Below are 72,089 nucleotides of genomic sequence, written 5' to 3' on the forward strand. Positions count from 1 at the left end.
CAATTTTGTGGGTACAAGTGAACCATGTTTACCAATCATTTTTGAAAGATTTTCTGTAAACGGTTGGGGAACACAACTCAATGTCAACATTGTCAATCATTTAGAAATGGATAGGCAGTTTGCAAGTGTTAATCTCTTGTTAGAGGACATGCTAAGAGCGTACATTAGCAAGAAGCAATCCAATTGGGAAGATTATCTTTTTAGTTTGGATTTTCTTTATCATGATGCAAAGTATGTTGCAACTAGGTTTAGTCTCTTCATGTTTATGTCAGATTTTCAACCACTAGTTTTTGTGGGGTTGATTATTGATGAGGAATGATAGCAAGCCAATGACCTAATTTGTGTTAATGAGAGATGCCAGCATGTCACTTTCATAGAAAGTTGAGAAGAGGTATTCTTACATGTAAGTAGTGGCAAGTTTCCAGTCTTCCACACGTGCGGCAAAGCGCACAATCTTGATTTTCTACAATTTTACCCTTTGCAAATATTTGTGTAAATGGCTTATATCCAAAATAGTGTGTAGAATCTATTTATAGCTCACATGAGTATTTTTAAATGATTTACCACCACTAAGAGGTGATTAAGTGAATGACCAATTTTTAGACTTTCAAAATGGACCTTCTATAAGAGTTTGACCCATTCACACATGGGCGTCCACAGTGGCCGATCATGCAAAACTATTATAAAAATAGGATGAGTGGTGCGCCTCTCATAGGCGATCACCTACACACCAATTGGACCAACAAGCCTGGTCCATGATTCAATCAAATAAAGAATAAGAGTTTGACCCATTCACACATGGGTGCCCAGACTGGCCGATTGTTACAAAACTACTATAAAAATAGGATAAGTGGTGCGCCTCTCATCGGCGATCACCTACACACCTATTGAACCAACAAGCCCGGTCCATGACTCAATCAAATAAATAATAAGGCGTTCGTCAAAGGTGATAGGGTGTCCGTGAGAGGGTTAACATGTCCCCCTTCCTGATGTAGATTTCGTCCTCGGAAGCTATTGAGATGAAGCTCATTCGTCGAGGTGGAAAAGTATCTGAGATTGAATGTCCTAGACTTTTTCAACCACTGCAAAATGAACCAAAATTGGCACGGTAATTGCATTCTCATATACAATTAGAAAGAATATGCAGTTGAGACACACAAATTGATTGGTAACAGAATATTAAACAATTTGTTAGCAATAAAACAGTAAACTGTAATATTATCAAACACATAAGCAAGCAAATGTAAAGGTTAAGAACTAAAACAAGTATGGGATCGCTAAGTTAACGATCAAAAGGCACTAGCGGTCAACTATTAATACCACGGGCCAGCTTCTCAATTTTTTATCGTCAATTAAGCTGTTTAATTGCGAGAGCCAAGTATTTCATGTCCGAGGGTTGACTAGAGGCTATATCTAGAAGACCTTGTAGTTAAGCTACGATAAAAGGAATTGCTCATGAAATCATTGCCTAACTTTTCCCTTTTCTTTGACCCCCAAAGTTTTCTCACATTGATTCAATTTTGATGTGTGTGCTTATTTTGTATGCCTTGGGCTTTTTGTTTTTCAAGGAAAAGCGCCCACACCGAGAACCTCTAGGGCTTTAGTACCGTAGGCAATACATGTGAGTGAAGTACCACATCAAGCTGGGATTTCTCTTCCAGCTTAAGATTTTACATTGTGGTACTTTTGATTGTTTTTTTAAAATTTATTTTTATCATTGCATTTCAATTTTGATCTTTGGGGGGTCATATGACATTATTTCCCTCCCCAGGCTCATCACACTAGTAAACTCCCTTTATAATACTTAAGCTAAAGGTAAATAGGGACTAAGCCCACTAGAAAACCCTAGTACATTGCACACAATGCTGCCTAAATCGGATTAAGAACCTAAAGTAACCATTGATTATTATTAGGAAGGCATTCCCCATGGTATTAAGAGAAGATCTCTTAACTCCTAACTTGGTCAAAATAGCTTAGTCAAACTGCTTGATTCTAAAACCTAGACAAGGAGTTATGAAAACAAATTATATCGAATCTGATGTTTGATCTAAGAAAATGTGTTGAATATTGTGCTACCAATCATATTTAAAGCAGACAAACATTGATGCTAAAAAAAAGATAAGAGATAATGCTAATGGACAAGAAACACTTGTTTGTGTTGATAATCGCGCTTGATTTCAAGAGTGAACAAGAGAAAGATTCCATGAAGTTCAAAATCCTAACAACGGCAACAGGTTCCTGTACACACTAGAAAACACAAGGAATGTCTCTAGGAGGCACATCAATGGGAAGAGGCACCAATCTTTATTGAACGCAATCAAACAACATAAAGAACCCTAACCTAAATATTTTCACTCCCTTAGTCAAAAGAACAAGATATCCCTTCCTTGGGTAGATCATACCTTTTGGAATGATATCGTCACCTTTTGTAACCAATTGTTCCAAGTTGTCATGGGTGAAGATTTTGACCAATAATTTTTGCCGCCCTAGACGTTTCATCTAGTTGCAAGGGTGGTAAGGTACTCTCCCTTGATTTTATTTCCAACGTTGTTGTAGGTGGGGAACTTACAACGGGAGGTGCAAATTCTTTCTTGTTTGTATGGATATGTATAATGGTAGGTAGAGGTTGTGTCGAAGCTTCTATTTTCGTATATGAACTACATGAAGAGCAAGAAGCTAAATTTGTTTTTTCTATTTTTGAGCTGAGTAGAACAAGCCTTTCACGCTTGGGTACCCAAACTAGCTCTAGATCTGGTGTATAGTGTTATGTGATCTCTCCCTTCCCATTGTTGGAATTAGGGTTGCAGAGAAACACACACAGCTTGGAGAAGACAAAGTAAGCTCAAGGCACACAATAGAGAGTGTATTACTTAGTGTGCAATGGAAAGATAGTGATAGCCGTTTTCGGCTTTCCATAATTGCCATAATAAGCTACCTCACCATATCAAATCACTCAAACATTTTGGTTATCCCTACCATTTCACTGTATATAGGTGTGTGTGAGTTAGGGGACTTTTCCCATATCTTCTTAAAAACCCTCAATTAGCTAGTCACTAGGCTAGTTGAGCCAAAAAAATAAAAATAAATAAAAAATATAAGTATATTATGACCCATTTGTGGATAAATATTTCATTGTATATAGGGCCTAAATAAAAGGATTTTTCATAATTATTTTGGTATTTATTTAAATATTTCTACCTGTGGTGTGTTATTTATGCTATGTACATTGACTCACCATTACCATATTTTTTATTACCATTTTGCATACGCTTTATTCCATATAAAAATAATTTCATGCAAGCTTCTCTTATTTTTGGTGTAACTCCATCCCAACAAAAATCCAAAAAAACTAGTTCTATTTATGTGTATATTTTTTCACTATTGTGATTTTTTCCTTCCTACATCTATTCTCTATTACTCTCATAAATTAGACCACCAAAAATATTCATCTTTTTATGGTAGACTTATAATGAGAGAGATTTATTTTGACCCCTTTATATTTTTTCCACCTATATTATTTATATTTGACATGTACATATTTTTTTAGACCCCTCAATATTTGATTTTCTTAGTTGTACTATTCACTTATATCATGATCTCAACAATATCTTCAATTATAGACCTACCAAATAAAGTCAAGGGTATGTGGCATGCATGCATGCACCATGGGGGGCTCACTCTTGGAAGTATTCAAAAGAATCATCCAAAGGACCTCACAAGGACTTTGTGCAGTGGAAAAAAACAGTCGGTTTTGCTGAATTTTTAAAGATCACATGCTCCCCGAATTTGAAAAGGTGATATAAACAAAAGTTGTAGCTCGTGAGCTGAACTTTTACTTCAAATTTTTTCATATTTTTTTTGAGCTACGAGCTGTGAGCTATGATTTTATTGGTGGACCCCAGTTTGCCCATGCTATGCAGCCACACTCCCTCTTCCACTTTATCATTTTCCTCTTTCACACACACTTCTCCACTCATCATCCCCACCTCTCTCACCACTCCTCTCTGCACCCTACTCACCTTCTTCTCAACCTTGAAGAATAAGAGAAACCATGGTGAATTCATGTCTCCTACACACACTTCCATTCCAAAATTGACCACCTAATCTCATTTTTCCTCTTCCATATTACCCATATCTATCAAGAAAACCACAAAATTCAGCCTCTTCTCTTGAAAGACAACATCATGGTGATTGATTACTCATGTTCACTTACCTTGGCTCTCAAGGAAGGTCAAGAGTGGAGAAAAAACGTACCGTCAAAGCTAGTGGACCGTCAACAAGCGTCCAAATTGACCCTACTCAAGACACTTGGAGCATCAACATTGTAAGAAATCCATGTTTTCTTACCTATTAAGAGTTTTTTCTTCCTTATTTGTATCCTACATGGATACTCCCATTGTAAATATCCAATTCCATTTGTAAATCAATAAAAATACTATACTAATTTACTAACACCAACCTACTATGAAAAGTCCTATTACCTCCACTTCTCTCCTCTCTCTCTTCTTCATCTATCCACACCAAATTCTTGATAATTCCAAGCAAACTAAATTCTAACCCAACCATGGTTAGAAGAGTAACCCTAGCCCTCAAAATTGCTATAAAAGGAGGGTGTAGCTAGCACAAAAAGGGGGGAGTCATAAGCCACAGCACTATGCTATAGCTTGAGAAGCCAAGCTCAACCTCTCTAGAAGGAGCTCTTGAGTGGAAGCTCATTGTATTATGCATGTGCATGTGTTGTAATAGGGGTGATTATCAAGGGAACTCTATGCCATTGTAAGAGAGAGAGAGTGATCATTCAATTGAGAGTAGGAAATATATCATTTCTCCTACTAGTGTAAGCCCAACATTTGCTGAATCAAGGAGGGTGGATTAGGACTAAGCTTGGATACTTTGTCTCTCTTTCAACATGAAGTAATGGACAACAATGATGTGTAAGTGTCTTGGTGTTTTTTTAAGTTCTTGATAGCTTGTCTCTGGGTGTTGTCATCAATTCAGCCATAAATTCCACATACTGTAAGAAGGCAACAGGGTGGAGAGGACTCCCCTGGCCTTAAGACAGTGATTGGGGTGGCTTTTCTTATGATGTGTTGTGGTGTAATTTACTCAAGCTATGTTGAACAAACTCACTTTGATTGGTCGTGACAGATTTGTAAGAAGGTATTAATGCAACAAGCATCCCCTCCCCCTTCCCTCTTTTTCTTACATATATAATTGTGTTTGCTTGATCACTGTTATACATTTCAAAGCAGCCCGAGCACTATCACTCTCTCTCTCTCTCTCTCTCTCTCTCTCTCTCTCTCTCTCTCTCTCTCTCTCTCTCTCTCTCTCTCTCTCTCTCTCTCTCTCTCTCTCTACTCGTCCTAGTTTGCATCCAAAACTAGGTGGTGCCCCAAATTTGTGTAGGGTTAGGTTACGGGTTTGTTGTTTTTTTCCAACCCCAACCCAATTGAGCAGCACGGGAGCCTGGAAGGGTGCTTAGAGGCCACTCTTCTTGTTGCCCGCCGCGGACCGCCTCAATAGATAGCCCTAGAGTGATGGGCATATATACAATGCACGGGGGAAAAAACCTCATAAAGAGGGAAAAAAAATGCCCCGGTGGTCCTAGTGTGTTCACACACATCACTACCACATGTATATGGTAACAAAATCCCCCTGGAGTAATGCGGATGAGCTAGCACATGAGTAAAGGGAAGTGCCATGCCCTGAGGACATGATCAGTCCACAAAGGGGAGTAAGCCCAAAGCTTTGCGGAAAGTTTTGAGCTTCTCACGAGACAATGCCTTTGTGAAAAGATCTCCAAGGTTGTGCTATCTTGGCACATAAGCCAAGTTGATCTCTCCTGCTAAGAGCCTCTCCCGGACATAGTGGTAATGCACCTCAATGTGCCTTGTGCGAGCATGAAAAACTGGGTTCTTTGCAACTGTCAATGTGCTCTGACTGTCAGTGTAGATAGTGTTTGCAACGTCTTGTCCAACACCTAAATCAGCCATAAGGCATCTGAGCCATAAACACTCAACCGTAGCTCTGAAGACTGCCCTGTACTCAGCCTCACAGCTCTAAGTGGCCACAGTAGGTTGCTTCTTGCTCAACCATGATCTAAATCCAAAAAAGCATGCAAGTCTGGCGGCAATGATCCCCCTTTGGGATAAAACAAGCCAAGATGTAAAGTGCCACTAAGGTAGCGGAAAATCCTCTTGACAGCTTGCCGACTTAGACCCTGGGCTATGCATAAATCTGCTGACCTGTGAGACTGCAAACTGAATATCCGGCCTCATGTTGCATACATAAATGAGGCAGCCAACAACACTTTGGTAAAGAGTGACATTAGCAGGATCACAACATCATGAAGACTCAATTTCAAACCTGTTTCCATGGGAGTGGCAATAGGTTTGCAATCCTCAAGTCCAAACTTACATAGTAGTGTCTGTATGTAACTTTTCTGACACAAGGCAATACCACCATCACACTACTTAAACTGTATGCCCAAGTAATGATGCAACAGCCCCAAATCTTTTATCTTGAAAGTAGCATTCAAATCAGCCTTAAATTCAGCAATATGTCTCTCATTTGGTGCAGTGATCAGCAAATCATCGACATAAAAAACCACAATGAGAAGTACATCACCCTCACGCTTTACATACAATGTGCTTTCTGTTGGACTATTACGAAAGCCTTGTTTGACCAAATTAGTGTCAGCTTTCTCATACCAAGCACGAGGAGATTGCTTCAACCCATACAAAGCCTTCTTACATCTGCACACTTTGTCCTCTTCTCCTTTCTTGACAAAACCGCGAGGTTGCGTTACGTAAACATCCTCAAATATGTCACCATTCAAGAAAGCAGTAACAATGTCTGATTGATGTATATCCCAACCAAAATGAGCTCCCAATGCACATAGAAAACGCATAGCAGCTATACGACAAGTGGGAGCGAAAGTCTCTTCATAATCTATGCCTTTTTGTTGTGCATAACCCTTCGCAACAAGTCGAGCCTTATGGCGATCGATCTCACCATCCGGCTTGCGTTTCAACTTGTAAACCCACTTTATACCAATGGCCTTTTTGCCAGGAGGCAAATCACATAAAGTCCATGTGTCATTTTCTATAAGTGCATCATATTCTGATTGCATGGCAGCCATCCAATTTTTTGAATTTTTTGTTTCATCAAAAGACAGAGGTTCCTCAACATCATGTAAGCTAGAGACAGTCAAAGATTAACAATCTGATGCATAAGATGCATGGCGAGAGCCTGAACGAGTACGACTAGACAAAGGTGCATCCAATTTACTGTCACACAATGTATGCACTAGCCATTTTGGCATACCTCTAGCATGCTCATTTTCAGCCCTTTTCTCATCAAGTACATCATGTACATTTGCATCAGTAATAGGCTGATCTAGAACATTTTCAGAAACCCCCATAGGCTGTACATTTTCCTCATTGGAATTTACATTTGTATTTCCACCATTGAAAAGAGGCAACAAAGTGTCATAAATGTCCTCTGTGCTTCCATTATTGTCTCTAGTACATGACATCAAGGGCTGAACAGAATCTTCCACAAACACTACATCCCGTGAAGCCAAAATACTCTTTGTTTGCAGATGATAGAACCTATAACCTTTGCTTTCAGCACTATAACCAACAAAAATACATTTGACAGCCTTACCATCCAATTTTCTGCGCTCTGTTTGTGGCACCAAAGCATATGCCAAATAGCCAAAGACATGCATGTGCTCAATACAAGGCTTTCTATCATGCCATGCTTCATATGGAGTAATAGACTGCAAAGCTTCCTAGGACACCTGTTAAGTACATAAGTGGCACACATGATAGCCTCAAGCCAAAAAGAATGTGGCAAAGCTTGACTTTTGACCATACATCATGCCATTTTCGTAAGTGGCCTGTTTTTCCTCTCAGCAACACCATTTTGCTGAGGTTTATAAGGCATTGTACATTGGTGTTTTATCGTACAACTAGCCAAAAATGCATTAAATTCATGAGACATATACTACCCCCCTCGATCGGAACGAAGGGTGCCCATAGTACATTTCGATACATTTTCAACCATAGCGAGAAATTGTTTGAAGCACATAGAAACTTTGGACTTTGCTTTAAGCAAAAATAACCATGCATGCTTGCAGTAATCATCAATGAAATTCACGAAGACAGGTAATTGCCCAAGGATGGAGTTTGCATGGGCCCACAAACATCACTATGCACAAGCTGCCACTTGCATGTGGCCCTAACTGAACCATTCTTTGGAAACTTAGAATGATGCACTTTACCCAGAATACAACCTTCACAAAGATGTTTGACAGGTGCTTCAAGAGGCGGAAAAGAAGCAACCATATCAGATTTCTGCAAACGCAGCAAACTGGAAAAATTCAGATGACCAAAATGTGCATGCCAATGTTTTGCATTTGAAATAGCCCTTGAATCTGCAACTACATTTGTAAAATTTTGTCCACACTTTTGATATAAAGTGAGCTTATAAAGCGCACAGCACAAAAGCCCAGATGCAACAATTTCATCACCAAAACTGAGATCATGAACTGTACATCTTTCATCCACAAATTTGACTACAAGTCCAAGTCTAGCAAGTGCAGATACAGACAAAAGATTCTTCTTGATCCCAGGTACATAAAGTGCATCAACAAGTGTGCAAGAACTACCATTTGCAGCAGTAAGCACAATCTTTCCAACTCCCTGAACCGGATAAGAGGCATTGTTGGCACAAGTGACTGAATTCCCATGAGGGATTGACTCAAGAGAGGTGAACAATTCACGATGTGAGGTAATGTGCTTTGTAGCACCACTGTCGAAATACCACACATGTGAATCTGCAGCAATTGACAAGCATGCATCATGGACAACAAGATTGTAAGTGCACTCTGTGCTAAAAGCCCATTTTGCATCAACATTAGCATCACAGTCTCCTTTCACAGAAGACTCAACAATGGTTGCATTTGTAGTGGAACCACCCTCTTTCTTCTTAGCCTCTTTGGCCTTCAACTTAGGACACTGCTTGATCAAGTGATCATTAGCTTTACAATAATGGAAATGCATATTCTTTTTGCCCTTATCATGAGAATTTCCAGATGAATTGCTGCCAACAGAAGCATTAGGAACATAAGTTTTGCCACTCGCAGCAGAACCATAAGAAGTGGCTACATTGCTGTTACCACCCTTTATTTGAGAAGCAATAAAAGCCTATTCAACTGCACGCTGCCTAGTCCATTTTTTTTTTTGCAAGGTGACTCTTGCAACAGCAATGTGCATAATGCATCAAGTTTGACAACTTCAGGATTTCCTTGGGTCATCAATCTCCAAGTACTAGCAAAAGTCTGGTATGAATCTGGTAAGGCATCAAGAACAGTCTGCACAAGGGAACTGTCTAAAATGACTTCACCTGTAGAAATAAGTTGCTCATTGATATCCTTGACACCAGCAAGGAAAGTGTCCATATCATCTTCCTCATGCATAATCTTTGACTCCAGCTCTTTACACAGCAAAGCAATTTTAGCCTCATTGCGACTTGCTTAAAGACCAACCAAAATATCCCAAGCTTGTTTCGCAGATTTTGCTGAACAAATGTGAGGAACAATGGTGCGCTTCACAGACAATGCAATCAATGCATGAGCCTGTGCATCCTTTACATCCCAACGAGATTGTTCTGCCGTAGGCAAAACAACTCTAATAGCAGCAATCCTTGCAGCAAGCCCTGCCACATCCTCAGAACCAGGACGTACATCAATGCCCTGCACAATATTCCAGATGCCCTTTGACACAAGAACATGTTGTATCATGTAAGCCCACATAGGGTAATTTTCCCCATCCAATCTGTCCTTAGCAGCAAACGTCTTGAACACATCTGTGCTCTTGTGAGCCATGGTAAATGCTGCACCTGATGTGAAAACTGTCCGAAAAGACGAAAAATGAAGCGGGAACAACTCGTGCTATATAGCACAAACCGTAGAAGACTGTAAGGCACCTGTTATGCAGAAAATGGCACTGACAGAAATTCTGCACAAAATGACAAAATAGCCTGTGCAGTACTGCCTGTAGTGGAAACGAAGACCGAAATGAGCTCGAATCAGAAATATGAGCACACTGAGCTCTACGAGCCCGCCCGAATTTTTTCCGACCTGGGAACACTTGCCAAAGCTCACAGAAATCGGAGAAAGTGAGCAAGCGTGTGCTGGAGCTACTGGCGAGCGACTGAGCCCGGGAGGACGCAACCTGCTTTGATACCAATTGATGGAATTAGGGTTTTCGAGAAACACACACAGCTTGGAGAAGACAAAGTAAGCTGAAGGCACACAATAGAGAGTGTAGAACCTAGTGTGCAATGGAAAGATAGATAGCCCTAGAGTGATGGGCATATATACAATGCACGGGGGAAAAAACCTCCTAAAGAGGGAAAAAATGCCCCGGCGGTCCTAGTGTGTTCAGACACATCACTATCACATGTATATGGTAACACCCACGATCTTAAATCGGCTTTATTGTTACAAGATTTGACTCACATGGGTCTATAGGTGATAGGTAAGAACACAATTTAAGTTTTGGCACCCAGATTTGATCATAGCCTTCATAGTAGCCTTGGGCTTCCAATAGTCGTTTAGGAATCCAACGCAACATTTTCTTACATTTATGGGAGCGAGTGGGGCGTCTCTTACAAGGCTCTTGTTTTTTAGCATCAACAATGGTCGCTAAAGAAGCTTTAGGGACCCATTTGTATGTTTTTCTTGCTATATTTCTTCGAGCCTTGTCAGAAGCTATATGCATTGCTCCCATCATATTTAAAGGTACGAGTTGTGGCATTTCATCCTCCTCAGGTGTTACCCAGGTTGTCCCCCTATTTTCCCAAGTGTCTATGGTTACTGCTAGGTGGACCCAATCCACATTGTTAGACTCAATCATCCCAGGTAGAACATCCATATACGGAGAATCTTTCCCAACATCAGTGTAAATTTTACACGTGTAACAATACTGCAATGGGGCTGAGTGAATTGTGGTGTCGGATCTATGATCAATTATAAATTTGTTTCCTAAAGAATGTGCTCGACCAGCTACAAGATCAACTCGAATGACACAATCTTGGAACTGCAAGTAGACATGGTTTTTAGACCAGTCATGCACCATTTTTATTTCCCTCATGAAAGGACATCCTAAGATCATCTCATATGACATAGTGTGCTTGGAAAAATTCATAACAATAAAGGTATTCCTTATTTTGTGTCCAAAGACCTTGATCTTCAGATCTTCTAGCATCCCAATAGGCTTAACAATAGTCCCATTGGCCATCTTTACCACTTGGGAGTACATCCACTTTTCCATGACTTAAAGTCACTTTCTTCTTGGATGACACTAGTTATGGCTAGTGGTATATGGACTTTGTGAGGTTGCTTTTGCGTAGGGAACATTGTGTCTATAATCTGGATCTACCTAGGTGCTAGCTCTAGATCCCTTTGGGTCTCTTCTACCAAACCTATTAATTGCTTGACTCGCTCGATCTCCTATCTTCTTCTTGGGTTCCTTGGGTCCTGGCCATTGTGGTTCATGATGATCTTCCTTGTCTTTTTTCTTTTCTAATGGTCGTTTTAGTCTCCGTGGTCTCACCTGAATCAGAATCCTCTTCAACATCATTCAAATATATGAGGTCATCACCAGTCCCTATGTTGGTCTTTGAACTGGGATCTGACTTTACTGCTTTTTGCGATTTTTTCCTTCGCGTTTTCATCTTCTTCTCGGATTGGGAAATTGATGTTGTGTCTCTTTCTTCAAGATATAATTTTGGTTTTAGAGCATCGATCGTGTGAGTACATTTACTGGTACCACATGCGTACTTTGTGTGGCTCCTCAGTAACCTCAATTAAGTTCAATGGCATTATCTTTGGTGCATTTGGATTATTAGGACATTGGGCAATCAAATAATCTATGCCACATTGATTACACACGAGTATTGGCATTGTAGACGTGTTCGCTTGATTGGTTTGCATTAGTGTGGCATTCTTTTGTAGTCTAATGGGACATTCGGCTACACAATGTCGACCTCCACACTCATAGCATTGAAGAGGTGGTCTCTTGGCAGTGTAATTGATATTTGGCATTTTGCAGCAAATTTGACTTGTCCCCAATAGTCCTCCATGTAGTATTGTGGGAATTTCTTCAATGCATCAATCCCATAGGCAATATTAGAGTCTATATCTTCCTCACAGCCTTCCAAAACAACAATAGATGACTCACAACCCACTTGATTCACATAAGTGATTCTCGGATGTGGTGGTTGCGGTTCTAGCACTGGAGGTGGTAAGGGTGTTGTTTGAACAACATTTTGGGCTATGACGTTCGTTCAAGAGGTGGGGCCGATATCAATGCTCGCACTCGAGGTGTATCCATCCATGCTAACGTTGGTCTATTGGCCATCGCACGTTTAAATACTATGCAATTGTTGGCTTGATGACCATACCTACCACATGCATTATAATTCCCATTGAATTTTACTATAAATGTAGGGCATTCACTGGTACCATGCGGACCATAGCAAACTGAGCACCATTGTTGCTTCCTTCTTGGATACATATGATTGTTTTGCGGAGCATGATTGTCTCTAAGACTTTCTTGAATGGCCTTGGTGAGATCTGTTAAAGTCATCTCAGATATCTTTGGCTCCTTAGCAATAGGATTTAGGGTCATTGGCTGATGCCTCGATGCTTGTGAGCTAGTAGATTTAGGCTCAATAGACGCTCTTTCTCCTTGAATCATTAAATTATCCTCGAATTGGATCGCATTGGTGGTGACTGCTTCCTAAGAGGTGATACCTCTAATGACTAGGCCATTGTAGATATCCTCATGTCGTAGTTCCCTAATGAATCTATCAAGAAATTGGTTATTATTGAAGCGCTCATTTGGATTACAACGAGAATTCAAATGCTTCAAGCGACTAATAAAGTCTCTCACAGACTCTCCTTTCTCTCGTTGGGTTTTTTGGAGCTGAGATGCTACACCCCAAAGTACTCCCTCTTGTATGTACTCCTTCAAGAACAGTTTCCTAAGAGTAGGGTAAATCGTTTTTTCTTCCACCCTTAGGATTCTGTACCAATCCCCAGCCTTTCCACTCAAGGTGAAGCTTAAAACATTACTCTTATGCAGGTTATTGTGTTCTCCTAGGGAATCACATATTTGTTCAAACACTTCGATATGCTTTCTCACATCCCAGTCTCCACTAAATTTTTGTGTGAGCTTGGCTATTTGCACTACCTTACCTTCTAGGCTCTCTGTCAGGTGTGTTACGCATGTTTCTAGAAATGGATCGATCGATAGCTTGAGCAAATGTTGCCAAGTCACCTAACTGAACAAGTTGATGGGGACATGTGCTCTCGAGACTGCATGTGGAATGGGGGTTGGCATTGGGCTTGTTGTATATGTAGCCCTTGGGTTCCAAGTTGGGTACGATGTTGTGCCATGTGGTGGCCCAAAGTTCATATGTGTGGCCCTAGGCATAACAGACATCGGATGTGACATGCTAATGCTAGCCGTTATGGTCCCATTGAAATAAGATCTTGGATGTTGTGGTTGTGGAGAATAAGTTCTTGAAACAATGGGAGGGGAAGGAGCTACATGAGCATGAGGATCCATAGGTGCATATAATTGATACACACTTGTAGGTACTGTTGCAGGACTTGGGCTACCATGTAGCGGTGCTTTACTAACAAATGAGGTCCATGGCGTGTTTTTTGTCATGCCCATCACTAGGGTAGGCATGGTAGCCGTGGTGTCATCAAGAGAGAGATGAGCTAAACTTGTAAAGGTAAAGCTATCACTTGTGGGCTCAGATTGTACTGAGATTCCTAGCGAAACAACATGTGGAGGATCCATCCGACTTATCGAGGGAGTCTCCATTTGTGGTAAAGCTGGTTGCTTAGCCTTCCCTGTATCCAAGAATCTTAGGAGACCCGTTGAAGGCACGTGGATCCCCTTGTTCTGCCTCTACAGATCAATAACCCTATGGATGACATCACAAACTCTTTATTGTTGCTCCTCTACGCTAGTAGCTCCCATTGTGGTTTGTAGGACATCTAACCAACCCACGTGATAGGTGTGACCTGTGTATAGGTCGATTAGAGTCTCCGTTTGTAGTTCATATTCCCAATTCTCATTTAGAAACGTTCCATCTAGGATTGAGGTGCTAGGGGTGTCCTTTGAACTAGACGCAATGTGGCTCTCTATGGGTCAACCCTTAGTGGCTGCTAATTCAAGAGCACTCAATTGCTCGCCTAGCATGGATGTTGACATAGGGGCTTTCCCTTTCAACTCTCTCCGTTGCTCCACCTTGCACACGCTTTCGATTTCCTTTTCCCTAGCCACAATGATGTATCGCTCAACCTCTTGCACTTCGACAAAGGCTTCTACCATGCGGTAATATAACCTCAGAGGGGAACAACTCTGAAGAGTCAGGGGGTGTAGTGAATGGAGTATTCACGTGCACACTCTCCAGGAGCATGGGTCTACATTGGTCATGAATGGTGAATTTACTTCCCCACCCCCTTCATTCACATCGTTAGCTGCATGCTCGAAGCGAGTGGCTCTACTCAAAGTCTCTTTCAAGAAGCTAAGCACGCTCGGACCGGACCGTGGGCCCATGGCATGCATGTCTTGGCTTGAACTATCAAGATTAGGCATCGGGCCACCTTCCATGATGTCGTAGTCAGAGGAAGAGTCGCTAGATGCAATATGTGGGTCCTCAGTGGTACTACCTTGGGTTGCCGTTGAGGGCCTAGAGCCGAAGGTGGAGGAATAATGAGTGCTCACATAAACGGAGACACTCTCTATGTGATCATCCTCTAGCACACAACCAGAGCGTAGGTGCATGTGACCTCAACACTCTAGAAGCATTGGTGAGTGCTCGTGAAGGCTGCTCACCTAGTTTTTTGGGCGTTTGCAACCCAAATTTACCCTCAATTTTTTGGTCTTTTTTTTTTATCTCATATTTTCGAGTTGTACTGGTATAGGTACTATACTGTATTGGTACTTTTTTCCTTTTGTTTTTTTTATTTTCTTTTCCTTCTAAGTTGGTATTGGTACTGGTATTGGACCTATACTGGTACTGGTCTCATATTTTCAATGTTGTACTGGTACTGGTACTAGTACTGGTATACTCCTATAAACCAATGGTTCTGATATTGGTGCTGCTATAGTGATACTAGTATATTGGTACTGCTAGACTGCTATACTGGTACTGGTACTGCTATATTGCTATACTAGTACTACTATATTGGCACTGCTATACTGGTACTAGTATATTGGCATGGCTATATACTGATATTGGTATTGGTATATACTGGTACTGATACTGGAATTTACTAGTACTGGTGTATAATGATACTCGTACGGGTATATACTAGTATTGGTACTGGTATTGTTACTGATATATACTGATAATGGTATTGGACTTTAGTAGTACTCATATATACTGATATTGGTCTCAGATTTTTAGTGTTGTACTAGAACTGATGCTACTGGTAGTAGTAAGGTTTTTTTTTGCAAGCTGGTTTAATGGTAATGGTATACTAGTATACTGGTACTAGTACTGGTTATTGGTACTGGATAATTTTTTTTAGCTTTTTTTTTCTTTTTCTGTGGATAATGTTCAACTGCGTGGCACCAAGCTCACATGTAGAGCTATGTCTTAAGCGTGCACATGCTGCACCTTTGACACCTCTGTCTAAGCTTTCTACAATTAAACAATACTAATTAACATGACACACACACTGCTAACACAACAAACTACACACGGACAGAACAATCAACCTTCTCACTCAAACTCACACAACCAAAAATGACAGAAGTGAATGACTTCATGATGTAGCACTGAGTGCTCCTCAAGCTTAATGCAAGGCAATCCTCGACAGCGACACCAAAAATGTGCACTTTGCGGCACGTATCGAAGGCTGGGAACTTGCCAAAACACCATATGCGAGCCACAAACGGCTACAAGCACACAACTAGAAGATCCTAGCAAGCTCAAAGGGGCAATGTGTGTCACTCACCGCTCAATGCTTCCCTAGCGAAGGATCCTATGTTGCAAAGAAGAAGGAGCCGCCACCGATGCCACCGTAATGCTCGATCACTCTCTCTCTCTCTCACTCCCTCTCTCTCTCTCTCTCTCTCTCTCTCTCTCAAGCGCGCGCGCACACACACACACACACACACACCCCTGTGAGCACACGAAGGAAAGGGAGACAAAGATAGACCAAGAGAACTTTTTAGCATGCACCTCCCAGAATGAGGATTTCAGGTCAAAATAGACCTTTTATAAGAGTTTGACCCATTCACACATGGGCGTCCACAGTGACCGGTCGTTGCAAAACTACTGTAAAAATAGATAAGTGGTGCGCCTCTTATCGGCTATCACCTATACACCTATTGGACCGACAAGCCCGGCCCATGACTCAATCAAATAATAATAAGGCGTCCGTCGAAGGTGATAGGGTGTCCGTGAGGGTTAACAAAAATGTTCTTCTTGGTTTCATTGAGCCTCTTGCTGGTCAAATGGATAGTTGGACCCATGAGGGGTGCCACTATGGAAAAAATTAACGTTTTTAAAAAGATACCACCATTTTGTTTTTGAGGACAAAAACGTTTCTCCAAGGGGGGAGTAATGTCAGGCCAAGGTTCATGACACACATGCAGTCCAGGGAGTCTATATATAGCTAGGGATAAGGGCCTATATATAGTATAGCTGGGTGGTTACGAGCATGTGGTTGTCCCTAGTCTCTCACAGACAAGAATAGAGTGCATACAACACATAATGGGTGCATCAATCTTCGAGTGGAGTCCAAAGGATGAGCCATAGGGTCACACACGATGTCATGAGGCCTAGGATGGCCACATGATTGTCAGAAGGATCTGCCACATGTTTGGCCTATCCTTTTGACAATCAGTATAGGCCACATGTTTGGCCTATACTGTAAGCATGGCCACATGTTTGGCCTATATTGTAAGCATGGCCACATGTTCTGCCATGCTTATAATAAGGAACATGCCAATACCATTTTATACAAGGGACTCCTATGGTTAGGTGGCAAGTTCTATTGTAGTGCTCCCACATATAGAGTCACTATGAGAGATCTTATGAAATGCTTCAACACCTACCATTCACCCCTATTGTGACATCACAAGAGGGCTGCTATCTAAGTGGACTCAAAAATCTTTAATGGCTAGATATAAATACATGGTTTCCACAAGCAAAGAGAATAGAGGAATAAACAAGTGAGCATCACGATGGCTTTCTAAAACAAGAAGAAAGTGATAAAATCATTAGGTTGAGTTTAACTAAAATTATATAAGGTGGAGCAATGTTCGGGAATGTCTCTTTTATTATGTGATCGAGTGTCCTCTTCGCAAAGAAGAAAACCAAAAAAATTAGCAATTTTTTTGAAATTTGTAAGATTTTTGAACTAAGTTTTGACATCATTGCACCGGCTGTTCTTCTCTTTACCATGGTTTGCTCATTAATATATACATATATATATATATATATATATATATATATACTCATTAATATATAAATGTGTGTGTGTATATATAAATAGATAAATAAATTTACATATATAATAAAAAGAACTCATTAACATATATTATATATTTACTTATTTATATTGTTTGTGTGTATATATATGTATATGTGTGTGTGTGTGTGTGTATAGAACTTACTAGAATTATGCAAGGTGAAGCTTCACTTTATCATTCTAAAAGAATAGAATGCAAGAGAAGTCAAGCCATGTGAGGAAGTGAATGAAAGGTGAAATAAAATATCCATTTAATACTTTAAAACCAAAATAACATTTAAGGTAAGTCTCAATCATCACTCAAAACATACACTTCTCTAAGGCTTCTTTTAGAAAGCCAAAAAGACCACCAAACACATTGTCAACATCACTTTCAATGGTGAAATCCATGGGCTTTGCAAAGACACAATATATTTAGAAGGAGATTGCGGATGATGTGAACGTGGAAAGAGGCAATGCAATCAAACTGTTACAACATTTATGTTGGCCAACACTTCAAAAATAATGGATTTATCACCCAAAAAAGGTCATCATCAACACAAAGTGAATTTTGAAAGTCAAATGCAAAGTAAATCACTCCTTAGAAAATTAAGGTTAGTAGCACAATATTTCTCACAGGTTGAAGGGGTTGATGTTTTGCCCGAATAACTCACATGACTAATATTTACACGATACTAGCTTTGACTACTACTAAAAGTTGGTTTATTTTTCAAGTAGATAAAAATCAAATAGTTTACATGGACTTCTTGAGGTAGCACAAGCGAAAGGGATTATTGGCCCCCATGCAGACATTGTATGGACTAAAGTATGCAACAAGAGTATGGGCATTCGGTAATATATGAAAGATTCAAAGTTGTATGTACTAAAGTTGAATAAAAAGTATATCATTGTGATTTTGTATGGAGATGACTTGACTCTGAAATGCATCGATTATGCATATAGGTCAAGCTTTGACTTTGAGATGATATCATACTTAGGACTTCCACACTAATATTCAGAGACTTGACTCTTAGAGGAGGTGATAATGGAAGATGCATGGGTTATGCTTAATAAAGGTCAAGCTTTAACTTTGAGATGATAACATACATAGGATTTCCACACTCCTTCTTGATATGTATGCAAGTGGGTCCACAGGACATGGCATATCAGGTTCTTCAAGTCTGATCTATTCCTTGGTGGCAAGAAGTTTGGTAGTCCTCCTCTTCTTATCTGCACTCAAACTGTCACGACTGCTTCTTCCACCATATATGGCGGGTGAGGAACTGCCGTGTGTTTGAAGGAGATCTTGATGTGGCAATCTTCTCAAAGATTATACAAGAAAGATCTACACACTTGGAAGCAAGCAAGACTCGGGAGACTGATCTAGGGCTACCCGCGCCGTGTTGTCAACCTTCGATAAGTAAAAGCCTAGAACTATACTTCACCTACTTTGTGAAGCAGGTTAGCGTTAGCCTCGGTGAGAGGTGGTAGACATCTAGATTGTAATCTTTAGAACCTCAAGGCTCGGCATGAGCTTGAGGTTGTTTTGTAATTTTTATGTTGTGATTAATACAATTCACTCACAAATTGTGAGTTTTGCAAAAAGAAGAAGGATTTCCACACTGCTGTTTAGAGATTGCATCACATCTTCATCTCTTAACAAGTATGCAATGAAGATATTGTTTATAGATTGCACCAAAGTTTGACATCTTCATCTCTCATTGTAAGGAAGGTATTTGCATGTAAGGTACCATAAACTAAGACATTTTCTTTGGGCTAAAATTCAATTCTTTCATTAGGTCTTGTAACTTATTTAGGTTAGATATTTTGATTACCAAACCCTATTTTTAGCTATCATTTTCTCACTTGGTTTTGCAAAATATTAAAGGCAATGAGAAGCAACTTGTAGTGGCACTTTCTTCACCAGGGCTTGCCAAATTTTTTTTTCTAATCTAAGAAAACAAGTGATGAAATCAAGAGGCCTGCCTATATATGGCAAGCTACAATAAACTAATTATATATACAAGTGAGAATTCTGTCACTCCGACGATGGTGCCACCTAGGATGACAAAAAGGAGAAGCTATTCTCTCTCTCTCTCTCTCTCTCTCACACACACACACACACACACACACACACACACACACACACACACACACACACACACACACACACACACACACACACACACACACACACACACACACACACACAGAGAGATTAATGATGGAGGGGGGCAGACCGTTTCCCACTCGAAAGATGGAGGGCGACAGCAATATGTGAGCAGGTTCAAGCGCAAAGAAGCTCTGTCTTCTTGTGATATATGTGAGCAGGTTCAATGGAGCGCGAAGACCAGAGAGAGAGAGGGGTGAAGGAGGGCAAGCGATGGTGGGTTGGAGCAGGCAATTGGGGGAGAAAGGTGCAACTCGGGAGGGATGAGGGCAGGAGATGGTGGAAGGGGTGGGGAAGATATGCAGATAGAGAAGGAGAAAGGGAGCATGGGAGGGCGTGACATGGCTTCCCTTTTGCTTTGGAAAAGAGTGAACGATAGTGGGAAAGTTTACCTTCATGATTCAACCGATGCCAATATAATTGACTGTCCTTGCAATGAGTATATTCTTCTTATATCATCCAATAAAAAAATTGATATTTTTTTAAAAATAATCTTCCCTTTTTCGTTAAGAAAAAAGGGAAATCACCACTATGGCCTTAGCCCTTTGGGCAAGCCAAAAAAAAAAAAAGAATAAAAAAAGTTTAAAACTCCTGCAAAAGTGCGAAATTTTATGCATTTCGGAAAAAAGACTTATTATTTGAATCGAATAATTTATTAGATGTGATGAGTAACGGTTTGATGAGAGATCGACCGGCTAAAGACAACGGGCCTACCGAGAGAGCCGGTTTGCAGTTAAACGCCGCGCCTCACCAAAGTAAAACTTAAATTTGAGCTGCAGCCCCGACACCGTCTTCGACAGGAAATCATCATCGTCATCGCCTTCTTAACCCCTGTCAAGCCTCGCTATTGCAGCTCCGCCATAGCTAGGGCTCGCGGCTCCTTTTTGTACCACAATCATGATCGGCTCCTTCATCACCAGAGCCATTATGTAAGTCTCTCATTAATTCCTTTTCTGAATTTGTTTTTGCTTCTTAAACCAAAACCAGCACGTGTAGTTTCTCTGATCTTTGGAACTTTTGTTTGATGTTGCTTGCAATGATATGTCTTGCTCAGCATTTGCACCTGCTACAACTTATCATTTTCGCAGTTTATGGACTCTTTTATTAATCATATTTATAATCACCGGTTCTGCATAGCTTGAATATCCTCATTTCTGCATTGCAGATTGGTATCTGGCTATGCCTATCCAGCTTATGAATGCTTCAAAACTGTCGAGAAGAATCGACCTGATGTTGAGCGGCTGCAATTTTGGTGCCAATACTGGTAAATGGTCATGGTAGCTGTTAATGAACTCTTTTCTCTTTGCTTCATTCAAGAAGAAAAGTGAAGGCTCTTACTGGTGCTACTCTGTAGATAGCTGAACTTTCTTTTGAGAGATGATGATTTGCATAGTGGTAATTTTTGTGGTAGGATGATAATTGCAGTTTTGACAATGTTGGAAAGACTTGGAGATACCTTCATATCATGGTACATGATCTTTATTTTTGTTAGCTGTTGGGCGATTTATTTTGTTTTCTTGGTTGTCTCATTGATCTGTACTGTTTCAGGCTACCGATGTATAGTGAAGCCAAGCTTGCCTTCATCATTTATTTGTGGTATCCGAAGACCAAGGTGCACACTTGATTTAGTAACATTTGCATTGTTTTGTGTTTCAAAGCTGTATGTGTGTGTGTGATTTAGTAACATTTGAATGTTTTGTGTTTCAAATGTGTGTGTGTGTGTGTGTGTGTGTGTGTGAGAGAGAGAGAGAGAGAGAGAGAGAGAGAGAGAGAGAGAGAGAGAGAGAGAGAGAGAGAGAGAGAGAGAGAGAGAGAGAGAGAGAGAGAGAGAGAGAGAGAAGAAGAAGAAGAAGAAGGAGAAGAAGAAGAGAATATTAACGTCGTAGGAAACTATCCCAAGAGAGAGAGATTAATCTCTTCCAAAAGTTGAACTTGGCCTTTGAGACAAATCATTGTACATGTGTGGTATATCCTCTGTTATCTTAGAAAAAATAAAAAATGAAAGACTATTACTAACTGATAAACTGATGCCTTTTCATTTTGGAGTATACAGTGAGTGGGGGGTGGTACTGTGGGTGATGACCATGATGGATGGGGGATGGAACTCTACTACTAGGGGCTTGTACTATGTAGTGCAAGACTACATGCATAGGGTATACAAGTATGATATGCAATCTAGCTAGCTCCATCCTGTACTATAGACCACTGAGGGGATTGTGAGCATCTCCCTGAATAATATACTTGGATTTGATATGAGCCGATCCAAGCACTTTGTAGTCTCTTGTCTCACAAAAGTAATAACGTGGTACTTAATCCTATTGACCAAAGACGATATGCAGAGCAAATGGAAAAGAGAGCAGCCCGTATAGCTTGATGACGTGGCATCCGGAATTTACGGCGTGAATTATGGGTGTCTGTACAACACAGTGACGTGGTAGATTTTTAGCTGCCCTATTGTAGCAAGGTGAACTTAGTTATGGGCGCCCCATATTTTTAGGAGTGGCTTTTTGGGTTAGCGCTAGATTTTTATATTAGTTACTTTTGGGCCCGGTGCCTTTAAATATAAATATGAGCCTTGGGGGTCAGTTCTTGTAGATCAGTGCATGGTTGCATATCTGTAGAGTGACCCCCTGACAGTTGTACTATGGGGATTACTTAATATAAGAAGTATGGAAAGTGGCTCTAGACTTTGGGGCTAGTGTCAGGTGCAGCAGAATTGAAATGGTGATGATCTAGTTTTACACTTTGACAAAATCCTTCTTTCCTTGCGTTAGTGATTGCTTTGTGCTTGACTGATGGTTCTTTTTACTTTCCCTAGAGGAGAGGGGTGAGAGAATGCAATAGAGATGTGTAGAGGGAGAGAGAAAGAGAGAGAAGAGAGCGACACCCGATGGGGTCGCAACCAACCCTCTCAAGGGCCCCCCACACCGTTGCCGATTTGGTATTTGCTTTAGATTGCGTAAATGCAATGTACACACAATGCAATACCTCAAGTGCAGACTCTACTGACTCGAATGACAATAATTGCCTCGGTAACTCCTGTAAGGTGCAACCGAAGTGAATGTTGAACTTTGCTCAAGATGAGTGCTCCGAACTGTGCTCAAGGGTTCCTTTTACTTACGGAAGGGAGAGCCTTCCGTTCCTTTAGTGAGAAAGTGCAATGGACACAAACAAAGTGGATGAACACTGTGAATGAAGGTACATGAGACTGAGAGAAAGAGAGAGAAGAGAATACGACACCAGGGAGTTGTAAAATCCTCCTCCGAAGGCCCCACTCTCTATGGCGAGAGTGGTCTACTATTGATTGCACAAATCTCTACAATGCTTGGACTTGCCGACGATGCGACGATGATGAGGACGACGATGAGACGGGCTGAAATCTGGAAATGCTAAGGGCTGAAATTTGCAAATCTTTATCTGCTGAATTCTGACTCTATGTCGGTGACGATGCCGATGATGACGATGCGACGACGACGCACTGAAAACGCAGATGCTGAAATTTGTGTTTTCCGGGCTGAATCTGTAAACTTCGATGGATCCCACCGTGCGGCGAGGAACTGCTGTGGGAAGGTGAGATCTGCGAGGTTTAACACCACACCACAGTGGGTCAGGAGATCAACACCGAGTTTCACATATGGTCAGGAGATTGTAGAGTATACAAATGCATACACTTACCTTGGGGTTGTCTTCACTGGGCCGACGTTTTCTTTGGGGAGAGCAACGGAGAGTAGATTGACTAGAGCTTTTGCGGCCTCGAGAGGCTTGGAGAGGATGTGTTTGTAGGTTTAGTTCCAGGAACCTCGGACAAAGTTATGGCTCTTTGATACTTTAGTAGCCTCAACCATGTTGTATGGGGTGCAGATATGGGGACCTTATATAGGCCAGGATGGTTGGAGATATATGGAGTGGCCCTTGGTATCTATGATCTCTCGACTGATCAGAGCCAAGGCCTCTGTACCCCACACTATCATTCGAGCAGAGCTAGCCGCCCCTCCTATGGAGATTAAAGCTCTCACCATATCAGTCTCCTACTAGAGATAGATTGTCATGTGACACATCCAACCCTTTGTGTCCGTGGACAAGCTGCTTCATGACCAGGGTTTAGTTCAGTCAAGTCAGTCTAGCTTAGGAAGTGATCTGGCACTTTTGTGAGTCTGTTCGCAGATCGTGCATGTCCAGACACTTAGAGTAGATGCATATCCTCTGTTTGCAAACAACATGATCATCAACATTACCATTAGAATCCTTCAGGAGCATTTTCCAGTGCATTAAACCTATTTTCCCTATTTTTGACATTTTTCACTTATTTATTAAGTGACTTTTGTTGGGAACTGGGTAGGGCAATTTTGCTAAGAGAATATATAAGCAAACCTAGTGCTAGGCTTATCTGGCAGAAGGAGGAAGGAGAGCAACAGACACCCAGTGCAGCAAGCCCTCTGGAACACCTTCTCAAGCAAGATTCCCCCAAAGAACCCCTGGCGTTTTCAGCTCTAGACCATCAGCGTTTTCAGCCCTAAACCTCAGCGTTTTCCGCAGTGACTTCCTAGTGTTTTCAGCCTAGCAGTTCAGCGATTTCCAGCCTGCCTAGCGTTTTTACAACCAGCAAGTCAGCGTTTCTAAGGATTGCAGCGAGCGTTTTCAAAGGCAGCAAAGGCAACGTTTTTAGAGACAGCATGACCAGTGTTTTGAAGGACAGCATGACTGAAACCGGCCCGTTCAATCCAAAAAGGGCGGTAGACTTTACTTCAAACCTTGATTTAGCTTTCACCCATTATTAGTCGTCTATTATACCTGCGCTATAGTGACACAAGAGAGGGGAATGGGATACAGATGTTAGAATGCACCTGTATGAGAAGACCGACACCAGATTGGCCCCTAACTTAGGCGCCCCTTTCGGTATTTCTTTATTGTTTAAAAGAGGGAATAAACGCTGTGGTTCTTTCCAAGCTGCCCTGCACAACCTTGGCTGAATTTTGACTGTTCTGGCCTGATTTCGGCAACATAACTGTACTAGAACCCTTCACGGTCAGTATTCCCACGCATTAAATGACTTTCCCGACGCATACGGGCACTTTGCAAAACCTGGCGAGAATCTGCAGCACGCTGAATTATCTGTTTTCAGCCCTGAAAATGCGCCAGATCGCCTGTACAGCGGTCCCCTTGCGTCCCCGAACCTCTTGGGGGTATTAGGGTCCGTTTAGGGCCAAAACCCTAAAACTGCAAAAATACACAGCAGGCTGTAATTTACTGTTTCGGGCTCCGTTTCGCATGCCGGTCGCATCCTTAGCAAGTCCTCGAGCTCCTGCACCTGTAGGGCTACTTGCCCTTTGAATCGGACGAGATTTCTGGCGTGAAACCTCTCCGAATTCACCTGTACCTGCGGGGGGATTAGCCGCTAGCTAATCCAGTACCTGTGCAAGAGGCTCTTGCCTCGGCAATCGCGCATGAACCCACACAACTGTACATTGGTCAAATGAAGAGCCCACTAGTGGGGCATAACATACTGCCATAGGGGAGAGAGAGGGCAGTGCGTAGCGTGCAGGGCATCACTCTTGGCACCGCACTGTGCATAAGAGGGAAAGCAAGCACTCCATAGCTCTTAACCTGTGACAAATTCTGAAAATCAGCCTCCTCTCTCATTTTAGGCGCCCCCTCCTCTGGCCAGAAGTGGCAGAAGGCTCATAGAGTGACACCTCGCCCAGTTTCTGATTTTGGCCAACTGGGCTAAAAATATCTCAACTGGTGCGTCGGTTGACTTGACAGCAGAGTAATAAAGTGTTTCTCTTGTCATTCTGGAGCTAATGACGCAAATACATTTTCAGGTCCCAAAATAGCAGTTCCCTAAATTTTAGGAGATGTTGCCATTGTATCTTTCTAGGTCATCCGAGCCCCTTTGTACACTGCAGCCACACCCAAAACTGAAATGTAGCCTCTGTAGCAAAGGATTCCACTTTGGCTAGTCAATGATCCCACTTGGCTAACCATAGTCCTTGTCCAACCTTAGTGCTCTCTTGCCCTCAGGCCTGGACTCCCTCTGGACAGTTCCACACTAGCTATGCAATGCAGGGCAGTTGATTTCCCGAGGGGTGTTTCCAAAAAGTGAAAGTAAATAGATAATAAGAAAGAAATCAACAAAAAGGATAGATAGTAGTCACACGCTGATGACAATGACCAACGGTTTGAACCAGCAAGGCAGCGCTTTGCAGCAACGTGTTAGTAGCAACAGAATTCAGCAGAGACCCATCAAATTCAGCAAAAGAAGAACATCCCAGAAGATAGTGTTTTCAGCCGTCGTCTTCGCCATTCTCGTCTTCGCCGTCGTCTTCAATTATAGATCCACCTTGCATCATAGTCTCACGACTTGCATCAGCATCTTGTACCAGATTGTGCAATCAATAGCATAGACTTCTCTCGCCATCGAGAGAAGGGCCTACGGAGGAGGGTTTGACAACTTGTTTGGTGTCGTATTCTTCTCTCTCTATCTCTCATTCTCAGCACCTTCATTCACAGTGTTTATCCACTTTATTTGTGATCACTTGCACTCTCTCATTAAAGAACGGAAGGCTCTCCCTTCCCTAAGTAAAAGGAACCTTGAGCACAGTTCGGAGCACTCATCTTGAGCAAAGTTCAACATTCACTTCCGTTGCACCTTACATTGATATGCTAGACTGGCCCTTGAGTCTTCCAAACAATTAGCTCGTCAGGGGGATGCTTCATGCTGGTATGCACAGATGACATCATGGTTCGAGATGCATGGCTTCACCATGGGCAGGCTGCCCCCTTTCCAGTACTTTCTTCAGGCACCCTCGATGTCTCTTACACGAGTGGAGATAACTAGACTCATTCGTCACGACCTGATCCAACTAGATACCAGGAGGACATGGATAGAGCCACCACAGGAGTTGGGCACGAAGATGGCTTTCTGTAGAGAGCATCTTCTCCACCTCACAAGAGATGGGTTTGTGATTCGACTGAGCTACATGGACACACATATGTCTCATGCGGTGTGCCATTGGTCAGATACGTACATCCTCACACCAGCTGGAAATTGAGACTGGTAGATTCAGAGGGATATCAACAGACAGCAGGATATGCCGCTTATGCCAGCTAGAGCTAGAGCCAGAGACAGAGCTACATTACATATGTCATTGCACAGTGTACTATGAGATTCGGGGCCGTTTCCACTGCTTATGCAAAGAGGGTTTCGGTGCTTTCTCTAGGGTCATGAGTTATGAGGATCAGAGATGTCTTGGGCTATATCTACTTGAGTTACAGAGATATAGAGACACTTTACTAGGGAGAGCTAGAGAGAGAGTCCCAGAGACAGATTACAAATTTCTTTTCACTAGATATGGGATATCCAGAGAAGCAGCCATCATTGCAGAACTCGGCCCACACTCATTCGACCACTACAGACACTCTTATCGACCGAGAACTGGAGCTACAGAGATCCAGACGGCCATGATTGAGAAGAGGGGCTATAGAGCATCGACAAAGACTACAGCAGAAAATTCAAGCCGTACTCTCGACATCCAGAGTGTAGATGAGGATGGATTCTAGTAGTAGTAGTATTTTTGTTCTTGTTCTTTTGTACCCAGACTTGGTATTAGATTCACTATTTTGTAACAGATTGGTCTCATAGGTCATTTTGGCCTTTTGAAGACGTTAACATAACATTTCATCTCTCTCTCTCTCTCTCTCTCTCTCTCTCTCTCTCTCTCTCTCTCTCTCTTTTCCGCACCCGCGTACTCTCACATCCGTGCAGTTATGTTTGTCACCTTCTTGGACAATGCATAATGTTTTCCATGTTTCTTGGCTTGAATTGTTTCAAGGTAAACCTCGTAAGAGCCTCCCAAACGAGGAGCAATTGGAGATAATTGATGAAGCCGAAGTTATGGAGCCGAAGTAGATCCTTCAAGCACGGAATAAAGAAGCAAGTGAGGCAATACTTCCTGAAGTTCAAGGATCGAGGGATGCATGAAGTGGCTTAGGTAGATGAGGAGTTCTTCACAGATTACCCAAATTTGCTAGCCTCACACAAGGAGGCCATGCAGATCGGTACCGGTACCTCACCTTAAGCAGGAGGGGATGTCACGTGCAGATGGCTCTGTGTGCCACGTGGACATGCTTCATCAACTGCCAGAGCCAGTGTTCCCCTTCTTCCTATATAGGAGTGTCTAGAATCCTAGGAGGATTAGTACCGGCAATTTTGTAAGCTTGTTCGCAAGACCTGCATGTCCGGACAAATATATTAGATTAGGTTTTCTAGTTTTGGAACCCTCTTGCATAAATGGTTTGTATAGGCGTTCGACAAAGTGGCAGAAGACCACAAAACCACCTTCCAAACCCGCTCTCAAGAAACCTCCTACTCCCAAGAAGTATACAGAGAAATAATTAGAAGAGGTGGTTGATGCACAAATTGCTCAGCTTTTTGACGCGCAAAGCAAAGCTAAAAAGCACGACAAAAAGCAGAAAAAAGGCACTGGTTATTTGGGTCGTCAGTCTACTTTTGAAAAGGCAAGAAAGCAGAAGAAGCGTGTTCGATTTGAAGGAGTACCCAGTTCTTCTTCTTCTTCTTCTTCTTTTGACAGTTCTTCTAGCTCATCTGACTGGAGCGAAGAAGACAGAAAAGGCAAAAAGCGAAGCAAAAAGCAACGCTTCGGAAAGGGCAAGAAAAAGGCAAAGAAGTCTATATCTCGCCCCGTGAGTGATAGTTCTACAGAGGACTCGTCTACAGACAATTCAGACTCTGACAACAACAACTTTTATGCAAAGAAGAAGAATAATAAAGCCAACTAGTATGACTTTATGGAAGACAAAAGCAAGGAAGTCCGAGAGTTAAGGAAGGTGGACAGTCGATTAAATTTGACACGTTTTCTGGTTATAGAGATGCTTCGAAGGCTTTGTCTTTTGTACAACAGTTTAACATCGCTTTTGCGGGAGGGCGTTACTCAGAGCACTCTAAGATTCAGAGAGTTGCCTCTTACTTTAAGGGGAATGCTCAAACTTGGTGGTCGACGCTTCTATTAAACAAGACTGCGCCAGTTAAATGGCTGAAATTCAAGAGGCTTTTGATTTCTTCTTGGTTGACTCGAGAGTATGAACGCGAATACGAATTGCTTGGAACCATCTTCGGATGACCAAGAAAGATACAGTGGACGCTTATTGCGAGAGATTCTGGAGCTCTTTTCTACCCGCCTCTTCATTCAAGAAGATCTTGTTCAAGGAATAGATTGAGCGGTTTACCTTGGGTCTACCTACAAAGATCCTAGATCACTGCTTGGAACAAAAGTTAGCTTCCATTCAAGAGTTGATGAGTCATGGGGTTTTGCCATTCACTCAGGTAGTTTGACCTACCCCACCGATGAGATCATGACACAAAGAGCCGAACAGACTTCGACAAATGAAAGTAGAAAGAGGAAGAGCAATTCAGAAAAGAAAGGTGCACGACCCAAACTCACTCCTCAGGAGAGAGCTCGCTACATCAGGGAAGGGAAGTGCTTTGGATGCGGGGAAATTGGACATATATCTCCGCGAAGTGCCCCATAAAGGCACAGAACGAAAAGAACGAAAAGGACGACGAAAGGCCTGAAGTTCGAGAGCAGCTGAGGAACGTGGAAGAAAAGGCAAGATGAAAACAAGACTGGTTCCAGATTGCGTGGAAACCGATCCTAGCACATTGGACAAGAGTACAGAACTTTGCCGAGCTTGGGGTAAAGTGAAAGACCATGAAGCCTTGATCTTCTTTGATGGAGGAGCGAAGGCCAACTTCATTTCACCAGAGTTGGTGGCGCGGCTCGAGGTCACTCCCGATCGGATGGGACCACTTGCGGAGGCAGTTCTAGCGGCACCCGCACCCAACAGGGACGTAGCCATTACACCTGTCAATTCAAACTTCGGTTGCATTGTCAGGGGTATTTGGGGCATGAGGACTTTTTTACATATGGTCGACTATCGGGCGAGGAAAGCGATATTGACCATAGAGAAGGGCAGAACCATTGTACTTGATATTAAACTTAAGGGCGAGTCTGTCCCTATTGTATCGGCTTTGGCCATTTCAAAGTTAATGAAATCCAGTCTGTTTGTTTACTCGATCTTTTTGAAAGAGTTGAGTGATGAGGATAGGACAAATATGTTTGAACTTGAAAAAGAACGCCAAGATTTTCTCCACGCTCATGCCAGTTGCTTCTCAGAGGGCCTGCCCGGCGAGTTACCACCCGCTCGTCTTGAAGATCATACTATTGATTTGATACCTTGAAGCACGCCACCGAATTGGCCACCTTAACGTGTGAGCCGAGCCCAGAATGAAGAGATTATGAACCAAGTGAAAGATATCTTGGAAAAGGGTCTTGTCCAGCCTAGTACTTCACCGTATTGCTCTCCTGTGTTGTTGGTTTTGAAGAAAGATGGATTTTGGAGAATGTGCATCGATTATAGAGCTCTCAACAAAATCACCATCAAGAACATATTTCCGATTCCTAGAATTGATGATATACTTGACCAACTTTAGGGATCCTCGTGCTTTAACAGGATCGACTTGAAAAGTGGATATCATCAGATCTGAATCGCGCAAGGAGACGTCTACAAGACAGCCTTTCGGACGATTTTTTGGGTTATTTGAGTTTTTGGTGATCCCTTTTGGCTTAACCAATGCTCCTCTGACATTTAACCGGATGATGGACATTATTTTTCGAGAGTACAGGCTATTTGTTGGCACTTTCTTTGACGATATCGTTGTTTTCTCCAAGAATGAGGCAGAACATAGAGATCATTTGCTTCAGGTCTTTCAGGCATTACGAGATCACAAGTTAGTGATTAGTGCGAAGAAAAGTGAATTTTTCCTGGCAGAGATCAGAAGACTCAATGGAAAAAGTATCTACCTTTGGTGGAATTTGCCTACAACAACACGATACACTCTTCGACGCGGAAGGCGCCATTTGAGATTACTGAAGGTGCTGCGAAGGTTTCACCCTTCCTAAGCACGAAAGGTAAGATTTTTGAAGCCGATGAGTACACGCGCGACTTGGACACGGCTTTTGCCAAGGTCCACGAGGCTATGCAGAAATCTCAAGAACGACAGAAAAAGGCAGCGGATCGCCATCGTCGCGATTTGAAATTGAAGGAGGATGATTGGGTGCTCTTACGTTTTGAGAAGGCACACCTGAGAAAGAAGAAGGGAAAGGAGAGGCTTTTTCGAAAGCTTAGTATGAGATACTACGGACCTTTCCAGATCTCTGAAAAGATCAACGATGTTTCCTTTCGACTAAAACTGCTTGACACTTCGAGAATTCACAATGCATCTCATGTGAGTCTCTTGAAACCTTTTAAACGTGATGTGCCCAAAGATGGGGAGCCCGACGAGCAACCCGAAGTGGAGGAAACGAGGAGATCCTTGTTCCTGAACAGATATGGGATGAAGGGTAAAGTAAGAAGGCGGTTCTTGGTTAAATTTAAGAACTATCCTGCATTTGATGCGAAGTGGATGGAGGAGGACCTAGCAGATACTCCTCAGATTGTGAAACTTTACCTTGAAGCTTTTGCTTTAGCATAGTCTATTCCAAATGGGAACCCAAAATTCAGCTTGGCCGGAGATCTTGTGCAGTGGGTTGCACAAGAGGGGAGTTACTCCGCTCCTTTGTCAATAGATGCCTTGATTTTTTGAATACTATAGTCACTTATGTCTCTTTGAGCTTCAGGGATACTGAGAGCTGATAGTATTTTGTTGTATGACTTTATGAAATGGAATTCCGGAAAAGTATGAAATTGATTTGTTCTTGACTTTTTTTTAAGTGCAGGAACTGATAGACGAAATGATTGCAGCATTTTGGTCTAAAGGATCTCGAATAGACATGGTTGCAATAGGGGTCAGTCAATCAGGCATCTATGAGGTCTTGAGTGGATCTAGATGCGATTGCTAACCGCATTGTTGATCAATCATGGTCTAAGATCCGAATGAATGTTGAATGTGATTTGTCATGTGATGTCCCGCGATGTCAAGTGATGTCCCGTGATGTCGTGTGATGTGACTGTCGATTGGTACATGTGCTAGACGTGTGTTCCTAGTGCATAGGTACTAATAGTCAGTGTTTGCTAAGACAGTTTATGGCCTCTATCTGTTTTGCAGGCGTAATCGAGGGCGATTACAATGCTTTCAAGAGGGGGGTATGTCACAAATTGGTAACGTGGCATGGTGACACAGCAGACACACACCTCTGGCAGGCAGTCCTGGAAAAGGCGGCAGAATGCTGACGTGGCTGTACGGTAGATTCCGGATTGTGCGTCGAAAACTCCGCTGAGATGTGCTAACGTGGCAGAGCGTACAAAACCTGATGATGTGGCTGGCTGTACGGCTTTTGGCTACGCTGATTTTTGGCTGCTTTAAGCTACACCAGCAGTTGAGAAAGAGAGAGAACCAGCTTTTGCTTTATTTTGGGGCTCAAGAGAGCTTGAGAGAGAAAGAGCCTTTGCTTTATTTTTCAAAGCTCTTAATGCTTTTGATTTTCAGCTTTTGGGCTTTGCTTTTAGCATCCCTTGTATTCTTTAAATAAGCAGGTAGGGCCTCATAACTCAGAGCATCTGGACGTAGACTCTGAGTGTGAGCACCCTCCCGCACTCTTGTACTTTGAACACAGATTAATATAAAAAGAAATACCGAAAGGGGTGCCAGTCTTTGGGGCCAATATCTCTAGGCACGGAACTCCGCCGGGCCAGTGTCGAATCAATTGTGAACTTCAACTGTTTTGAAGTGTTTATTTGTGATGTTGCGGTAGATTCTCGACTTGGAGTGTCCAAGTCTGTTACACGAGTCTGTCCCTATTGTATCGGCTTCGGCCATTTCAAAATTAATGAAATCCAGTCTGTTTGTTTACTCGATCTTTTTGAAAGAGTTGAGTGATGAGGATAGGACAAATATGTCTGAACTTGATAAAGAACGCCAAGATTTTCTCCACGCTCATGCCGATTGCTTCTCAGAGGGCCTGCTTGGCGAGTTACCACCCGCTCGTCCTAAAGATCATACCATTGATTTGATACCTAGAAGCACACCACTAAACTGGCCACCTTACTGTGTGAGCCGGCCCAAGAACGAAGAGATTATGAACCAAGTGAAAGACCTCTTGGAAAAGGGTCTTGTCCAGCCTAGTACTTCACTGTGTAGCTCTCCAGTGTTGTTGGTTTTGAAGAAAGACGGATCTTGGAGAATGTGCATCGATTATAGAGCTCTCAACAAAATCACCATCAAGAACAGATTTCGGATTCCTAGGATCGATGATATTCTTGACCGACTACAGGGATCCTCGTGTTTTAGCAGGATCGACTTGAAGAGCGGATATCATCAGATCCGAATCGCGCCGGGAGATGTCTACAAGACAGCTTTTTGGACGACTCTTGGGTTATTTGAGTTTTTGGTGATGCCTTTTGGTCCTACCAATGCTCCTGCAACATTTAACCGGATGATGGACATGATTTTTCAATAGTACAGACTAGTTGTTGGCACTTTCTTTGACGACATCATTGTTTTCTCCAAGGATGAGGCAAAACATAGAGAACACCTTATAAGATATGTTCGTACTACAGACAGTTCATTAGAAAGTTTGCAGAGGTTGCTTCCCTTTGCATATCTTGACACAGAAAGGAGTCCCTTTCTTGTGGGGACCCGCAGAGGTGATTGCCTTTCAGACATTGAAAGAGAAATTGACTACAACACCAGTTTTGACTTTGTCGTACTTGCATAAGTCATTTGAAGTATATTGTGATGCTTGTGGTCATAGTCTAGGTGCGGTCTTAATGCAAGAAGGCCATGTCATTGCCTACTAGAGCCAATTGTTCTCAAGGCCGGAACTAACAACACAGATTTATGAGAAAGAGTTTTGGCGGTTATCCATGCTCTTACTGAGTGGCGACATTACCTGCTCGGAGTGGATTTTACTGTCTTCACAGACCATCAGAGTTTACGCTACTTCTTGTCACAGAAGCAACTATCGGAAAAGCAGATGCGATGGGCGAACATCTGGTCACAGTTTCACTTTCAGATTGTCCATGTGCAGGAACAAAAGAATATGGTGGCAGATGCTTTGTCTCGGAAGCCGTTGGTTATGGCTATTTTTGTGATACATCATAGGAGCTTCGAGGATATAGTCGATCATTATGCCACAGATACAGGTTTTGCAGATATTTTCACTAGGATACAGGATGGGGAGATAGTAGCGGGATATTCGATTCGGGATGTCACAAGACGGGCACCACGTGCCAACAATAGAAAAGAACAAACTGCACAGACTTTTAACACTTTAATAACAACTGAACTGAAAGAGAGAGACGACATGCGACATGGAGTGGCGGAATTCCACCCCAGAGAGTATTGGCCCCAAACCTTGGTGCCCCTTTCGGTATTTCTTTATATTGCATCAGCATAGTACAAGCCGGTACTCGAGACTCTGCACCTTCTCTAGGAAGCATGCCAGAGAATAAGCCCTAGCCTCATATTTAAAGGCCCTTGGGCCTGAAAAGCAGTTATAGTAAAAAGCCTTTAAAACTCAAAAGCTTCTGGTTCAAAAACAAAGCCAAAAAGCTGCCAGCACAATTTACGAAAGTCCGTACAGCCTGCCACGTCATCAGTCAGCGCAAAACGCGGACAGTCTGCCACGTCATCATGTCAGCGCAATTTTCGGAAATTTGTTTGCTGTCCTTAGGGTTAGGGAGTTGCAGTTTTAGGGTTAGGTTTTCTAGAATTAGGGTTTGCAGGTTTTAGGGTTAGGGTTTCCAGAATTAGGGTTTCAGCAGTTAGGGTTTCTGGCAGAAATTAGGGTTTAGGCCCCTCGGCCGCATCTGTAAGTTGACTCCATTCTTTAGGCTTTGACACGTCAGCAGTTTGTTACACGGGATGGCTACTTGATGAGGAAAACCATGTTGTGCGTTACACAGCCGTTGAGGGAAAAGGTTATGACCGAATGCCACTGTCCACCTTTTACGGGTCACCGCGGCATTGCTACCACGTTGAAAGGGGTAGAGATATACTTCTTTTGGCTGAGACTCAAGAAGGATGTGGATGAGTTTGTGCACAGTTGCTTGGTATGCTAGAAGGTCAAGTTTGACAGGCATAAAGCACAGGGATTGTTACAACCTTTGCCCATACCCACCCACCCCTGGGAAAGTATTGCAATGGATTTCATTTTTGATCTCCTGAGAACACAGGGTGGTCAGGATGGTATCTGGACTGTTATTGACAGATTTAGCAAGCAAGCTCATTTCATTCTAGTGAAGAAAACAGTCAAGCCGGATCACTTAGCGAGACTGTTTGTGGAGAACATTGGCACGCGGTTGCAGTTCTCATCATCTTTCCACCCGCAGACTGACGGGCAATCTGAGATTGCCAATACATCTAGTGGTACTAGATTTATTGAAGTCTTACATCTTGGATTAGAAGACTCAATGGGAAAAGTATTTACCTTTGGTGGAATTTGCCTACAACAACACGATACACTCTTCGACAAGGAAGACGCCATTTGAGATTATTGAAGGTGCTACGAAGGTTCTACCCTTCCTAAGCATGAAAGATAAGATTTTTGAAGCCGATGAGTACACGCGTGACTTGGACACGGCTTTTGCCAAGGTCCGTGAGGCTTTGTAGAAATCTCAAGAAATACAGAAAACGGCAGTAGATCGCCATCGACGCGATTTGAAATTGAAGAAGAAGGATTGGGTGCTGTTATGTTTTGAGAAGGCACGCCTGAGAAAGAAAAAGGGAAAGGAGAGGCTTTTTCCAAAGCTTAGTATGCGATACTACGGACCTTTCCAGATCTCCGAAATGGTAAATGACGTCTCCTTTCGATTGAAACTGCCCGATACTTGGAGGATTCACAATGCTTTTCATGTGTCTCTCGAAGCCTTTTAAAGGCGATGTGTCCAAAGATGGGGAGCCTGATGAGCAACCCGAAGTGGAAAAATCGAGGAGATCCTTGTTCCAAAACAGATATTGGCACATAAAGACAGAAACATTAAGGGTAAAGTGATAAGGCGGTTCTTGGTTAAATTCAAGAACTATCCTGCATTGGATGCAAAGTGGATGGAGGAGGAGGACCTAGCAGATACTCCTTAGATTGTGAATCTTTACCTTGAAGCTTTTGGTTTAGCATAGTCTATTCCAATTGGAACCCCGAACTCAGCTTGGCCGGAAATCTAGTGCAGCGGGTATGCACAAGAGGGGAGTTACTCCGCTCCTGTGTCAACAGATGCCTCGATTTTTGGATACTAGAGTCACTAATGTCTCTTTGAGCTTTAGGGATACTAAGAGTTGACAGAATTTTGCTGTAATGACTTTACGAACTGGAATTCCCGATAATATGATATTGATTTGTTCTTGACTTGTTTAAGTGCAGGAACTGATAGATGAAATGACTGCAAGATTTTGGTCTGAATGATCTCGATAGACATGGTTGCAATAGGGATTAGTCAATCGGGCATCTACGAGGTCCTGAGTGGATGTAGATGCGATTGCTAATTGTGTTGCCGATAAATCTTGGTCTGAGATCCGAATGAATGTTGAATGTGATTTGTCATGTGATGTCCTGTGATGTCAAATAATGTCTTGTGATGTCGTGTGATGTGACTATCGATTGGTGCATGTGCTAGATGTGTGTTCCTAGTGTGTCGGTACTAACAATCAGTGTCCGCTAAGACAATTTATGGCTTCTGTCTGTTGTGCAGGTGTAATCGAGGGCGATTACAATGCTTTCAAGAGGTGGTATGTCACAAATTGGTGACGTGGCTCATTGTACACACATGGCTGCCCACTGTACACACACACTCCCGCTCCGTGAATGGCTGACGTGGCAGCAACTGCCGTGTTTTGCGTTGAAATGATGACGTGGCATTGCCGTACAGACTGCTTGGAAAGAGCGGCGCAAATTGCGTAATGTTGACGTGGCAGCAGCGTACGGAAAAGCAGATGCGTGGGCTGCTTTTGTCTACGCAAGGCTTGAGAGAGAGAGAGAGAGAGAGAGAGAGCTTTACTTTTAAAAAAAAGCTGTGCTTTATTCAAGAGAGCTTGTAAGAGAGAGAACATGCTTTATTTTTCAAAGCTTTTGATGTACAGATTTTGGGGCTCTGCTTTTGGCATCCCTTGTAACTCTTTATAAGTGAAGTTGGTCTCACTTCTGAGAGCATCTGGACACAGAGTCTAAGAGTGAGACCCAACCACTCTATTGTACTTTGGCAATAGATTAATACAAAAAGAAATACCGAAAGGGGCGCCAGTCTTTGGGGCCAATATCTCTAGGCATGGAACTCTGCCAGGCCAGTGTCGAATTAATTGTGAACTGTGAATTGTTTTGAAGTAAATTCTTGTGGTGTCGCGGTAGAATCTCGACTTGAAGTGACCAAGTCTGTTACACAATGCTTGGTCTTCTCTACTTAATTGACCACCTAAAACTCCTTGAGCAATCTTTTTATTAGGTGTGAGGTGAGGTTTATCAGATTTTTTTTTAAAAATTCTTATCCTTAGATTTATCGCCCTTAGATTGAGATTGACATGGAGAATGAGATTGAGAAGAAGAACCGAGAGAGTGTTTTTTATGGTTACCATTCCCATTAGAATTCTTGTAGAGGAAGAGTTACCATTATTTGAGGCCGTCTTGAGCTTACCCTTGTTGTGCTTCATCTCTTGGAGTTGAGCGAAGCGTATAGCGTCTTGCAATGTCTTTGGATTACCAGCTTCCACATCAAACTTGATCGAGTGGTCCAATCCAAAGAGAGAAGCCTCTAACCTTTCCTCATCCGATTTCCACAATTGTCCACCTAGCTGCAACACACGGTTAGCATATGACATCACAGGTTTACCTTGTTGAGACAAAACCCGAAAATCCTATTTTAGTCGTTTTAAATAGTGTGGAGGTAAGAAGCTAGTCTTTAGACCCTCCTCAAACACCTCCCAACTAAGCTGGAGAGGGAGAACGAGGAGAGACTCAGAATGGGCAGCCATGTGGGCTTCCTGCTTCTTCTCCATCCACTCATCCTTCCAAGGGCATTACCGTCAGATGTATGGAAGCCAAGAGAACTTTGTTATTATTAGACTTTTTCACGACCGCAAAATACGATATATGCAACCAAGAATAAATGACAATAGCATCCATCTTATTGTCATACTTATTGGACGTGATCTTCTCGGGAATTGGTTCATAGATCGTACGAGTAGCATTGGTCGCCTCCGCGATGGTCTTGGTGAGCTTTTGATAATTGGGCTCTGAAGAAGAGGTATCGGATCGCACTGCCAAAGTGGTGATGAGATCACGTATGGTTTGGCTTTCTTGTCGACGCGCCTCAGCCTCAGCCTCACGCTCCCGTCGACGGGCCTCGCCGTCCGCCTAGCGCTCCTATCTACGAGCCTCGGCATCGGCCGCCAATCGACGTTCCTCTCGCTCCGTCGCTTCCGCACGCTTGACACGTCGTGCGTCCTCTTGCCGCATCATCATCTGCATTATAAAATCCATGGCAAAGAGGGAGAAGTAGGGGGGAGGGCTCATGGGAGGATCCATAGGTGGAAGTGGCTCGTCTTCTTGATTGGTGGAGGTCTCCATACCGTTATGAGTCTTGACTATGCAAGGATTTCTCCTCTTGGTTCACGACACTCAAGGCGCACGACTCTACACGCAATGGCAGGCCTGTTGTTCCAAGAGAGGGAGGAGTGGAGTATACACTGAGGGCTGCCAGTACGATCCGAAAACACTTTTTTTTTTTTTTTTTTGGGGGGGGATTAGCTGATTAGTGCAAAATCTTCAAAGCTCTGATGTCAATGTCAAGTGAAGCGGAATTGAAATGGTGAAGATCTAGTTTTACACTTCAACAAAATTCTTCTTTCCTTGGGTTAGTGATTGCTTTATGCTTGAATGATGGTTCTTTTTACTTTCCCTTGAAGAGAGGGGTTGAGAGAATGCAATAGAGATGTGTGGAGGGAGAAAAAAAGAGAGAGAAGAAGAGAGCTACACTTGATGGGGTCCCAACCAACCCTCGTGCTTCGCATCGAGGGTTCTCAACTGCACCTCAAGGGCTATCCGCTTCATTGGAGAAACTCGACCATAAAGTGAAAAAAGCCGATCCCAAATCAACTTTGCACCTTTCATCAATCGTATGTGACTGATAACTGATGGTGTACTGTTGAGGATAATGAAAGACCGGATTCGAGCATTGACACACTCTTGGTAATATGGTGCTTGATGTAGATGCTGGGTAGTGTGAGGCTAAGTGCTAAATGCTGAAAACACTAGGGAACTTGGCTTGGATCTGCAACTGCGAGACTGGTCTTCTAATGTTGGTGATGCTGAAAACTGGCTGAGATTGCTAACGCTATTGTATCTGTTGGGATGCTAATGGATCTGGGCATGTAGAAGGGAAGTCACTGAGGCTTGTGAGACTGGCTGAAAATGGTAATGGCTGGTGTTGAAAACGCTGATTGACTGGGCTGAAAAACGCCGGACTGATGCTCGAAAAATACTGAGGGGCTGATGCTGAAAACTTTGAGGTGCTGGTACTGCTGGTTCTGGTATGAGGACCACAGGTTTCTCATTCTCAAGCAATTTCAAACAATCAAGTGATAATAAGATACTAACCTTATAATTAGACGGAATCTTGTGGATCAGGTAGATTGTGTTCAAACAAGACATGGCCTAGTAATGGTTATTGTCACGATGACAACCATTATATATATTTGCTGGTTTCTTTCCCTTGATTTTTATTTAATTTTTGGGACCCTCTTGTTGAAATCACAAATGCCCGGACATTGCGTGGCCAGTGTGAAATGGCCCTTGGCCGAGGTTTCATCCGTAGGAGTCAAGGCCAGGAAGCCACGAGATGGTTGGGCCAATCGGCACTAGAATCCGACTAGTAAAGAAGTGGCTAGGCTTAGTTAACGTCATTTAGGCCCCTCGGCAAGACTTTATAAGTTGGTGGGTACTACGAATTAAACCAAAAAGAGCAAACTGGACACATGGCAGTAGGAGAGCAACCTGCAAGCCAACTCAAGTTCCAGAAGTCTTATCCCCGCGGCGGTGCCCAAAAATGAGGGGCTGATTTTTGAGTCATTGTGCTACACAGTGTGTGTGTGTGTGTGAGTAGTGGGTGCAAGTGCTCACAACTTTAATGGTAAGCTTGCCTTCTCCCTTGTCTCATGCAGCACGATGATTTGCTCTCGCGTATCTCTCTCCCCCCTTTGCACATATGGTAATGCCCAACTAATAGGGCTTCTCAGATGACCATGTATAGTTATGGGGGTTTTATGCGTGTTGGCCAAGGCAAGAGCCTTCTGTATAGGAACCGGATTAGCTAATTGCTAATCCCCTACATGTACGCACAGTTCCATCGCGAAGGAATGCGAAAACGGAGAGTTTTCTCGCGTGAAAACTCGTCCAATTTATAGGGGAATCATTCTATTGCGTGCGAGAGCTTCTGAGACACGTGTAGACATGTTTTCTTCGCTCAAAATGAGCGAAACAAAAAAATTACAGCATGCTGTGTTTTTTCTGCAGGTTTAGGGTTTCGCACCTAAACTGCAAGGTAATGCTAGCCTCGAGAAAGCTATCCCGCAAGGAATCTTGTCTAAATCAAAGGGCAAGTGACCCTACAGGTGCGGTAGCTCGAGGGCTACCCAGAGAAGTGATCGGCATGCGAATCGGAGCGGAAAACAGGGAATTATAGCAAGCTGTAATTTTTTGCAGGTTTAGGATTCTGGCCAGTTTTGACGCCTACAAGTCCCAGGAGGTTCGGGGAAGCTAGGGAATCACCAAATAGGTGTTTTGGTGCAAATTGGAGGCGAGAAACATAGATTTCAATTTGGTGTAATTTCTTGCCAGGTTTTGTAAAGTGCTCTAAAGTGCGTGAAAGTCAATTGTTTACTTGGGATTTTGTCCGTGGAGACTTATACTGTGGTTATGTTGCCGAAATCGGGTTAGAGTAGGGGAATTTTAGCCCGATAAAAGTGGGATAGCTTGTAGAAATTTACAATTTTTTCTAAAGTGTAGTAAAAATAAAGAAATACCGAAAGGGGCGCCAGTCTTTGTGGCCAACAGGGTGTCGCTGTCTGCTTGGAAGGGCTCTAGCTGCCAAGCCGTGTTTTGTTTTGAAGTGTTGAATTCCAATCACAAGCTTATTCATGAAGTTCCTTTGTGTCGTAAAGTTCAAGTAAAGTTAAACAATGTAAAGATCGGGTGAAAGCTAAAGTCTACCGCCCTATGGGCGAGTTCATGGTTCTGTTGCTGGGACAAAATCACTTTTTCCTTAAGAAGTGAGCCTTGGTTGGTTTTCGGCGAGGACACAGAGCACAAGAACTTGGAATTACACTATGGCTGATAGAGTGAATGACACTAGGGAAGAGGGTTTCTCTTCATAGGGCAAATAGACTGTTCCACCTCAAGTGTTCGAGGTTGGCGAGAGTTCACGACCACCGCTGTCTGCACCTTTGTTGATTTAAATGCTCCACAAGGTCAAGGGTTTATGACTGGGCAGCTAGACGAGGATGCGTTCAGGACACAGATGGTTGCTGCTGTGAATGTGTTTTCTCGGTTAGTGTAGAATCCTAGGTTTTAAGGAATTTCTGTAAGCGCCACCAGTGTCACAACAGACTAGGCAACTTTCTCATGCAAGAGAGTCTGTTGAGGCTCAAGCCCAGGTCCCTTATGTGTCTCAGCAGGGCAAGGAGCACTCGCATGTTGTGGAATCAGTTGGGGCTCCGAGGCAAATTTTTTTTGTCCACGAAGAGCTGGTTAAGACGCAAGTTCCACAGGCTATACCATTTAGCGAGCGACCTTTCGGAGTCCAAATGTTGGTATAAATGGAGAGGGAACAAATTTCCACATCCAGGGTATTTCGGGGTTGAATCTGTGTTTCAAAGCATGGCTGGTTATACACGTGGAAACCAACAGTACATGCCAGGATAGTCTTTGGGGGTATGTAGGGCGTGATGCCAAACCCCATGTATAGTAATATTGGCATGCAGCAAGGGTTTCAGTGCCATCAGGGCCAATTTGGAGTGTCACCAGGCAATTTTGGCATGGACGGTTTTTCCGACCAACGAGCAAATATGGTACCAGTGACTCAAAATGTCAATGGCCAAGGGTCCCCAATGTTAGGTGTAGCGGAATGAATGTTTGCGCTTTGCTCAAGATGAGTGCTCCGAACTGTGCTCAAGGTTCCTTTTGTTCTTATGGAAGGTAGAGCCTTCCGTTCTTAATGAGAGAATGCTATGATCACAAACAAAGTGAATGGACAGTGTGCGTGCAAGTGTATGAGACTGAGAGATAGAGAGAGAAGAGAAATACGACACCAGAGACGTTGTAAAACCCTCCTCTGAAGGCCCCACTCTCGTCGGTGAGAGTGGTCTACTATTGATTGCACAAATGGGTACAATGATGATGCATAAAAGCTGATGCAGATCTAGGCTTTGTCGACGACGACAACCGTGATGGCGAGGACGACAATGGGGGCTGAATTGGGGGGGAATCTAACTGGTGTCCAAAGGTACTAACTGCTGAAAATCTGCTGAACTTTGGGGCTGTTTTGGGCGGCTGAAAACGCAGGTTTGGCTGCGTTTTTAGGGGCTGAAACTTCTTGATAAAAACGCTGGCGTATGCAGTGTTTTAGGGCTGAAAACACCAGTTAGCTTGTTGCTGAAAACGCTAAATTACCTGTTGTAATTCAGGGCTGAAAACGCAAGTTGATCTGATGTGCTTCAACTGAAAAACGCTAGAGATGCTGGTACTGCTGGCGATGATGCTTGGAAGTGGAAAACGCTAGATGCAGGGGAGCTACTGCGGTGTGGATCTGGCTGAAAACGCTGATTGGTCTGCTGTTTTCGGGGCTGAAAAACGTTGAGTATCTGCAGGGATGTTAGGGCTGAAAAACGCTGTTTTACCTGCTGCGAAAACGCTGTTTTAACTGTTGTCGCTAGGGCTGAAAACGCTAAGGGGAACTGGGGAAGAAGCTAGGCGTCTCTGCTGAAAACGCCAGGCAATTGGAGGAGCTAGCGATATGTAAAAACGCTAGGGCTGGTGGTTGGTGGAACGCCAAGGCGATGGGTGCTTGAGGGGTTCTTGCTGAGAGAGGGGAGTACCTGCTGCCTGAGGCATGTTGTGCTCCTTGCTCATCTGCCAAAGAGTGCTAGCTTTGGTTTGCTTATATATTTTCTTACCCAAATTGCCCTATCTACTTTTGTTGGGAAGTCACTTAAATAATAAGTGAAAAATGTCAAAAATAGGGAAAATAGGCTAAAAGCACTAGAAAAATCCCCTAACTGATTCTAATGGATTCTGATGGGAATACTGATGATCATGCTGTGTGCAACCAGAGGATATGCATCTATACCAAGTGACTGGGCATGCACTGTCTACGAATAGACTCACAAAAAGTGCCAGATCACTTCTAATCTAGACTGACTGGACTGACGGAAACCCTATTATGGTGTAGCTTGTCCACGGACACATAGGGTTGGATGTGTCACGTGACATCCCCTTCTTTTCAAAGTGAGGTACTGGTACCGAACTGTATGGCGTCGAGGGAGATCGCCAATAGCATCCGGAATCCTGGAAGGGAGTCTTCGCCGGCCCACTCTGATGTGTGGGTCGTGCGGTACTTGAACTTCATAAATGTCTGCAACGCTTGCTTCTTTTTGCCGTGCCGAAAACGACACAAAGTCTTCTTCGATGCTTCAACTTCGTCGAGAGTCATGCTTCTTTCTTCTTCAAGAATCTCCATGGCTGAAAATTCCTGAAACCACTTCCAGCACAAAAACATGAACATACCTATTCCATGTAAAGTGAGTGGAAAAAATCTTGTCTTCCTCAAAGATTGTGCATTCAATGTAGATGAACCAATAGACGGAGTGCCAAACCGTTCACCACACACACGCCTCTCTCATGCTCATCACCTCTAAGCGAAGTATCCATTCCGCTTCGAGTGACGATCATTCTGAAGTCGTGGGTTCTTGTGGTCTTGGGTTCTTAAGTTCACGAGGAACTTGGGTTCTTGGGGTTTTCTTTCGCTTGCAAACTGCGTTTGAGAAGGATCTTCTCTTCACCCAAGTTCTACTCCTTTCCGCGGGCGCACCCCTTGGCGGCCTTGCGCTCACACCAAGGTTGCTTTTTCCCACCTCACGTCGATTGGCCGGCCGCTAAGTGCACGGTCCGCTCTCAATGAGTGGAAGAGACACAAGGGAAGGTTGGACAAGCCCTTCTTTCTTGGGATTCCTGTCACTCTTCAAAAACACGATTAGGAATCGTCACGCCCAAGCGAACTTGGGTTCGTGCGACCGCAACAAGCAAAAAAATTCTTGTGATTCTTGTGGTTCTTTCCTTGAGTGATACAAAACACTGCCAAAGCTGTGATACCCAATGTTAGGTGCATCGGAATGAATGTTTGCGCTTTGCTCAAGATGAGTGCTCCGAACTGTGCTCAAGGTTCCTTTTGTTCTTATGGAAGGTAGAGCCTTCCGTTCTTAATGAGAGAATGCTATGATCACAAACAAAGTGAATGGACATTGTGCGTGCAAGTGTATGAGACTGAGAGAGAGAGAGAGAAGAGAAATACGACACCAGAGACGTTGTAAAACCCTCCTCCGAAGGCCCCACTCTTGTCGGCAAGAGTGGTCTACTATTGATTGCACAAATGGGTACAATGATGATGCAGATCTAAGCTATGTTGACGACGGCAACCGTGATGGCGAGGATGACCATGGGGGCTGAATTGGGGGGGAATCTAACTGGTGTCCAAAGGTACTAACTGCTGAAAATCTGCTGAACTTTGGGGCTGTTTTGGGCGGCTGAAAACGCAGGTTTGGCTGCGTTTTTAGGGGCTGAAACTTCTTGATAAAAACGCTGGTGTATGCAGTGTTTTAGGGCTGAAAACACCAGTTAGCTTGCTGCTGAAAACGCTAAATTACCTGCTGTAATTCAGGGCTGAAAACGCAAGTTGATTTGATGTGCTTCAACTGAAAAACGCTAGAGATGCTGGTACTGCTGGCGATGATGCTTGGAAGTGGAAAACGCTAGATGCAGGGGAGCTACTGCGGTGTGGATCTGGCTGAAAACGCTGATTGGTCTGCTGTTTTCGGGGCTGAAAAACGTTGAGTATCTGCAGGGATGTTAGGGCTGAAAAACGCTGTTTTACCTGCTGCGAAAACGCTGTTTTAACTGTTGTCGCTAGGGCTGAAAACGCTAAGGGGAACTGGGGAAGAAGCTAGGCGTCTCTGCTGAAAACGCCAGGCAATTGGAGGAGCTAGCGATATGTAAAAATGCTAGGGCTGGTGGTTGGTGGAACGCCAAGGCGATGGGTGCTTGAGGGGTTCTTGCTGAGAGAGGAGAATACGTGCTGCCTGAGGCTTGTTGTGCTCCTTGCTCATCTGCCAAAGAGTGCTAGCTTTGGTTTGCTTATATATTTTCTTACCCAAATTGCCCTACCTACTTTTGTTGGAAAGTCACTTAAATTAATAAGTGAAAAATGTCAAAAATAGGGAAAATAGGCTAAATGCACTAGAAAAATCCCCTAACTGATTCTAATGGATTCTGATGGGAATACTGATGATCATGCTGTGTGCAACCAGAGGATATGCATCTATACCAAGTGACTGGGCATGCACTGTCTACGAATAGACTCACAAAAAGTGCCAGATCACTTCTAATCTAGACTGACTGGATTGACAAAAACCCTGTTATGGTGTAGTTTGTCCATGGACACATAGGTTGGATGTGTCACGTGACAGCCAATGATCCTGATTATAGTGCCTATGTTACAGACACTTCCCTACGATAATTTGGGAGCATTGGAAAAGCCAAAACCGTACAAAGAAGGTGGTGCAATTGTGAAGTTTGATACTTTTAACGGCATTGAGGATAAGTCGAAGGCTCTTACTTTCCTCCAGTAGTTTGATATAGCTTATGGAGGGGGGAATTTCATAGAGGCCTCTAAGGTCAAGAAAGTTGCCACTTTCTTGAAAGGAAATGCGTGCTCATGGTGGATGACATTGTTGATGTAAGGACAAACACCTGCCACTTGGATTTACTTCAAGCAAATGTTTGTATCTTTGTGGCTGTCAAATGAAATTGAAGCCGATGTCATGATGGATTGGCACCAACTTACTGCGGCTACTTGCAAGAGCCTAGAGGAGTACAATTGGAGGTTCTGTAAAGCGTTTCTCTCAGTAACCTCCTACATGTTTGTGCCACTGACAGAGCAGATTGAGAAGTATTGTTGTGGGTTGCCTAAAAGTCTTCGAGACTACTGTACAAAGAATAGAGTGGCTATCCTTACTCAGCTTATGGAAGTTGCCAACACTAGTCATGCCTTGTTGAAGGGAGAGGACAGTGGGTTTCAAGGCAACGTGGAAGGGGTTTAGCAAAAGAAAAATTCAGCAAAGAGGTCCTTTGCAAAAGCGACTCCTGAAGCTCCCTAGGGGTCAAGAAAGGCAGAGTAGGCTAAAAACTGAGCCGAGTCTTCCGTAGGACAGGCCAAAAGAAAGAAAAGTTACGGGAAAAGCTGCAAGACGTTATTTGGTGAAGTTCAAAAGCTATCCACCTATGGATGCAAAGTGGATGGAAGCCCGAGACATGTGTAGACGTGTTTGCTATGCTCAAAATGATTCGAAACAGAAAATTACAGCCTGCTGTGTTTTTTATGTGGGTATAGGGTTTCGCACCTAAACTGCAAGGTAATGCCAGGGGAGCCTCGAGAAAGCCTTGGGTGCTTACACAAGACAATTTAGAGAGATTTCCGCAAGGAATCTCGTCTAAATCAAAGGGCAAGTGACCCTACAGATGCGGGAGCTCGAGGGCAACCCATAGAAGTTATCGGCATGCGTATTGGAGCGCAAAACAGGGAATTACAGCTTGCTGTAATTTTTTGCAGGGTTTGGCCAGTTTTGATGCCTAGTGTTTTGGTGCATATTGGAGGCCAAAAATAGAGATTTGAGCGTGGTGTAATTTCTCACCAGGTTTTGTAAAGCGCTCTAAAGTGCGAGGAAAGTCAATGTTTACTTGGTACGTGGAGACTTCTATTGTAAAGTAGGGGAATTTCAGCCCGAGACAGCTTGTAGAAGTTTACATGTTTTTCTCAAGTGTAATAAGAATAAAGAAATACCGAAAGGGGCGCTAGTCTTTGGGGTCAACTAAGTGTCACTGTTTGCTTGGAAGCGCTCTAGCTACCAAGCCATGTTTTGTTTTGAAGGGTTGAATTCCAATCACAGGCTTATTCGTGAAGTTCCTTTGTGTCGTAAGTTCAAGTAAAGTTAAACAATGTAAAGATCGGGTGAAAGCTAAAGTCTACCGCCCTGCGGGCCGGTTTTGAAGGAGTACGAGCGGAAGTGTGACGCGAGAGAGAGTGCGAGAAGAAGAGCACGACGATATGGTGAACTCGCTCTACTGTAATGTGTAGAGCATAGTGAGTTCTTATTAGGTTTTTACAAAAGAATATGTGTACATACCTGACGGCTCGCCCACTTACCTGGGCGACCACATTGGGCTTTATACCCCAACAACCTCCCACTTAAAGTCCAATGTGGTACTTTAAGTGTGAGAGAAGCTACTATACAAGCTAATATACTAGAGATGTAGAGAAGTGATGTACTACCCTACACCTAACTGCTTGCGAAAATGCGCAAAGCTCTCTGAGGGAAGTCCTTTTGTAAGTAGATCAGCAGGATTTTCTTTGGTGTGAACTTTGACAAGCTGAAGTTGCTTATCCTGGAGCATTTCCCTGATGAAATGATACTTCACATCCACATGCTTTGTCTTTGAGTGATAAACTGGATTGCGAGCCAATTGTATAGCACTTTGACTATCACAATATAACACAGGCATCTCTTCTTTGATTCCCAAATCTGTTACTAGTCGATTAAGCCAAATTGATTCTCTGCATGCCTCTGATGCTGCAACATATTCAGCCTCTGTAGTAGACTGAGTAACACAATCTTGTAATCTAGAACGTCATGATACTGCTCCACCAGCCAATGTAAAGACATACCCTGACGTAGACCTTTGGTTGTCTAAGTCACCTGCATAATCTGAGTCTGTAAAACCCTTTACACTTAGCTCCTGACTCCCATAGCATATACGAATACTCTTTGTAGCTTTCAGGTATCTCAATATTCCTTTCACTGCCTCCCAATGTTTCTTGCCTGGGTTTGACATGTATCGACTTACTACTCCCACTGCAAATGCAATGTCTGGGCGGGGATCCCAAAGTCTGTACCCCATCTCACCAGAATTACCATAGCCTAGAAAGATGCACTTTCTACTCTTTGGCTCAAGTTTGTTCCTAAATTCCTTTGGAACGTGAGTATATGCCTCACAGCCAAAGACTCTGAGATGCTTGTATGAGGGCATTTTGCCTGACCATACCATCTCTGGCACTGAATCCTTCTGCAAAACCTTGCTAGGAGATCTATTTACAAGATGAACAGCTGTTGATACAGCTTCAGCCCAAAACCCATTTGGCAGCTGTGCATTAGACAACATACTTCTGACCTTCTCTTGTATGGTCCTATTCATCCTCTCAGCAACACCATTTTGAGGAGGATTGTAAGGAGCAGTAAGTTCACGTTTTATACCTTTTGACTCACAAAAGTCCTGAAAGGCCTTTGAAACATACTCTCCACCATTGTCAGTGCGTAAGCATTTAAGCTTCTTGCCACTCTGATTCTCCACAAGTGTCACAAACGTTTTGAAAACACTAAATGCTTCATCCTTGTGCTTGAGAAAGTAAACCCATACTTTCCTCGAGTAATCATCTATAAATGTCATAAAGTAAAAAGCTCCCCCTAGAGATAGGTTAGGCATAGGTCCATACAAATCACTATGAACAAGTGCCAACTGTGTATCTCTTCTACTGCTTCTATGCTTATGTGGCTGCTGTGTTTGCTTACCATATAGACAATGTTCACAGAATTCAAAATCATTAAATGAAAAGCCAGGCAAATAACCAGAACGAGACAAGATTAATATTCCCTTCTTGGACATATGTCCTAACCGGCTATGCCACAAAGAAACGTTCGGCTGCTCGGTTACATTGATTACATTTTTAGAGACATTTGATACATAAATCATGTAAAGTCCTCCAGACTTTACTCCATGTGCTACTGTCATAGAACCCTTGGATATCTTCCACATGCTCTGTCCAAAAGTGGTGACGTAGCAAGCATCATCAAGTAAACCTGTGCTGATCAAGCTCTTTGTAATTGCGGGAACATGTCTCACATTCTTCAGCGTGAAAGAAGAGCCATTCTGAAACTTCAATTGAACATCTCCAACACCTAAGATCTCACATGTCTGCCCATTGCCTAGCCGAACATGATCTTTAGTGGTCACATAAGAGGTAAACCACTCCTTGTTTGGAGACACATGAAGTGATGCCCCTGAGTCTATAATCCAGTCACTCAGTGCATTTCCATCAGATGCTGTAAGAAGAGCTGAGTCCATTGTATTCTTCCAGAAGTAGATGTCTCCTGACACTAGACTGTCATCCTCTGCAACAGTGTTTGTCACATTTATTTCTTGAATCTTCACTGAGGACTTGTTCTTCTCACCATGGTCTTCAGCTTTCTCTTTGCCTTTTTCTGCTTTCCATTCTCTGCAGTCTCTTTTCATGTGACCCTTCTTGCCACAATGGTAGCATTTTATGTCACTCTTGCCTTTAGCACTGCGGGACTTGCTACGAGACTGATTCCTCTTTCCACCTTTGTACTTTTCTTTGGTCCTTCCCCTGACAACTAAGGCTGTTCCTTTGCCTTTGTCCATTGTCTTTCTATTGGTTTCTTCAGTAAGCAGACTTCCTTCTACAACTTCTATGTTCAAACCATTTGGAGGTGCATAATTACTCAAAGCTGTGCGAAAAGTGTCCCAACTTTCCGGCAATGTGATCAACAGGAACATAGCTCTAACAGGTTCATCAAACTTGACACCTTGAGCTGACAATTGACTGTAGATTGTGTTGAATTCATTCAGATGATTGGACATAGGTGTCCCTTCTTTCATCTTCAAGTCAACAAGCTTCTTAAGCCAACATACCTGTGAAGCTACACTCTGCTTCTCATAAAGATCACTCAGCTTTAACCATGCTTGATAAGCCGACATCTCGGCTGCTACATTGAAGTAAACGCTTTCTGCCAAAGTCAGCATAATGGTAGAAAGTGCCAATTCATCCATTTCGCTCCATTCATCTTCATCCATATCTTCTGGTTTTATCCCCTTGAGCTTTATAGGTTTTATCTGCTTCTTTTGTACCAACACGTGCCAAATCTGCTTCTTCCACAATGGGAAATTGGTTCCATCCAGCTTCTTGATATTGTAAAGAGCAGTGTCCTGTGATCCAGCCATAGCTACGCTTCACAGTAGTTTACTTTCCTGGGAAAAATTCGGCAGAGTTTCCCCTGTAAACTGACCTCTGAACCAATATCAACCTGTCAAATGAACCAAGAAAGCTTCAGATTCTGCATAAATTTCGGCAGAGTCTCCTTTGTAAAATGGCTCTGGTGTACTCAAAAAACAGACAAAAAACAGCTCAAAAAACCACTGTCTCTCTAACACTGTAAGCTGTGGGTAAACCTGTCCTGCACCTGTACTGTCTGTCACTGTCTTGTCACTGTCCTGTAAGCATAGACTGCGACAATGCCTCAACGGCAGTAAAGCAAAGATGCAATCCCAACTGTCTAACTCACAGTCAATACATCCTAGCTGCCTATCTAAGGGTGCTCGAGGGATCGCTCAAGACTTGTATCATCGAAAGGATCTCAACATTCGAGAATCCCCCAACTCAATAAAACCTCACTCGACCCTCAACAAAGGCTGCAGTAAGTTTGACAGTACATAGACTTTCCACAAAGTCATACATCCACAAATTTCCCACTATATGCTGTAATCGTTGCGGCGGTTGTTTGCTGCGTGACTCACAGCCAGCAAACCCTCAACAGACATACATCATCTCTGACAATACATCCCATGTGGAAGTACCTGCAATGTCAGGATGAAATCTGGAATATCAAGCAGCAAACACAAGCTACCTGATGAACTAGTGAATGTCGCCTACAGTCTGTGTGTAGATGCGCCCGTGTCGTATGTGACACGCCTCCAAGAACTGTGAGCCGTCCTTCGATGTGTAGGCAGCCACAAATCAACACTCTGGGAGTGCCGATATCCTCAGCACTTGCAGTCGTAGGCCGAAACCCCAAATTTGCAGAGCCGGATCTGCACCCGCTGAGACCACGTAGTCGAAAATGGCATGCGCAGAACTTTGTCGAAGCCGAACGGTGGCCGAGATGACCTCAGAATTTGGGGCCGTCTCTTCGCCCGTCGAATCTCACTCCAATCTGAGCAGGTGACTCTGGCTACCTGCAAATGCTGCCCCGAGCCTCGATCTGAGCTCTGATACCAGTTGAAGGAGTATGAGCGGAAGTGTGACGCGAGAGAGAGTGCGAGAAGAAGAGCACGACGATATGGTGAACTTGCTCTACTGTAATGTGTAGAGCATAGTGAGTTCTTATTAGGTTTTTACAAAAGAATATGTGTACATACCTGGCGGCCACATTGGGCTTTATACCCCAACAGGTTTCAGTGACAGTTTTAATGGCTTTTTTCTAATGAAAAGCTCTAGATTGAGGATCTGTGCACATTGACTCCAATCCCTGTTGGGAGGCGTCGCGAGGCGGTCTGGCTTGGTAAGGCTGTCACTAGCAGTACTTGAGGTTAGGTGTGCGTGCTGACTCTTGCCCCTTAACTTTGGCGGATGCTTGTAGCTACTATTTGTCTTTCAAAATAAACATATGCTTGGGCGACCACATTGGGCTTTATACCCCAACAGGTTTCAGTGACAGTTTTAATGGCTTTTTTCTAATGAAAAGCTCTAGATTGAGGATCTGTGCACATTGACTCCAATCCCTGTTGGGAGGCGTCGCGAGGCGGTCTGGCTTGGTAAGGCTGTCACTAGCAGTACTTGAGGTTAGGTGTGCGTGCTGACTCTTGCCCCTTAACTTTGGCGGATGCTTGTAGCTACTATTTGTCTTTCAAAATAAACATATGCTTACTGGCAAGTCCTTGTTTTTTTTCTTGGGAATGGCACTATCTATTTCACTGTAGGCTTGCTCTATGTAAATTTTGAAGTTACTTTTTTTCTACTTTACGTGGAAACAATTGCCGTACTTTTTGATGTGATGAAATGTTTTGCCAGCACTTGTTGGTGGAGTCAGTGTCGTTAGAGAGTGCAATTTTGTAAGTTGTGCTAAGCATGCGTGTTTATTTTGGAAATGTCAGGGAACTACGTATGTATATTCAACTTTTTTGAGGCCATTTGTGGCGAACCATGAGAGGGACATAGACAGACATTTAAACGAGTGGAGGACAAGAGCAGGGGATTTGGCTTTTCAATATTGGCAGAGGGGCTCTGTGTATGTTCAGTCCAGACTTATGGAAGTTCTTCAATATGTTGCATCACAGTCACCTTCATCAACACCACAACAGGGCTCTGCCATTCCTCAGAAAGTTAGTAATCTACTTCTGTTCTAGGTTTATTTATTTTCCTGTTGGTTTTTATCATCATGCAGTTGTTAGGTAGATATAAGGTCATTTCTTGACCTCTGGAGTTTTAGATGCATATTTTTCTGGAATAATTTGTTCTATCATTATTTCGCCCATAGCCCAGATGGCTTCATCAGCACTGGAAGCCCGCTGTAAGTTTTAGGTCGACCGTAACATGTTTTCTAAACCCTGTCTATGGTTACTATGGCTAATATGAAATACTAAGTTCACCTATTTTTGGGGAAGTTCTCTTCTTCTTGCTGCTTGTGAGGTTTTCATTGTACTCCACAAGGTGAGAGTTGTGACCTTTAGGGCTATTGATGTTTGTCTTGAAAACTCCTGCTTGTGTTTTTGTCGAGACTGGATCTGGGAAAAAAAGATTTGTGAGTTGAAGTTGTTTTGATTATGTCAATTCATGAGTGAATAGGCTGAAAGCAGAGGATGGCTTTGGAAGTCGGCAGACTGACATTGTGCGCCGATGGTTATTGCAGTCATGCAATTTTTATGTCCCAAACATGAGGCCAAAAGATTAACTGAAACAAAATGTGCTGAATGCCAGTGCATTGATTGATGGAGTTCAGATATGTTATTAGCATAATTAATCCTTGTTAATGCAGGGTAAAGGTAGAGGATGGCTTTGGAGATGAGCAGACTGACATTGGCATGTGATATATTGTGGGCATTTATCAATGCTAGTATCACAAAAATGCAACTGGCAGATGAAGTGAAACAATGCATGGCACAGCTTAGCGAAGGCCGAACTTAATTTTCTCTTTCATTTAACCACGTCAGTCCTTGTGACAACACACATAAATTGGAGCGTTGAATAGCAGTTTCTGCGAGGCTTTCAGACTAGATATTAGCATGCTTGAATTGAGATTAACCTCGTCATAAGTCATGGCCAGTAGCCGTGTGACAATGCAATGTCAATAGGTTTGGGCATAACACAATTCCTACAAAGGTGTGGCGTGAAACAAATACGTTGAATGTTAGTGCACCGATCAGCAGAATTCATAATGGAAATTTAGATTCATATTCATTCCTTCTTGAGTAGTGTATAGCAGCTTTTGTGACAACTTCGAGCCTCGATTTTATTAACTTCCAATAAAGGTTGCTCGTTTTCTTATGCTTGTCCTCTGTTTTCTGCTCAAGCAAAATGATTCCAATAGAAATGTTTCTCCTTCACGATGAGTAGGTGTGTAAAAATGGTGGGTATGGAGAGAGGAGAGAGGCGAGGACTGTTTAATGAGAAGATTTTCAAGTTGTTTCCCATGTTGCTATTGACGACGCTTGTCATTGACAGTCTCAAAGCTCATCTTTTGGCAATCAACCACCACTGCCTGTTGTGAACCAGGACGTACGAGCAGGTTTTCAGGGTCGTGGGACTTCACAAACAGATCGCCAACAAGCAATTCCACCTGTGCCTCCAGCCCACTATCAGCCACAACCCCCCACACGCCAGCAACCTAATGAGGAAGACTTTGAAATCATGGACACTGATGAACTTGAAGATGTTGCTGAGCCAGTTTTGAGTGCGGCTGCTCCAAGGACACGAAGCAGACAAAGGTTGCGAAAACAGCATTAAAGCAAGTAATACGTAGTGGTCTTTTTGGTACAGATCCTTCCCCTTCTTGCTGTGGGGTGACTGCTGAGCAAAATAGGTGATTGCCAATTTTGCCAGCTCCTACTTGGAGTAGACTTTTGGGTTGAATGTGGGAGTGTGCGAGTCCGTGAATTCTGTTTCACTGCAAGAGTCTGTTCCATCATGTAAATGTAATTAAGGCATACATTGATGCATGTATGCGTTTTATGTTTGATCTGTAGCGTGATTGATACTTACTTGGTCATTAAATGGTCTTTGGGGTTATCATTCTGACTGGTCAGTGGCTTAAAGCTATAAACATGTCTTGCCAGTTTTGGTATTGTCAATTTTCTGATTACTGTGCTTGGAAACAATCAAGCCACTTTCAATGATATTCACTGCTGTGCTCAGACCTTGAATGTTGCTTCATTGGCTCAAATGCAGTAAAGACCAATTGTGTATGTGTTCCTGCTGTCTATCCGGACTACATGCAAATTGCATGCCCGTGTCGGCGTGCGACACACACACACATACACACACACACACTTACACTGTTTTCTTGTGAGATGCTCAAGGCTACACTGCTTTTTAAGCAACAGATTTTGAATAGTCTTTTTGGTGTGTTGGAAATATGGCAATGTTGATTATACAGCAACTAGTTTTTGAGAGAAGTTATCCCCTTGCTGTAAATAGCTAGATTGCCTTGAAAAGGTTTGGACTTTTTCAAGCACATGTCCTAATTTTTGCCATGTTGAAACATGTCATAGAGGAGAAGGGAGAAAGGCGTACAAAATTAGTTACACGATGTTCGCTAAACACCGGGGTTTAGTGTATTTGAACTGGCTAAAATTGCAAAATCCTGGCTATGGCCTTGCATTGATGAAACCTGGCAAAATTTCACAAGTGTAAATTTCCGGTAAAGGCTTCAAATTTTGGCACAAAAATTTAGAGTGTTTTAAGTGTGTCCTTATTTTCTTTGGTCAAGGGTTTTTTTAATGGGCCCTAGTACTCCGAATTTTTGATTGCTTTTGTTTAGTTTGTATTTAGGAACCATGATTTCATTTTTAACTTGGTTTAAAATGTCTTTCTTTAGATATAAATTGTCCCTTCTTAGAGGAGAAGAAAGTCGGGCAAACATTTCACCTCAATTGTTTCCTTACATTGATTGGATCTACTTTTTCATAGGCATTTTTAATTTTATTGTTTCCTTACGTCGATTGGACCTACCTTTTTCATGCAAACTATTGAATTTATTGAAATGTTCTCTTGCTTTTACTTTAATTGTTTCCTCACACTGATTGTTTCCACTTTTTCATGGACATTTTTTTATAAGTTTTCTTGTTTCCTTACGCCGATTCGACTTACCTTTTTATTGTTTCCTTACATTGATTAGATCCACTTTTGTATGGATATTTTTGGCTTTCTAAAAGAAGCCTTAGGGGAGAGTTGAGATAGGCATACTTTCAATGTTTTCAGTGACGATTGAAACTTACTTTCAATGTTATTTTGATTTTAATATATCAAATGAATCTTTTTATTTCACCTTTCATTTCACATCCTCACATGGCTTCACTTCTCTTGCATTCTATTCTTTTAGAATGCTAAAGTGCAGTTTCACATTGCACGATTCTAGTAAATTCTACACACACACACACACACACACACACAATATTTATATATATATACACGTCACACACACATATATTAATGAGTTCTTTATATATATATGTGTGTGTGTGTGTGTGAGCAAACCATGGTGAAGGGAAGAAAAACTGATGAAATATGTGAACTTAGTTTAAAAATTCACAAATTTTTATATTTCTGGTAGTATTTTCGGTTCACTTATCTGCTAGAAGGAAACTCGGTCTCTTAATAAAAGAGACATTCTTGAAGAATGCTTCACCTTATATAATTCTAGTTAAATTCAACCAAATGATCTATGATCATTTTCTTATTGTTTTAGAAAACCACCGTGCCCTTTCACTTGTTTTAATTTTATTGTTTCCTTACATGGATTGGACCTACTTTTTTCATGCAAACAATTGAAATGTTCTCTTGTTTTTTGTTTTTAAAAGGCTCCTTTTATTTCAGAGTATCACATGCCTTATCTTATTTCTATATTTTCTATATACTAGGGCAACACACCCAAAAGTGGGCCACCTAAGGCCGCCGACACAGTGCACCATTTTCAATTGCATGGGTGCGATGGAAGGAACGCAATAGCACCTACCTCCCCTAAAAATCGCGCTGCGAATGGAGCTTTGATGGAGACAAAAAATCTACGTGTAACAAAAGTGGCTGTGGATGGAAGGCCACACCAGATGGTAAAATGGGATACTTTGGCTGGCAAGGTTTTGAACCCAGAATAAACGGCCACCTACAGGCTTATTGTTTCCCGTCAGTGGACAGAATAGCGTTGTCCCGTTTGGGACACTTGAGCACAAAGTCAAATTGTGAGTAAAAGCCAAACTTAAAAGGGCCGCCCATCCGCTGGGAGTTGACACGTGGTAGGCGAAAAATTTCAAAAATTGAAATGAATGAGCGTAGCGGCGTGTGGTAGAAGAAGAAAAAGAGAAGAAGAGTAGAGAGAACTAGTGGGCAGCTCGTTTGGCAAGGTCTGCTTGGAAATGGCCTGAACAACCCCATGGGCTCGCGCACATGCTGCAGTCACAACCTTCCCCACATGTGTCAAGGGCCTGCAAAGCTGCAAACCGTGAAAAGGTTGCGAGAGCAGAAGCGTGCAGGCAGTTCAGGCCATAGTGAACCGATGCTGGAGTATCGGGGTGCGACGACAGGTCAACGCCAGCAGGTAGTGGTAGGCTAGGAAATGGCCCCAGCAGCAGGTAGAGCTGGTTGATGGCGCCGGGCGGCAGGTTGCGATTAAGCAGGGTCGCTGATAGACAATAGCAGGTTGGGGGAGAATGATGAACTTGCAGCAGCCTCAATTTAATGTAAGCTTTCACACGCGCACACATACACACACCTCTAGTGTACTCATCATGGGCACTCTATTGATATCCTCGGATCCCACTGGAATGCAAACTCAAACCTGGTTGATGCAGCATTCATGAACAATCCCAAGCAAAGAGAGATACATTGCAGCGAGGGCGTTGGTCATGACAGCAACCGTGAGGGGGGCGGGGCTTGACGTTTCACTTTATCTTTTCCCATCCGTAGGAATATGGGTTAGAGACTCAATTTTGGACTCCATTGCTGCGCTTCTGTGCACCAGCAAGCGTCTCATTGCAAACTCCACATAGAGTCCTTCGCAGACCTGCCCTCTCTGCCTTGAGATAGCCCCTCGACTACTCCAAAAAATAATACAAAGCAGCACGAATCTAGTAACACTTTCAGGCACCTTTAACTCTAGCAAGCAATCATCATTGTTATGTACTTGGGCTAGCACTTAAATCGCATAGCAGGGTAGTTGAAGTGGGATGCAAGTTCATTGTTGCTTCAAGGTGGTGTCGCCTTGATGTTGCTTGAAGTCAACAAGCCTCATGCTTCTCTAGGTGTTACAATCCTTGCTATTCGACTTCTTATTTTGTTACACTTTTATCTTGGTCAGAAGGCCCGGGGGTCCAAGAGTTCAGCAAGAGGGGCATTATTTATGAAATTTTAAGCAATTCAAGAGAGATACATTAACAAGAGAGATTTTTTAGAGGAGTCAATCGATTCATGTCAACATTTTAATGGAGGGGTTTTCTATGTACTTAATCAATGAACGTTATATAGGGGGGGTTCTTAATAGTGGATTCCTCGAGTCAGAAGGAAGGGTGACCATGTTTTGAATGAAACTCCCTCCACTCACCCACACATATAGCTATAGGAAATTCATCCTCATAGCATAGAAACAAGAAATTTATTGCATGCTTAACTTTTGAGTGTTAACCCACAAACCTTATTAATTACAACTCATTGTCTCCATTGGAAAGACATACCAATAATTTTTAGAAAACAAATCATGCTCCTTGCTCTATAGTTGTTGCGTATCAGGTGCCTTGGGAAATGGTCATCTTTCAATATAAGGAGCCTCGAGTTAGGATTGGAGCGAGTTTGGTGAAGCCAGCTTTTTTTTTGATTGTCCATGTACCACTACTGTCGCTAATATTGCCCACTAGAGCTACCACCAATGCCACCCATGATGCTTTTCCACAGTCTCCTCCTCTTCTCCTCCACTGCTGCCCTCTCCTTGTCCACCATGATTTTTTTCCACCTTCTTCTCCTCCTCTGTTGCCATCTCCTCCTCCACCACCTTCACCTACCCCTTATCCTCCTCTCTATACTCTAACTACTACTTGCTTCTCCTGCCCCTCTCCCTCCCCATGCCCTCCTCTTCTCCTCCATTGCTGCCCTCTCCTTCTCCACCATGATTTTTTTCCACCTTCTTCTCCTCCTCTGTTGCCATCTCCTCCTCCACCACCTTCACCTACCCCTTATCCTCCTCTCTATACTCTAACTACTACTTGCCTCTCCTGCCCCTCTCCCTCCCCATGCCTATAAACCTCTTTTTCCTCCCTTTCACCACCACCCCCACCCCCCCAAACTACAGCCCCCCTTCATCTTATTCACTCCCTTGTCTTAGAACACTATCTCACTTCCCTATCTTTTGCCCACTACATACCTCTCCTACCATATGTTCCTACTTCTTGAGTTGGAATCTCTTTCAGCTTAGGTTATGGACATGAATTAGAGGTTGTGGAGTACATGATAAAGATGCGTCAAAATCTCCCGTGCATTGACTTCCTACAATTGTATGGGAAGCCAGGAAAAAAGTTCAAAAGATGCATAAAAGCAAGATCTTGAGCACGTGATAGATGCAATACATAAAGAAGTGGTTTGGGAGATGTGATACATTACATTTACTACATGATGCCTCAATAGACTCCCAAGTGAATGAAGCTTTTCTACAACACAAATGTATTACGGCTTGGAAGGAGTCTGGTGGGTCACACTTTTATTTCAAGTGGCAAAAAATTCTCTCATAGGAAGATATTATATACAATATCAAAGACAAAAAATGGAAAGCTATACATGGTGTGACCAAAGTAGAACTAAAAAAAGCACCAATGAGGTCGCTATTACTTTTTTTTTTTGGGTTGCACCAACGACCTTGCTAGTGGAAGGGACCCAACCATTGATCTTTTTTCCCTCTAATATGTTGTTGGTTTTTCTTTCTCTCATCAACCTCAAATTTTCTCTTCCAACCTCTCCCACTCTAACCGTCCACTGTACTAATATCCCTCTAAGAAAGATGATGATGATGAGAGAGAGAGAGAGAGAGAGCAAACCCTAAGAAAATTATGGAGAGAGATGGAGATGGATAGATAAAGACAATGCTACCTATGTTAGAGAGATTTTATTATCATCATCCTCGGAGGTCAAATATGACATATGGATCAAAGATACATGTGATGTAGTATGCATAGGGCTGATAAGTGATTCTTGATGCTCCAAGATTGTGGTGATGAGAGTCGCAAAAATGGAGAGGGTCATGGCTGAAAATGCGAGGGAAGATTGTGGTGTGTGGTACTGAGACTCTCGAACTTGTCGTGAGTATAATGTGCATAGTTGATTTGACTCTTTTCCATTGCCCCAATGCCATATCTTATATCGAAGGGAGTGGGAGCTAAGCCAAATAGCTTCCATAGTTCAAAGTACCAACAAGGGGATAGGTTCATGCATATAGGGGTGAGTACCCCGGGTGAGTACTGTCTCCTCTTTTGACGAAAAACATGGTTTTGTAGTTGGAAAAAATATGGGTGGTGTAATGTATGAAGCACGACCCACCAAATTTCTCGAGTCGTAATACATTGGAGATGTAGAAAAGCTTCATTCACTTGGGAGTCTATTGAGGCATGATGTAGCAAGTGTAATGCATCCCATATCCCAAAACACTTCTTTATGTCTTGCATCCATCTTGTGCTCAAGATCTTGCTTTTATGTGTCTTTTGAACTTTTTTGCTTGCTTCCCATGCAATTGTAGGAAGTTGATGTGGGTTTTTGATGCAAGGATTTATCATGTACTCCTCAACCCTTTCCATGCCCATAACCTCAATTGGAAGATCTCCTTACTCAAGAAGTAGGAGCATATATGGTGTTTCTGTCTTAACTTGCAGAAAGTTTGTAAGAATATTCTTTTGGACATTCTCAAACTCTTTTCAAGTAAACTTTGAGATACTCGCGCCCCACACTTCAACTTTATAAAGAAGAACTGTTGTCATGAATTTGTCAAAAAGGTACTTCTTGAGAACCCAACATTTGACCTCCTCTGCATTATGTTCTCAAATATATAGTACGCTCTCTTCCCAGCAATGACGCATAATACATTCATGCCACTCGTGATTGGCCGGAACCTCACGGCCAAGGTACTTAAGGCTCTCAACAACTTCAAGTGTCTCATTGTTGTACATAATGACATTATATGAATTCTCCTTATGGTTGGTTTTTACAAGCATAACCTTTGTTTTGCATTCATTCATAATCAGACCAGTATACAAGAAAAACTTCTTAAGGACAACCATAAGCTTTTGTGCATCCTCTAAAATGTGTGATAGAAGCACTGCATCATTTTTATACAACATGATTATCACATTGCAAATGGTAGCCTCTTTAATGCCTTCTTATTTTATAAATTCAAGTACCATTTGTTACAATTGCTCAATGCACATACCAAAGAGAGTTCGTGACAACAAACATCCTTCCTTGATCCCAATAGTGCTTGAAAAAAGTGTGAAATTCCTCTTCTTTTGTGCAATGGACATATTACCTTCTCATAGATTTGACAAAGTGCAAGTATAAACTCACTTGTTGGCAGTTCGAGTTCATCCTTCTCCACAAATTATTACGTGGAATCATATCAAAGACTTTCTTGAAGTCTAGAAAGTAACAATACGATTGCTTTCCTTTCAAACAAATTTCCTGTATGAGAACACAAAGAGTGACAAGATGGTCAATGGTGCTATGACGTTGATGAAAACCCATTTATTCTTTTACATGCTTGCTATTCTTTTTGGCCCAATCACTCAATTTTATCTCCATCATATATCCAAATTACTTTGCCATAAGAGACCCAATCATTATAGTATGGTAGTTGTTTACATTCTTTACATCCCCTGCTTTATGCAAAGGCTTGACCCAATTAGTGCTCCAATCACAAGGCATACCATGTTGAAGTGCAAGGTTGAATATATGACACATCAACTCATGTGTAAAATCTCCCATCCATTTAATCATTTCCAATCACATATAAAATCTCGCATACAATCATTTGGATAATCTCCCATCCATTTAATCATTTTTGGCTTTGTAAAGACTGAGGTGACTAGACCCTGGAATCCACCTCCCAACCTCCCACTATATAGGGAATGCTCCTAGCCTTTTGCCCTAGCCGGATTCCCTTGTCCACACTGCCTAGTCTGGCCCCTGGCCCAGTCCATGACTCCCTGGCCTTGCCCTTGTCCTGACATTACTTCCCCCTCAAGGAAGAGTTTTCGTCCTCGAAAACAAAAGTGGGAAACTTCTTTTTAAGAGCACTAATGTTTCCCAAGTGGCACCTTCCTAAGGTTGATCTTTCTACTTGATTAAAGCTTGTCGACGTACATGATGACGCGTACGTAAATCATGATAGTCAAGAATTTGTTCACATTCATGCGGTAAGGTGGTAGGAGGTTCAACAAATCGACCAGAATCTGTTCGCAATGACATTGTGGTCCCCATGTAACCGCTTACGTAAACGGCTTACATGAAACACCGGATGGATACGAGAATGTTTAGGTAATGATAGTTTGTAGACACGATCACCCACTCGCTTGAGTATTTTAAACGGCCCACAATATCATGGAGATAATTTAGGTGTTTGCCCAGTTTTCAGACTTTCTGAATGCTCTGGCACACGTAAAAATACTTCCTCCCCTTCCTCAAGGGTAACTTGCCGACGTTTCTCAACAGCATACTTATTATACCGATCCTGCACTTGTCGAACGTTTTGACGAGCGAGTTTCAGCATATCCATGTGGTCTTGGAGAAAATCCTTAACCTGTTGGAGTTTTTTGGTTGCCGACCCCACTGTAACAGGTGATCTAGGTTGAAAACCATACATAAGCATGAAAGGACTAAATCCAGTCGTGACATGCTTAGCACTGTTGTAAGCAGACTCAAGAAGAGGTAGATATTCTTCCCAATCTGTTTGTTTCTTGCTAACGTATGCGCGTAGCATATCCTCTAGCACTTGGTTAACTTGTTCAGTTTGACCATCCGTTTCTGGATGATCTGCTGTACTGAGGTTGAGTTGTGTACCCAATTGTTTAAACACAGCCTTCCAAAAGTGACTGTTAAACTTGGGATTGCAATCATTGACAATGTTACTTGGCAAGCCATACAACTTGTATAGGTTGTCCACAAATAACTTGGCTAATTCTGGAGTCTTAATCGTTGATTTGGTTGGAATAAACTTACATAGTTTAGTCAAACGGTCTACGACCACCCATACAGAGTCATGACCTTGTACAGTGGTTGGTAATCCATAGAGATACTTTTCCATTTACCATTGGGAATCTCCAATGGATTTAAGATTCCTCCTGCTTTCAAGCGCTCTGCTTTGTTAACTTGACATTTTTGGCAATGCAAGACATAATTTTGAACAAAGCCATGTAAACCTGGCTAGTAAAACTGTTGTCGTACGAGAGCATAAGTCTTTTTAATACCCGAGTGCCCTGCACTTGGAATGTCATGACATTCATGAAGAATTTGGCGCCGAATGTCTGTGTTCGTCGGTACACAAACTCTCCCCTTATAGAGTAGGTACCCATTGTCGATGGTAAAATTCTTCCATTGCTGTAGTTCATCACTGGACAAAGGAGAATTGTGGGTGGAGGTTAATGATACACTACTAGCATTGGAATGAGAAGTAGTGTATCATTAACCTCCACACTTATGCGTCATCTTGCTCATATTTGCCCTTTAGAGAATCCAAAAATTCACTACGAAGTTCCGTGAACAAGAGAGAATTGATCTCAGGCATATGACTAAGAGCATCAGCCACCACATTGTATCGTCCTTTAAGATACCGGAGCTTTGCGTCATATTTTTGAAGAATCTCAGCCCACCTAGCTTTTCGACCCTTCAAATCGGTTTGTTGTGTAAACCATTTAATGCTTTCATGGTCAAACACAATCCGAAACTGAGCGCCATACAAATAATGTCTCCATGTTTTCAAGGTAGACACTATTGCATAGAGTTCACGTTCATAAGCAGAGTAATTCTGTTGTGCTGAATCAAGCTTCTTGATTTCAAATGCAATTGGCCACCCTTCTTGTCGCATCCATTTCCAAAACAAATGGTTTCAAAGGATCTACAATAGCTAGAATTGGAGCTGTAGCCAATGCATTCTTGAGCGTATCAAAATTATGCTGTTGAGAAGGTCCCCATTGAAAAGCTTTGCCTTTGCCTTTCAGTTGGTCTGTCATGGGAACAACAATATTAGCATAGTTTTTAACGAACCTTCGAAAAAAACCTGCGAATCCTAAAAAAATTTATAACTCTTCCAGATTTCTAGGAGAAGGCCACTGCCGAATGGTATCCACACTGGATCAATCCATGTGTAGTCCAGTAGCTAAAATAACATGCCCAAGATAGTGAATTTCCTTCTTCAAAAAATCACACTTAGATTCTTTGGCATATAATTGATTTGTTCGTAACAATTCAAACACCTGCCTCAGACGTTGTAAGTGTTCTTCTTCAAAAGCATTGTATATTAGAATGTCATCGAGAAAAACGATGACAAATTTACCCAAGTACGGCTTCAAGACACTATCCATAAGTGTCATGAATGTTGCGGGCACATTGGTTAACCCAAAAGGCATAACCAAAAACTTGTAGTGTCCAAACCTTGTTCGAAATACAGTTTTGGGTATATCAGCAAGTCGACTACGTACTTGGTGATAACCTGACCGCAAGTCTATTTTCATAAAAATACGAGCATGAGTGAGCTTGTTGAATAACTCATCAACACGTGGCAATGGGTACTTGTTCTTAGCAGTAACCGCATTTAAGCCACGGTAGTCTACGTACATGCGTATACTACCGTCTTTTTTCTTCACTAATAGGATAGGAGAAGCCCATGGTGAGGAACTGGGATGTTGGATAAACCCTCTGCTAAGATAGTCAGCAAGCTGACGTTCCACCTCAGCAGCTTCAAAGTAACTCATGTGGTAGGGTGGTTTACTGATTGGTTTATTGCATGAAATCACATCAATGCTATGTTGCACAGATCGTATCGGCGGTAATCCTGATGGAAAATCATTAGGAAAAACATCATAAAATTCCTTTAATAAATTTTTTAAATCACTAGCAACCTTTTCTTGTTGAGAAGTAGCCGTTGATGGAAGAGATGAGAGAGAAGCATGCAGTGTTGAGGAATGTTTAACAGATTCAATGTTAGAGAGAAAATGAGATAATGAGTAACACAAGAAAACTTGATCTATTTCATTATCAGAATGAGCTACATAAGCTCAGCTGTACATATCAGTGGTGAAGAAGGCACACCCTTCTCTCCTAACAACAACACATGTCCGCCATGGGATTCAAACATCAAGCTGTTGTGCTCATAGCTACACTTCAGTGATGGTCCTAGGCTATGCAACCATTCCCTACCAAGGACCACGTTTGCCCTCTCCATGTTCATAACCTGCAAATCCAAGGATGTGGAGTAGCCTTGTACTTCCAACGGTACAGCTCGGACTTGAGTATCCCATATTTCGGCATCATATCCATTCATCATTGCTACCTTGTAGCGGTGGGAACTCGAAGTTTGAGGCAATTTGAGTTTTTTCACCAATCCATAATTGATGAAATTGTGAGTAGCACCGTCATTTACCAAGATGCGCACCTTGTGCCCTTGCAGAGATCCATGCATACGTACTAACTCATGTGGTCTGAAGTTCTGTTGCCACATGGAAGCTGTGAGACAACATTCATGCACCACCTCGGTGTGTGTTACTTCCACTATAGAGAATCATGAGGAAGACTCAAGAGGCAACAGTTACACTGTGTGCATTGCTTTCTCCTTGACATGAGCAACAGATTTCCCCTTGGGACAATCATTTTTGCCATGACCGCTTTCCTAGCATTGAAAACATAACTTCTCTTTTTTAGCTTTATCAAAGTCCTCAGGAGAGAGAGGACCACGGGACCCCTTGGGTTTTTAAGCTGCTTCAGAATTGGCTACTATAAATTTCCTTTTATTGTGCCCATACTGTGTGTGTGTATTACCATGTGTATTAGCAGGCACGTGATTATTATGTGATTTATTTTCATCTGGATCATCATGAATCTGTGCTTTCACTATGGCCTCCTCAAGTGTTTTAGGGTCCTGAGTCTTGACGTGCTTCTTAAGCTTTGGCGTCATACCGTGGATAAACCCACGTACTTGCTAAAAGGTGTCTAGTCCTTCCAACTTGAGGATAACATCTCGAAAGTGAGAGATATATTCAAGTAATGATGGGTGTTGGCACATGGAACACGTGTCCCAAGCCGTCCAATTGCGATCCGCTTCATTTGTAGGCATAAATTCTTTTTGAAACATAGCCTCAAAGGCTGCCCAACTCTGTGGTATGATATTCTTCTCCTTGAGAGACATCCACCATTTGTAGGCCTTGCCTTCCAGAGTTAAACTTGTTTGCAATGCTCTGACTGCGTCCGGAGTACGCCATAAGGCATGAATTCCATCCCACTTGCTGAGGAAGATATGCACTGCATCCTTATTGTGATCTCGGTCTTCCCCCTTAAAAGTCGATGGTTTGGTGTTTGTCAACAACTCATCCACCTCCTTTGTAGTGAGAGTGTGCAAAGAATCTGGAGATGGACCTTGTCCATGATCAGAAGGGCCTTGCCCCTGAGTAGTAGTGTGCTCATGCATGTGTGTGTCAACAGGGTCCTTGGCCTGCTGTTGCGTAAGTTGTATGACTAATATAGATAATTTAGTGACGTTTTCATTTAGAGATGCAAAATTTCCTTCCATTACTGATATGCGTATCTGAAGTGCACAAAATTCTTGAATATCAAGCAACTCATAAGCGTCATCACCTCTCGTAGCACCGCGGGCACCCTCCGTGAGAGCATCCAACTGCAAGCCAACATGGACAATTAGAATTTTTTGCACTTTAAGACTATTTGCAGCAAACGGACTGCCTGTCCATGAATGTCGCGGCTTGCCGGACGAGATGTGAGTTTGCTTGTACTCTCAAGTGAGGTCCACTGCGTGTAGGGTGGGCATCAGCTGCGTGTCGGGTGGGCATGCCCCCTTGTCGGCTTCAAAATTTTTCGTTTTTGGGACTGTCCCAAGGCCAATGGTTTTAGGGCTGCTCAATAGTGAGAAAAGAAACCTGCTCAGGGACGGCAATGGTGTCACTGCTACCGCGCGAGGCTATTTGATGGGGGCGTACCCGATGCCTTCCACAGGCCGCTCCCGTGACGGGTATTGCTGGGCTGGCTTGCATGTACCCTCCAAGCGAAGCAGCGCGAGGTTCGGGTGAGGTCAACTGCGTGTCCCTCCCCGCCTCAAGAGGCTCTGCACACGCTCGTCCACTCCGGCACCTTCCTCCCTTAGCAAGAGAGAATCCCCATAGCATGCAACATGCAAGAGCTTCTGAGGCTTAGAATCACCACGCCTTCTTTCCCCCAAAAAATAAACTTGGCTCTTGATACCAGTGTAAAGATTGAGGTGACTAGACCATGGAATCCACCTCCCAACCTCCCACTATATAGGCAATGCTCCTAGCCTTTTGCCCTAGCCGGATTCCCTTGTCCACACTGCCTAGTCTGGCCCCTGGCCCAGTCCATGACTCCCTGGCCTTGCCCTTGTCCTCACAGGCTTGATACCTTGAAGATCTCTTGCTTTGCCAGTGGCCAACTTTTCAATCCCGTTGCGCATATATCTTTAATAGTAAAAAAAGAGGGCATACATGGAAGTGAACCATACAATGGCATCTTTTTGACACTTAGTTGCTTACAATGCATAAGCTACCAAAACTCTCAACCAACTTGCCCTTCAAGTTTTTCCAAAATCTTCCACATGCACATGTGCCTTTTTGTGAAATTGAAAAAATTGATGCTTTACTTTCCACGCTCTTCTCTTATTTTGAATCAATGCCTTGTATGCATGCAAATGAATTTGATAGCTATCTTTCTCCATAGTTGTATCTAGCTTTGTCAAGTACTTTCGTGCATCTTGACAATCTTTATCAAACCACCTTTTGTGTGATCTATCTTTGTTGATATCATGGATATGTTTTATGGAAAAACATTCTTCAACACACAAGAACAAATAACTTTCTTGAAAGCTTCCCATTTAGTTTCCAATGATACATCATATTGGAATTTTGACATCCATAAATTTTGCTCAGCCATGTCAATATACATTGGTGCCCGTTTAAAATCCATAAAAAGAGATAAATTTTCTTCACTTGGCTAATATTTTCATGCTTAATTTTTTCTCCATATGTAAGATCAATACATAAGGTCCAATGGTCTGATTTTGTGGTCCATTGGTCAAGTGGCAAAATCTTTATGTGATACATGATGGCATTGAAGACTAGCATATAGTCAATCACACTATCCCCGTTGTGTTATGTACATGTAAACCCATCGGTTCCACTCCATAAATATACACCAATGTAAATGAGCATACCTATGCTATTAAACATGTATAAAGGTAACGTTCCATAGTTATCTGCTCTTCCTTATCTATTGAAGTATAATCATACAAGTGAAATTCCTTGAACTCCCTTGAAATGTATGGCACATCAAATTGTTGTGTATCATGTTGCAACGTTTTTGTGTGGGCATTCATATCCCCAAAGACAATAACATCACCTTTTTCTTTAAAATAAGCAATGTCCTCCTCTATATCAACAAATGATTGATCTCCATCCATGCAAGCACAAAAAGGAGAATCATAATGAGAAATGTAGCAACCAGCTATAAAAATGGGAGCTCTTGTTCGTGTCAAAATTTTCAGCCATACATAACGTTTGTGCTTGTCATCTTTGAAAATTGACGAAAAAGTCATCTTTGTCCATAGTTGTATCTAGCTTTGTCAAGTACTTTCGTGCATCTTGACAATATTTATCAAACCACCTTTTGTGTGGTCTATCTTTGTTGATACCATGGATATGTTTTATGTCAAAGCATTCTTTAGCACACAAGAACAAATAACTATCTTGAAAGCTTCCCATTTAGTTTCCAATGGTACATCATATTGGAACTTTGACATCCATAAATTTTGCTCAACTATGTCCATATACATTGGTGCCCATTTGAAATCCATACAAAGAGATAAATTTTCTTCACTTGGCTAATATTTTCATGCTTAATTTTTTCTAGCATATAGTCAATCACACTATTCCCATTGTCTTTTCTCCATGTAAACCCATCGGTTCCACTCCATAAATATACACCAATGGAAATGAGCATACCTAAGATCAATACATATGGTTGAATGGTATGATTTTGCAGTCTATTGGTCAAGTGAAAAACTCTTTATGTGATACATGATGGCATTGGAGAGTCATGCTATTAGACATGTATAAAAGTAACCTTCCATAGTTATCTCACTCTTTCTTATCTATTGAATTATAATCATACAAGTGAAATTATTTTAACTCCCTTGAAATGTATGGCACATCAAATTGTTGTGTATCATGGTGCAATGTTTTTGTGTGCCCATTCATATCCCCAAAGACAATAACCTCACCTTTTTCTTTAAAATAAGCAATGTCCTCCTCTAAATAAACAAATGATTGATCTCTATCCATGCAAGCATAAAAAGGAGAATCATAATGAGAAATGTAGAAATCGGCTATAAAAATGGGAGCTCTTATTGGTGTCAAAACTTTCAGCCATACATAAAGTTTGTGCTTGTCATCTTTGACAATTGACACAAAATCATCCAGCCCTTTATTAATCATACATGCTACCCCTCCTTGTCCTCTTCGTTTCTTGAGATTCTTTGACCACATTAGTGAATGTACATTTAATCCTCAAACCCATTAATCCTTTGTGCATCATGCTCCAAAGTTTTAACAAGAAGTACAACATTGACTTTGCTAGTTAGTTCATCTATGGAAAACCTTGCATTCCATACGTATCCATTGAAATTTAGAAAGAATACTTTTCATTGTATCTTGGCCTCATATGTAACATATTCCTATTTTCTCGAGAAACTTGCCTCCTCCTTGGGCATGTTTTTTTCATGAGAGATATCCTTGTTTTCCTTTTTCCTATCCTCATGATTTTGGGATGCACATTTTGTTGCATAATGCGATCTTCACATACAAAACATTTTGTATCTCTCAAACAAATCCAACTATTATCAAGGATAATATTTTGCATGGTATCATCCGGCATGGTGCATACAATTGGCCGTTCTCCTTACTTACCCACTCTATGTGCTCTATAAATTATAACTCTTGACATGAAAAAGTGGATTTTGGAAAAAATCTTCAATAACAAGCAAGAGAAGGAGGTGTCTCTAACATCTCTTCAAAAATTCCACGAATAACAATGTTCTTGGAATGTCGCCCCCATTCCTTTAACTCCTCTATATCCACCTTCTCAACATTCTTTGTTTGGACCATAACTTGCATAAGAGAGGAGTTGGAAACCACTTTGCTACCACATACATCAAGTCAAGACTCATTTGTGCATACAGTTTTTCATCTCGCAATCATTACGACTCATGGTGCCCGTAAGTCTTCAGACATTGGTGATTCCCAAATTGTCTCTAAACTCTCAAAATCTCTAATATAGTGTTGTGAGGTTTTATTGAATATAGTTGATACTATGGTTTGCTCAATCTTGGAGCCCTTATGAGTATGGAGAAGCTTTACTGGCTTTTTCTTTGCTGTGGAGATTTTGCTCATACTTCTTCTTTATTTTAAAACTCCTTTGCTGTGTTTATATTGGGAATATTTGACTGAGTGTTGGTGCTTTTTGCTATTCCTAGACCTCATCATTAGGTCTTTGATATGGATGGCATGAGTGATATAAAGCTAGCACACTTGCTTGATGCTTGTATCTAATGGGATTCTTTAATTGCTAAAAAACTGACATAAATGGTGTTTTTTATTGATATATCCCAGGTTTTAATACTTTCTGTGAACCTCACCAATTGGATTGAATGTGGATAAGGATGACATGTGTGATCCTAGGTTATGCAGCTATCTATTTCTTGGCTGGTGATTGTTTCTCTACTACCTCCTTGTAACTTTGAACATAGTGTGGAGTTCTTGAAAAACTTGGTGGCGATTGGATATTATATGCACTATCATTTTGTTTTTTTGGGTACTACTCTAGGTTTATGCTCGGCTTGGATTTTTGTGATGATTGACCTACTAACATAGATCTTCTCGCAAAAAGCTTTTGGTTTGTTTGGTGAATACAAAATCTATTTTTTTGACTACTGAAATATGATAGTCAAATATTTTACCATAGATGCTTGAAGGTTTAAACTACATTATATGCTTGTGATCTACTGGTATGGATTTAATGGTTTCTAACTGACCTCCCATTGAGATGGAATCTAAATGTTTTAGGCTTGACAATCTGGCCATTAAACGGGATTGATTTTGAAACTCATAGGGCATCCTTCAAATCTTGATCATTACCTTATTTGAAACTCTAAAAACGTGTTGCCAACCTCTCTCGGGCCTAATATTGGCTCAATTAATAAGATTACTTAAATTGACTACTTGTGTTGAATATTTATTTAAGACACTTCAAAACCAAGAAAATAAAGGGATTCTAAGTCAATTTCAATTGACACTTCGATCATAAGGGGTGATGGCCTTTGATGGCATCTTGATCAAAATAAAAACATTTGGAATTTTTTATCTTTAACCGCTTACTTTTGAAAGGATATTTGAAAGGAGGAATAAAAAAGGGTGGGTCTACTTTCAAAGACACCTTATTTTGATTACTTCACATTTTACATAAAAAATTTAAAAAATCAATAAAACCAAATAGAAATTAAAAAATATTCTAAATAAAGTCCTATTAACACTTGGATCAAAAGGGGTGATGGCCTTCTGATCATAGATAAAACCACTTGGAAAAAAATGGCTTTTAGGTTTTAAACCACTTACTTTTGGAGGGTTATTGATACTTGGCACTAAGTGACACTCTAATTTATTTATAGGATGGTAGGTTTAAGCTAAATTTTTTTAAAGCAGGACATGGATAACAACTGATAGGTTCGTTGACACCTGTAATACGTATTCGAAGCTAACAAATATGTTGTCTTGTTTATAGGGCTGCATGTGAGAATTCTATCTTTACTTAAGAGTTTTTTTTGGCTTTGCTGCTTTCCAACTCTGAAGAATTTTTCCGATTCAACCTGGATAACCTCCACAACTCTATAGTTTTATAATAGGATCAATGGAATGATGCCTCATACTTATTATATTGTACAAAAATGAATCTAAGACTGAGTCATTTTTGTACAAATCTCTGTACAATTATCTAAAGCCAGTTCTCTTTTAATCATTTTGTTCTTTTTTGTATATGTATTAAGTTTAATACATCAACACACCTGTCCTAAACACAAGGCCCTCCCAGGTAATTGGGTTGATCAAGACATTGGCTTTAGATTATTTTATGTCTATAGGCTTTAATGACCCACTGTCTATAATTCTTTGTTAGGTTGATAGGTGTTAGGTGTTCTTTTTTTTGTCTATAGAGTGGAATCTGGCTCAATCTAGTGTAGTCTTTTGGCTCTGCTGGTTTTAGGTTGCAAGTTAATCCAGAGGCATTACCCATGTGTAATTAATTTGATTTTTTGATTTCAAGAATATACTACTTTTAAACGGACTACTTTTGTGTGGATTATCCATGACCCTAAGAAACTGGCAAAAATTATAGATAACATCCACAAAAGACTACATACGACATCTACACTATTGTTATTTTCTCACAAAGCCTTAAAACTCCTACCGGAGTACTGTCTTCACTGAAGACATTATCCACCAATATTATTCTATTGAAATTTGTTTCACTATGGACTTCTTGATGTTGTAGATCTTTTGTAAGTCTCATACTTGACTATTTACTCTCATCAAGTTGGCAAGGCAATAGGCCCATACTCAATGGGCCTATTGCCTTAACATTGAGTATGGTGTGTGGGTAAGGGTGGACACACACACACACACACACACACACACACACACACACACACACACACACACACACACA

General features: G+C 42.2%; 1 protein-coding gene across 2 annotated transcripts; it reads left to right on the forward strand.

Moving 5' to 3' along the window:
* Positions 1-20,457: 20,457 nt before the first annotated feature.
* Positions 20,458-54,255, forward strand: LOC147419665 (putative HVA22-like protein g). Of its 2 annotated transcripts, none has more exons than XM_086506065.1 (6): positions 20,458-20,653; positions 20,890-20,988; positions 21,136-21,192; positions 21,273-21,336; positions 51,998-52,225; positions 53,616-54,255. In XM_086506065.1, the coding sequence occupies exons 1-6, from the start codon at positions 20,622-20,624 to the stop codon at positions 53,844-53,846; spliced, it is 711 nt and encodes a 236-aa protein (XP_086362191.1). In that variant the 5' UTR covers positions 20,458-20,621; the 3' UTR covers positions 53,847-54,255. The 2 variants fall into 2 exon arrangements, with proteins under 2 accessions (XP_086362191.1, XP_086362190.1); XM_086506064.1 differs by having other exon boundaries at positions 20,463-20,653; positions 53,565-54,255.
* The last annotated feature ends 17,834 nt before the right edge of the window (positions 54,256-72,089 follow it).

The sequence above is a fragment of the Adiantum capillus-veneris genome, chromosome 29 (genome assembly GCF_014529385.1).
Source record: "Adiantum capillus-veneris isolate H3 chromosome 29, ASM1452938v2, whole genome shotgun sequence".
Taxonomy (NCBI): Eukaryota; Viridiplantae; Streptophyta; class Polypodiopsida; order Polypodiales; family Pteridaceae; genus Adiantum; species Adiantum capillus-veneris.

Excerpts from the sequence above, each read along its gene's own strand:
- LOC147419665 (XM_086506064.1), top strand. The coding sequence starts at position 20,622 with ATGATCGGCTCCTTCATCACCAGAGCCATTAT. Across the intron at positions 20,989-21,135 it reads CAATTTTGGTGCCAATACTG|GATGATAATTGCAGTTTTGA; the intron begins GTAAATGGTCAT and ends TTTTTGTGGTAG. Across the intron at positions 21,193-21,272 it reads GGAGATACCTTCATATCATG|GCTACCGATGTATAGTGAAG; the intron begins GTACATGATCTT and ends GTACTGTTTCAG.